Source organism: Hevea brasiliensis, chromosome 10, assembly GCF_030052815.1.
Source record: "Hevea brasiliensis isolate MT/VB/25A 57/8 chromosome 10, ASM3005281v1, whole genome shotgun sequence".
Classification (NCBI taxonomy): Eukaryota; Viridiplantae; Streptophyta; class Magnoliopsida; order Malpighiales; family Euphorbiaceae; genus Hevea; species Hevea brasiliensis.
In genome coordinates this window covers 89,005,096-89,077,184 of record NC_079502.1, presented here as the reverse complement: position 1 = coordinate 89,077,184, position 72,089 = coordinate 89,005,096, and the positions used below count along the sequence as shown (strand labels likewise).

Sequence of the window (72,089 nt, the reverse complement as noted above, 5' to 3'; positions counted from 1 at the left end):
CATACCCATTGTTGGTACCCTTTGGGTTTTGTTCTTAATCTTAGATTGAAGGACCGAGAGGTGAAAATCTATGATAGATAATCAATATAATGAACTTAATCACCTAGTGTTAGAAATAAATTAGTGGGTTAAGAGGAATTTCAAGTTGATTAAAATGCTTAAAGGGTTTTGGATAATTAAACATCGCATGAGAATGGGGTTTAGTTTCCTTTAAAACACTCTTTAGTTTGCTTGAAAGAGAAATTAAAGGAAATCATTATCAATTTCCTTCAAACTTGTATTTCCCTTAATCTTGGCTTTGCCTATCCAAATTCTAATGAAATTTACCTCATGAACCTCAACTCTAGAATCAATTTTTACCATTAATTAATTAAACTTTTTGTTACTTGTTGAAATTTTAGTAAATTAGTATAGCTGGAATCAATTTTTACCATTAATTAATTAAATTTTTTGTTACTTGCTGAAATTTTAGTAAATTAGTATAGTGCTTAGAATTTTAATTACTTCATTCATCATAATTTCTTTATTTTCTCAATTTAATTTGCTGCATCTTTTACTCTATTTTTAGCACAAATTATCGATAGCCCAAATAATCATAACTTTTATAGTTTGGTACTCAAACAACAAATCTCTGTGGGATGATATCTTTTTTTTACTACTTGAACGACCCGTATACTTGCGGAGTTCGCAAACAGTGGGCTTGCACTTTCATTTATTTAGCTTGGTGGACTATTTCTTTGAGTAGGCATTTAGCCTTAGCAGACTATCGTTGTAGATGGGCTAAGCACCCTTCAGTTTATTTATCCTGACGGACTATCTGTGACACCCCTTATCCGTTTACTGTATAGCCGAGCAAGAAGTGCCACATTCGGTGCTAGAGCACCCTATCTTGTTTTATCATATCTATTGTAAACTTTTAATATCATTTAGAAGTAATAATCCATGTGTAGAATTTTTTTTTTAAATAACTTATTTCTGTGGAGACTCGGACAGAGCCTCCCCTGTTTTATTAGCATCTGGCGGGTTCTACTAGTCACCTGTTAACATGTCCGTATTAATTTCACACATTTCCATATCATATTCTCTTGTATCATATTATTTACAATTATTTATGAGATCTAAAAATAAAGTACCATCTATTGCATTCATATAAAAATTCATAGATAATAAATTACAAGTTTTCATTTCAATCTCAAGTTTAATTACAAGTCCAAAATGAAATACATCATAACTAGTAATTACATTATGATTAAACATAATTAACCAAAATAGTAGACTATACATGGGCCCTACCAAGATACAAAAGACTGGTGAGGTGACTTTGGTCGACGGCAGATCTGGTCAGAACTTTGTCCGAACAGTACTGTGGCAGCTGTTGATATCCAATACCTACGCGATGGAAAACCAACGCGCTAAGCATAACGCTTAGTGGTGCATAATTTATAATAACAATAATTAAATAATTGAATTAATATCTGCAAATCATAATTTCTGGGTCTTTTACATTTTTATTGCTCTTTGGAAATAATTAACATTATCGGGATCTTTTATGATTACTTATTGTATTTTAAGTCTTAATTAATTTTTATCAGTGCCCAAGAAACCTATAACAGATTATAAGAGCTGGATACATGGGAGTATACGGGTTAGACAGCCATATGTTTACCCTGTATACATCATCGGTGCACGAGGCCAACTGTCGGGTACGAGACCCACTGTCAGGCTTGTAAAGCCAGAAATAAAGTAGGCACAATGGCCAGTAAGTAGGCATATAGCCTGTAGAACAATCATACCAGACATATATTGTCAGTTCATGATTTTCTCGGGTAGGCAGTACTGCTATCTATAGTCCTTAATTGGTATACCAATTTATCCAAACTAAATAAATAAGTCTAGGTATACTATGGCAAATTAAGCATGATTTTAATTATTTTAGAACTATTCACTGTTACCATTTTCTGGTACTGTTCAGTGGTACCTATTAATTTCATATTAATAGGACATTAGTCCCAATTTACATATTCATATCATTTTTAATATTTAATTAGCCTTATGAGTATTTTAATTATCATATATAACATTTTTCCCATGAACCTTTCTTTAGGTTCATTTTGATGTATTAACTTTATCTAGGAAATTGGCTTGGTTAGGATGTCTATTTAGTCACACTTCCTTCATAACAATTTATCCTCTATGCTTAAACTTGAATTTCAGTTTTTGAATCACTCAATTTGGGGTTATAGAACTCAAGTTATGGTCAAAATACCATAACTGGTCCATTTGCCTCTAAGCTGTCCAAAATTGACAATTTCTGGTCAATAAATTTTGACTAGTCATTTGATCATTTTATGGTCATTTTTAGACTTAGGTTCCTTCACAAGATATGTTCCTCTATGTCTTAGGGACTCCCAGGTACAATTTCATAATTTTCCAAGCTTGTTATAGTGAGTTATAGTCAATGAATTAACCTAGACTCTTAATCCTATAAAGGCAATAGTCAATCTTCAGGGCAGTATGTTTGTCCCTCTTTTTAGGGTCTTTACACTTAGAATTTGGCAAAATTGTATGAATCAATATTGTAGCCCTAAGTATCATGTTTCCATATAATATTGGCACATCTCAAATGGAATTTCCTAGTGGGAGTTATGACTAAATGAACACACAGGTATCAAATGGCATTTTGGGTTCAACTTAACATTTTCCAGATTTCAATTCCTAACTTTGGCTAATATTTTCCCTAGGATGCAATGGGTTTTGGAGCTTGGTCAAAACATAAAAATTGTTGTGCTATGTCTTATAAAACTTTTGGCACTAGTTTCACTCAATTTGCAACTTTGGAGACCAAGTTATTAAATTTTTTCCAAAACTGGTCAGGCATACCAAAGGAACAGTGTTTTGGTCAATTTCTGGGTTGGCAGTTTTAGTGACCCAACTTGTGCTAACAATTTGACTTGGTTAAAGGCAAAACTGGGTCAAGTGGTCTTCATGAAAAGTGTAGCTCTATGTCTAAGCTTTCCATTAATGTAAATTTTAGGCCATTTGAACTAGAGAGAGTTATGACCAAATGAACACGTACTGTTCATTTGGTCATTTTCTGGATTTCAGTGTTTGGTCATCCGAGTCATGATTTTGATAGAATTTAGGCAGGGTTTCTTCTTGAGAAATGAAGGTTTGGATGTCCCAAAATACTTCTAATTAGCCTCATACCAATTGGAATCACACATTGTCAGTTAGGGTTCAACAAACACACTAGACTCATTGAGTCACAACCTGCAGAAAATTTGAAACTCCAAAAATTCAATCTCCTCCTTCTCCAAACTCCAAATAAGCATACATGGCACTTCTATTAGCATCAATCTCAACACAGTTAGGTCAAATTAAAAAATGTCACAAAATCCCCAATTTCAAGTGCACAACCCTAATTTCAAACATCAAATTCACATATATAACCATGAAATCAATTCCCACAAATAATACCTTGTTAATTGACTTCCCTAACTAAACTAAAACCAACAAAATCCATCATTTTCATGGTTCCTCTAGGGCTACCGAATTCAAGGGTTTCTTTCCCAAATTTTTCTTTTTTAATTTCATGTAAATCTTCACTTGGTTTAGCATGATTTTCATGCTTAAAGAAGAGATTAAGAGTTTTGAGCACTAACCTTTTTTTGTAACTTGTTAAACTTCACTTTCCTTGCTTTTTTTTTTGGTATCCATAGCTTCCTTAAGGTGTGGGGAGTATTTTTAATGAAGAGTGTTATGGGTTTTGGTGAGGAAATGAGGGAGAAATCAAGCTTGGAACTTGAATGACAATGGTGGAAATGAGGGACAAGGGTGGGCAGCACAATGGAGAAAAAGAAGAAGATGGAGAGAAAAGGTTGGTGGGTTTTTGTCATCTTATGGTATATATATATTCTATTTGTATACTTTAAATTTTTAATTTTTTATAAGCCCTTTTTCTTTTCTTTTCCTTTCTTTTCCTTTCTTTTTTTCTTTTTTCTCTCCTCATTTCCCTAATTCAAATTCATAAAAATATTTTATGTTAATTATTTTATTTGTTAAATTTTTAATTTGACATTTAGGTCAAAATTCACCTCTGGGGGTGAAATGACCAAAATGCCCTTCGTGGTGCATATCGGTTTATTTTTTTTATTTTATTTTCTCAAAATTTTTCCTATATTTTCTTAACATCTATTTCATCAATTTATGCCTCCTCACTATAGTCTAAGTGTAGTTTCAGACATTTTGACTGTCCGAACAGACATTGATTGTCGGAACAGTAAAATGTACGGACTACCTATGGTGAGAGCGTTGAAATTCTTCTCCTCTAATAAAAATTTCATCCTTGAAATTTACCTGATGTGAAGAGCTGAGAGAACTGTTGCCTCATCGTCTCCTTGCTCTCCCATGTCGCTTCTTCTGTGTTGTGGTGTCTCCACAAGACTTTCACTAGTAGAATTCTCTTGTTTCAGAGTTCTTTCACTTCTCATGCCAAGATTCTAACTAGTTCTTCTTCATATGTCAAATCAGGTTGCACAATTATCTCCTCTGCTGAAATGACATGTGAAGGATCTGATCGGTATCTCCTGAGCATTGACACATGGAATACACTGTGAATCTTGTCTAGCTCAGGGGGTAAAGCTAGCCTGTAAGCTACTGGACCCACACGTTCAATGACATCGTATAGACCAATAAACCTAGGGCTTAACTTACCCTTCTTACCAAATCTCAGCACTTTCTTCCAAGGTGATATCTTGAGAAACACCTTATCACCAACCTCATACTCTATATCCTTTCTCCTTAGGTCGGCATATGACTTCTGTCTGTCTGAGGCAACTTTCAAATTATCTTTGATGAGTTTCACTTTTTCCTTTGTTTGTCTCACCAGGTCTGGGCCCACTACTTTCTCCTCACCCATTTCTCGGCCCAAAGATAAGGGAGTCCTGCATCTCCTCCCATACAAAGCTTCATATGGAGCCATTTTTATGCTGGCTTGGTAGCTGTTGTTGTATGCAAACTCTACCAAAGGAAGGTATTTCTCCCAACTTCCTTCAAAATCAATGATGCAGCTTTTTAACATATCCTCCAATACCTATCATGTAATTCATATCATTATTAGTAGTCTTTTAACTTTTATAACAATTTACTATTTTCTAAGTGTTAACTGAATCACCTGCTACATTTGTCCATCCGTCTGTGGATGAAAAGCCGTACTGAAGTGTAGTCGATTGCCTAAAGACTCCTATAGCGTCTTCCAAAACCTCGAAGTAAATCTTGGGTCTCGGTAAGATATGATCGGTGTTGGCATTCCATGTAGCCAGACTATCTCATCTATGTAAATTTCTGCTAATCTCTCCAATGAGTACTCGGTTCGAACTGGTAGGAAGTGAGCTGACTTGGTCAATCTATCCATAATCACCCATATAGTATCATGCTTCCTCTGTATCAATGGCAACCCAGTCTCAAAATCCATGGTGATGCGGTCCCATTTCCACTCTGGTATGGATATAAGTTGTAACAATCTCGATGGAATCTGATGCTCAGCCTTAACTTGCTGGCATGTCAAACATCTAGTCACAAAATCACCAATCTCTTTCTTCATTCCAGGCCACCAATAATGTGTTTTCAGGTCTTGGTACATCTTGGTACTTCCTGTGTGCATAGTATGAAATCTACTGTGCGCCTCTTTCAAGATATCCTTCTTTAATTCCTCATCTCCTGGTACACAGATTCTGCCTTTATAATACAGGCACCCATCTCCTTTCAACTCATAGTCAGTCTCCTTTCCCTCTTGAGTTCTGCCCATAACAGTTAGCAACTTTTCATCCTTTAGCTGTGCTTCTTATATTTGCTATAAAAAGTTTGGCTTCACAAGCAACTTAGCCAAAATTATCCCATCCTATGCTAAAGACAACCGAGCATTCAATGCTCTTAAAGCCATCATGGGCTTCCTGCTCAATGCGTCAGCCACTACATTTGCCTTTCCCTGGTGATAGTCGATCACACAGTCACAATCTTTAAGGAATTCAATCCATCTCCTCTGTCTCAGATCGAGTTCCTTCTGGGTTGGCAAATACTTCAGACTCTTATGATCCATATATATGTAACATTTCTTGCCATATAGGTAATACCTCCATATCTTTAATGCAAATATTATTGCCGCCAATTCCAGATCATGAGTTGGGTAGTTCTTTCCATGTGACCTTAGCTGTCTGGAAGCATAGGCAACTACTTTCTGTTCCTGCATCAGAACATATCCAAGCCCATTATGAGAGGCATTACTGAAGATCACATAGTCTTTTTCTGACTCTGGCTATGTCGACACTGGAGCTTCTGTAAGCATAGCCTTCAGCTTCTGAAAATTGGTTTGACATTTATCGTTCCAGTCAAACTTTGCATTCTTATGCAGTAACTTAGTTAGTGGGCCTGCTATGAGGGAAAATCCCTTCACAAATCTCCTGTAGTACCCAGCTAACCCCAAAAAGCTTCTGACCTCTGTTACATTTCTGGGAGGTTTCCATTCAACTATTACCTCAATCTTCTTTGGATCTACCCTGATCCCATCTGCTGATACAATGTGTCCAAGGAAGGATATCTCATCCAACCAGAAGTCACACTTGGACAACTTGGCATACAATTGCTTTTTCTGCAGTGTCTATAGCACTACTCTCAAGTGTTCATCATGCTCTTCCCGATTCTTAGAATACACCAGGATATCATCTATAAAGACCATAACAAACCGATCCAAGTAGGGATATAAGATACAGTTCATTAGGTCCATGAAAGCTGCTGGTGCATTTGTCAGCCCAAATGGCATCACTAGGAACTCATAATGTCCATACTGGGTCTTGAAAGTAGTTTTAGGAACATCTGTCTCCTTCACTCTCAACTGGTGATAGCCGGATTTGAGATCTATCTTAGAGAATACTCCAGCTCCCCTCAACTGATCAAACGGATCATCTACCCTAGGTAAAGGGTATTTGTTTTTCACAGTTACCTTATTCAGCTATCGATAGTCTGTACATAGCCGAAGGGTATCGTCCTTCTTCTTCACAAATAGCACTGGTGCTCCCCAGGGTGATACACTAGGGCGTATGAAGCCCTTGTCTATTAGCTCATGTAACTGAACTTTCAACTCTCTCAATTCAGTAGGTGCCATCCTATATGGAGCAATGGACATCGGTGTAGTACCCGGCATAACTTCTATAGCAAACTCCACTTCTCTATGAGGTGGCAAACCCGGCAACTCTTTTGGAAACACATCTGAAAAATCACATATAGTGGGGATCTCCTGCATGCTTGGGCTAGTCTTCCTGGTGTCAACCACATGTGCTAAGAAAGCCTCACAGCCCTTTCTGATCAATCCCCTTACTGTTGTGGCTGATATGATGGTGGAAAGACTACCCGTTCCTTCACCCACAACTGTAACCTCATCCTCATCTGCTGTCTGTAGTGTCATCCTCTTTAGCCAATAATCTACCATTGCCTGATGATGTGATGACCAGTCCATACCCAATATCACATCGAACTCATGGAATGGTAGCTCAATCAAGTTAGCTAGAAACTCATAACCCTGTATCCTCAAAGGACAACCCTTATAGACCTTTTTCACCATAACACTATGGCCTAAAGGGTTTGTGACTGGTATGTCCTCCTCTAACTCCTCTATCTGTACCCCTCTATCAACTGGCGGTGTGATACACACATATGAATGTGTGGAACTCGGATCAATCAATACACATACTAACAGATCATGTAGAGAAAAGGTACCTCTAATGACATCAGTTGGCTCTGGCTCATCTCGAGCTCTCATAGCATAAGCACGAGGTGCTACCCTAGTCTCTTGCCTCTGCACTGTCTCTGCAGTAGGCCTCTGTGATGTACCAGCTGTATCAGGCCTTGCAGGTCTCCTACCCCTCTGTGCTGCTGTGGCAGACCTCTCCATCTGAGGCATAGCAGTGGGAGCACTAGTGTTCCTATGTGGACAATCCTTCAGGAAGTGATCCATAGACCCACATCTGAAACATCCACCGGTCAATAATCTGCACTCTCCTCTGTGGAGTCTACCATAATGTACACAAGCACGTGGTGGGGCTGATCCCCGTGTAGTTGCACTAGGTGAACTACCCACTGATACACCAGAATATCCTCCTCCTCTCCTTGGAGTAAACCGAGACTTCTGCTTCTTTCCCCGACCCTTAGTCTAACAATGAGACTCCTTGGGCCTCTTACTACTCGTGTTGCTGAACCGAACTGAACAGATCCAGAACCCCTCTTACTATGCCTGTCCCTCCTGGTCTGCTCCTCAGCTCTGACTCTCTCCACATCCAGGGCTGATGCTATCAACTGGGAGAAGTTGATGAAGTGGTGAGAAGTAACTATCACTCTGATGCAGTCATTCAATCCGTCCTCAAATCTTCTGCATTTATCAACCTCTGTCAGCATCAACTCCAATGCATATCCGCTAAGTCTCATGAATTCCTGCTCAAATTTAGAGACTGTAAGCTGCCTCTGTCTCAGTGCCAGGAATTCTCTCCTTCTGACCTCCAAGTACATATGACTGATATATTTCTTCCTAAACTCGGCCAGAAAGAAATCCCAAGTAATCTACACAGGCTGTACCACTCTAGATACTATTACCCATCATCTATAAGCATCCTCCTATAGTAGTGACAGAGCACACTCCAACTGCTGCTCTGGGGTGCAGTGCAACTACTACAATATCCTCTCTATTCTCTCAAGCCAATACTCTGTAGTAGCTGGATCATCATCCCTCTTACCTCTGAAGTCAACTACCCCATACTTTCGCAGTCTCTCTAGTGGAGATCTATGTATAGGTAGCAGCTGTGGGGGTGGAGGTGGCTGTGGCTGTGGCTGTGGCTGTGGAGGTGGAGATGGTTGTGGCTGAGGAGTGGCTCCGGTGACCTGACGGAGTAGTTGTGTCATATGTTCATAGAAGGCTTGCTATGCCCTACTCACAGTACCTCGAGATGACTCCGCTCTACTACCACTTCGCCCTAGACTAGGAGCAGGTGCGGGTGCGTGACTCTCTACTTCCTCCTCTATCGGTCCTGGAGGTCCGTGCTCTGAAGGATCAAATGCCATCGATCCTATAAAACAGACAAATAACAGATCTGTATTAGTGTCACCTCGACTCTATTTAAAGGCCCATACATGTGATGTACTCTATCTATTTTTAACTATCTAGGTCTAGGACTACATAAACCTCTACTCTAATACCACTAAATGTGACAACCCTTACCCCTCTACTGTATAGCCGAGTAAGAAGTGCCACATTTGGTGCCGGAGCACCCTATCTTGTTTTATCATATCTATTGTAAACTTTTAATATCATTTAAAAGTAGTAATCCATGTGTAGAATTTTTTTTTTAAATAACTTATTTCTGTGGAGACTCGGACAGAGCCTCCCCTGTTTTATTAACATCTGGCAGGTTCCACTAATCACCTGTTAACATGTCCATATTCATTTCACAGATTTCCATATCATATTCTATTGTATCATATCATTTACAATTATTTATGAGATCTAAAAATGCAGTACCATCTATTGCATTTATATAAAAATTCATAGATAATAAATTATAAGTTTTCATTTCAATCTAAAGTTTAATTACAAGTCCAAAATGAAATACATCATAACTAGTAATTACATTATGATGAAACATAATTAACCAAAATACTAGTCTATACATGGGCCCTACCATGATACAAAAGATTAGTGAGGTGACTCTGGTCGATGGCAGATCTGGTTGGAACTCTGTCCGAATATTACTATGACGGCTGCTACTATGGCGGCTGCTGATCTCCAGTACCTACGTGATGGAAAACTAACGCGCTAAGCATAACGCTTAGTGGTGCATAATTTATAATAACAATAATTAAACAATTGAATTAATATATGCAAATCATAATTTCTGGGTCTTTTACATTTTTATTGCACTTTGGAAACAATTAACATTATCAGGATCTTTTATGATTACTTATTGTATTTTAAGTCTTAATTAATTTTTATCAGTGCCCAAGAAACTTATAACAGATTATAAGAGCTGGATACATTGGAGTATATGGGTTAGACAGCCATATGTCTACCCTATATACATCTGTCAGGCACGAGGCCAGCTGTCGGGTACGTGACCCGCTGTCAGGCTTGTAAAGCCAGAAATAAAGTAGGCACAATAGCCAGTAAGTAGGCATATAGCCTGTAGAACAATCATACCAGACATGTATTGTCAGTTCATGATTTTCTCGGTAGGCAGTACTGCTATCTATAGTCCTTAATTGGTATACCAATTTATCCAAACTAAATAAATAAGTCTAGGTATACTATGGCAAATTAAGCATGATTTTAATTATTTTAGAACTATTCACTGTTACCATTTTCTGGTACTGTTCAGTGGTACCTATTAATTTCATATTAATAGGACATTAGTCCCAATTTACATATTCATATCATTTTTAATATTTAATTAGCCTTATGAGTATTTTAATTATCATATATAATATTTTTTCCATGAACCTTTCTTTAGGTTCATTTTGATGTATTAATTTTATCTAGGAAATTGGCTAGGTTAGGATGTCTATTTGGTCACACTTCCTTCATAACAATTTCTCCTCTTTGTTTAAACTTGAATTTCAGTTTTTGAATCACTCAATTTGGGTTTATAGAACTCAAGTTATGGTCAAAATACCATAACTGGTCCATTTGCCTCTAAGTTGTCCAGAATTGACAATGACTGGTCAAAAATTCCTGGTCAATAAATTTTGACCAGTCATTTGATCATTTTATGGTCATTTTTATACTTAGGTTCCTTCACAAGATATGTTCCTCTATGTCTTAGGGACTTCCAGGTACAGTTTCATAATTTTTCAAACTTGGTATAGTGAGTTATAGTCAATGTATTAACCTGGACTCTTAATCCTATAAAGGCAATAGTCAATCTTCAGGGCAGTATGTTTGTCCCTCTTTTTAGGGTCTTTATACTTAGAATTTGGCAAAGGTGTCTAAATCAATGTTGTAGCCCTAAGTATCATGTTTCTAGATCATATTGGCACATCTCAAATGGAATTTCCTAGTGGGAGTTATGGCCAAATGAACACACAGGTATCAAATGGCATTCTGGGTTCAACTTAACATTTTCCAAATTTCAATTCCTAACTTTGGCTAATATTTTCCCTAAGATGCAATGGGTTTTGGAGCTTGGTCAAAACATAAAAATTGTTGTGCTATGTCTTATAAAACGTTTGGCACTAGTTTCAATCAATTTGCAATTTTGGAGACCAAGTTATGGCATTTTTTTCAAAACTGGTCAGGCATGCCAAAGGAACAGTGTTTTGGTCAATTTATGGGTTGACAGTTTTAGTGACCCAAATTATGCTAACAATTTGACTTGGTTAAAGGCAAAACTGGGTCAAGTAGTCCTCATGAAAAGTGTAGCCCTATGTCTAAGCTTTCCATTGATATAAATTTTAGGTCATTTGGACTAGTATAGAGAGAGTTATGACCAAATGAACACTTACTATTCATTTGGTCATTTTCTGGGTTTCAGTGTTTGGTCATCTGGGTTTGGGCAAAGAATTGGTCATGATTTTGATAGAATTTGGGCAGGGTTTCTTCTTGAAAAATGAAGGTTTGGATGTCCCAAAACACCTTCAATTGGCCTTATACGAATTGGAGTCACACATTGTCAGTTAGGGTTCAACAAACACACTGGACTTATTGAGTCCCAACCTGTAGAAAATTTGACACTCCAAAAATTCAATCTCCTCCTTCTCCAAACTCCAAATAAGCATACATGGCACTTCTATTAGCATCAATCTCAACACAATTAGGTCAAATTCAAAAATGTCACAAAATCCCCAATTTCAAGTGCACAACCCTAATTTCAAATATCAAATTCAGATATATAACCATGAAATTAATTCCCATGTATAATACCTTGTTAATTAACTTCCCTAACTAAACTAAAACCAACAAAATCCATCATTTTCATGGTTCCTCTAGGGTTGCCGAATTCAAGGGTTTCTTTCCCAAATTTTTCTTTTTAATTTCACGTAAATCTTCACTTGGTTTAGCATGATTTTCATGCTTAAAGAAGAGATTAATAGTTTTGAGCACTAACCTTTTTTTGTAACTTGCTAAACTTCACTTTCCTTACTTAGTTTTGGTATCTATAGCTTCCTTAGGGTGTGGGGAGTATTTTTAGTGAAGAGTGTTATGGGTTTTGGTGAGGAAATGAGGGAGAAATCAAGCTTGGAGCTTGAATGACAATGGTAGGAATGAGGGACAAGGGTGGGCGGCACAATAGAGAAAAAGAAGAAGATTGAGAGAAAAGGTTGATGGGTTTTTGTCATCTTATTATATATATATATATTCTATTTGTGTACTTTAAATTTTTAATTTTTCATAAGCCCTTTTTCTTTTCTTTTCCTTTCTTTTCTTTTCTTTTCTTTTCTTCTTCTTTCTCTCCTCATTTCCCTAATTCAAATTCATAAAAATATTTTATGTTAATTATTTTATTTGTCAAATTTTTAATTTGACATTTAGGTCAAAATTCACCTTTGGGGGTGAAATGACCAAAATGCCCTTCATGGTGCATATTGTTGACCCCATGTAGCTCAAATTGAGCATTGATTTTGATGATAACAAAACTCAAAGAGAATCTATCTAACCTAACTTTCAAGTGATGTGTAGATTCTTTGTCTTATTCCTAAAGTATCTTTGAAGTTGCATCTAAGGAGAAAGGATACTCAAAGGCATTCCAAGACAAATCCAAAATGAGAAAAAAACAAGACTATGGAAGCCAAGCCTCAAAGAAAAGGTATGAAAGGCATAGTTTGAGTCTTAGGTCTTTTGTAAAAAGAATGGATGAGAATTTAGTCATATGGAGCTCAAAAATGAAATTTTATTTCCTGATTACTTTTTCTCATCATGACCTTGGACACTACTATTGAAACATTTTTTTTAAGGTCTAAATCATTTTACATTGCAAGTTGAGAAATGCAACTGTTGACTTAGTTTGCTAACTGGTTTGCTAAATTTTTTAGTTTGCTAATAAGTTTGCTAAAAAAGTTAGTTTACTAACCAGTTTACTGACTGCTACTAAAATTTCATTAGTTTGCTAATTTATCAGAGCTGCTCAACTTCGCACAAAAGGACAAAATAACGGCTATTTTGTCTTGGGCAGTGTGTATAACGTTCCAAAAGGGTTTCAAACGGTCTAAAATGATTTGGGACTATAAATAAACCTTCCTTACTTCATTTTAGTTTGATGAAAGCCTACATTTGAACTCCAACATTGAATTTTCATTTATTGTTTTCATTCAAGAGCTTTAAAGATTTTGAGCTTCCATTGGCAAATCAACTCATCTCTTCTTTATAGTTTGATTTGTATTGAGTAAGAGTGAGTGTTGAAATATTGAATTGCATTTAAGAGAGGTTGTACAAGCACCTATTGAAGCTTGGGAGTGTGAGTGCTTGAGATAGCACTTGTGAAGGTGTCAAGCTACCTTGGTAAAGGCTTGGTGTTGAAAAGTTGTAAAGGGCTTTTGGTCTCTTGCCTTCAAAAGAGCAAACAGTAGAGAGAAGACTCAAAGAGGGTTCTTTGAGAGAGTGGATGTAGGCTAGTTAAGTCGAACCACTATAAAAATCGTTGTGTTTGATCTCTCTAACCTTTACCTCCTTAATTTTGTGCAATTTAAATTTTACTTGCTATACATGATATTGAATGTTGTTTGAATAAGATTGAATTGATATATTTGAGGACATATTGAGTGACTTGAGAAATTAATTGTATATTGTATGATGCATGCCTTGTTAGATATTGCCATATACATTGATTGAGGGTTGAATTGCAACTTAGGAACACATTGTTGAAGCACATATTATTTTCATTACATATAGAGAAACACTTAGTTGAACAAAGCCACAATTTTTCATTAGGCTACAAGCAAGGGCCGAAAAATTGTTAAAGTCCAATTCAACCCCCTCTTGGACTATTTTTGGGACAACAAATTGGTATCAGAGCTCGACTCTCTTGCTTAGGGTATTACAACCTTAGAGTGATCCATAATGGCTGGTTCATCTAATAATACTGCCGGTATACCCGCACCTTTAGTTGAAGGCTACTCAATCACTAGACCACCACTCTTCAATGGCACTAATTATTCATTTTGGAAAGTAAGAATGAGAAATTTCATACAATCTGTAGATATTGATGCATGGAGAATTATTAAAAATGGTCCACATGTTCCTCAAAAGAATGGTCCAGGAACTACAAAAGTTCCAAAACTTGAAGATGAATATGATGACAATGATTGGAAGAAAATCTCTATAAATGCTAAAGCTATTAATATTTTGCATTGCTCACTTGACCTTAATGAATACAATCATGTTTCAGGATGTCAATCTGCTAAGGAAATTTGGGATAAGCTTGAGGTCACTTATGAAGGAACTGATGTCGTCAAAGAGTCCAAAGCAAACCTTCTTATTCGAGATTATGAGCTGTTTGAAATGAGGCCAGGAGAATCAATTGCGGATATGAGTACAAGGTTTACTGATCTGGTAAATCTTCTTAAAGCGCTTGGTAAAAGATTTGAAGAAGCTGAACTTGTGAAGAAAATTCTTAGATCACTTCCAAAATCTTGGGAAGCAAAGACTACAGTTATCCAAGATACCAAGGATTTTAAAACATTCACTTATGATGAACTCATTGGCTCTCTCATTGCACATGAGATGGTATACAAGAAAGATGAAGTTGAAAATGAGCAAAAGAAGAAGAAAAGCATTGCTCTCAAGTCAAACAAGGATGAAGATAAGAAGAAAGGAGTTGCATTCAAAGTTGACTCTAGTGACAACTCAAGTGCTTCTAGTGATGATGATGATGAAATGGTTATGCTTGCAAGAAAATTTAAAAGAGCTTTCAAGAAGGGAGGAAGCAAATACAAGAAATTCTTGAAAAAGTATACTCCCAAGGATAAACATTTCAAAGATTCAAAAGAAGAAATTGTATGTTATGAGTGTCACAAACCTGGACATATCAAGCCCAAATGTCCACTACTCAAAAAGAAGAAAGGAAAAGAAGATAGGAGCAAGAAAGCTATGAAAGTAGTATGGAGCAACAGTGAAGAATCTTCAAATGATGAATTAAGTGACAAAGAGGCTGCTCTTCTTTGTATGATGGCACTTAAAGAGAAAGTTGAGAGTTCTCAAAAGGAAGAAGAAAATGACAATGAGGTAAACTCTTATGAATCTCCTAATGTAGAAGAACTTGAACTTGCACTTGCTAGGGTATATGATGAGTATAGAAATTACAAGAGAAAGTGCACTAAAATGAATTTAGAGATTGAATCATTAAGATCACAAAATATTGCCATGTCCAATGTGTATAAAGAAAATGAATTTTACAAAGGACAAATTGCTTTGTTTAAAGAACTAGATTTAGAGTTGAAAATCTCAAAAGAAACTTGTGAAATGCTTATTGAGAAAAATAAAGTTCTTGAAGCTAAAGTAGAGTCCTTGACAAATGATTTGGCTAAATTTACAAAAGGAAAAGAAACTCTAAATGTACTTCTTGGAAACCAAAGAATTTCAAATGAGAAACATGGAATTGGTTTTGATGGTTTCATGAACTATGACAAGTACAAGAATTATTTCATTAAAGCATCTACATCCTCTTTGCCTAATGTTACATGTTATTATTGCAATAAAAGAGGTCATATGATTAGCTCTTGTGCACTTAGGAAAGGTCATCTTAAGGTAAAGAAGGTATGGGTACCAAAGGGAACCTTACCTAAAGTCACTAACCCCCAAGGACCCAAAGTTGCTTGGGTACCTAAAGCTCAATGATTAAATTTCAGGTTTGTTTCAAAGGGATGAAGGAAAATGATAAATGGTATATAGATAGTGGTTGTTCAAAGCACATGACTGGTGAGAAGGACAAGTTTTCAGAAATTACAATGAAAGATGGAGGATATGTAAAATTTAGAGATAAAGGAAAAGGAAAAATAATTGGAAATGGCACAATTGGAACCAAACCTTGTATTGAAGATGTGTCGCTCATTGAAGGACTGAAATACAACTTGCTAAGTGTAAGCCAACTTTGTGATAAAGGTTTTGAGGTAAAGTTTACTTCTTCCCTATGTACAATCAATAATTTAGATAATGACACATTGTTCATTGCCAATAGATCCAATAATGTTTACTTGCTTGACATGAATAATTTTGAAACTAATCATGGTACATGTCTAGTATCTCTTGATAACTCTAGTTATTTGTGGCATTGAAGACTGGGTCATGCAAGCATGCATACACTCTCAAAATTGTCTAAGAAAGAGCTTGTTAATGGTCTTCCTAAAATTAATTATGAAAATGAATTTCAATGTAGAGCATGTGCACTAGGAAAGCATACTAGAGCATCTTTTAAATCTAAGAATATTGTGTCTACCACTAGGCCATTAGAATTGCTTCATCTTGATTTATTTGGACCCGTATCTCCTAGTAGTCTTGGTGGAAAGTCATATGCTTTAGTTATTGTTGATGACTATTCAAGATATACATGGACATTTTTCCTTGCTCACAAAGATGAAACTTTTGAAAAATTCACCTCTTTTAGTAAAATGGTTCAAAATGAAAAAGGCTTTTGCATCTCATCTATAAGAAGTGACCATGGAACTGAATTTGAAAATCATTTATTTGAGAAATATTGTGATAAACATGGAATCAATCATAATTTTTCAGCTCCTAGAACACCATAACAAAATGGGGTAGTAGAAAGGAAAAATAGGACTTTGCAAGAAATGACTAGAACTATGTTGAGTGAAAATAATTTGCCAAAGTACTTTTGGCCTGAAGCTGTTAATACATCTTGCTATGTGTTGAATAGAGTCTTGATTAGACCAATTTTGAAAAAGACCCCCTATGAGCTGTGGAAAGGAAGAAAACCAAATATCTCATATTTCAAAGCATTTAGTTGTAAGTGCTATATTTTAAATAACAAGAAGGATAACTTAAAGAAATTTGATGCTAAATCCGATGAAGGAATCTTTCTTGGGTATTCAACAAAGAGTAAAGCCTATAGAGTGTTCAATAGAAGAACTTTGGTTATTGAGGAAACTATTCATGTTTTGTTTGATGAGACTAACCCTTCTATTAGAAGGAAAAATGCTTGTGATGATAATAATGAGCAGGTTTTTGGAAAAGAAAATATAATATCAAGTCAAGAAATGGAACAAGTTGATGACAAAGATGAGGAAACTCAAGGAGAAACTATAATAGATGTCCATGATGCCAATGAAGATCAAATCAATGAAGAAATGCCAAATTTGGAAGAATTACAAGTAAATGAGCCCCAACATGAAGATTTATCTAAAGAATGGAGATTCCATAGAAATCATCCCCAAGAAGACATTATTGATGATCCATCTCAGAGGATGATGACTAGAGCACAATTGAGAAGATATTTTGGCAATGTTGCTTTTGTTTCACAAATTGAACCTAAATGTTCTGAAGATGCTCAAAAAGATGAAAGTTGGATTCTTGCCATGCAAGAAGAACTAAATCAATTTGAGAGAAATAAAGTTTGGAATTTAGTGCCTAGACCAAAAGATCATTCAATTATTGGTACTAAATGGGTTTTTAGAAATAAAATGGATGAAAAAGGCAATGTTGTTAGGAACAAAGCTAGACTAGTGGCTCAAGGCTACAACCAAGAAGAAGGGATTGATTTTGATGAAACCTTTGCTCCGGTTGCTAGAATTGAAGCTATTAGAATGTTGTGTGCCTTTGCATGTTACAAGGATTTTATGCTTTATCAAATGGATGTCAAGAGTGCATTTTTAAATGGTTATATTGATGAGGAAGTGTATGTTACACAACCTCCAGGCTTTGAAAATCATGAGCATCCAAATCATGTTTATAAACTTACTAAAGCTTTATATGGTCTAAAACAAGCTCCTAGAGCATGGTATGAAAGGCTTAGTAAATTTCTATTACAAAATGATTTTTAAAGAGGCAAAGTGGGTACAACACTTTTTGTTAAGAAGCATCATAATGATATGCTCATTGTGCAAATTTATGTTGATGATATAATTTTTGGTGCTACTAACGAATCTCTTTGTAAGAAATTTTCTAAGATTATGCAGAATGAATTTGAAATGAGCATGATGGGTGAGCTCACATTCTTCCTTGGACTTCAAATTAAGCAAATGAAAGATGGCATCTTCATAAATCAATCAAAGTACATCAAGGATATGCTAAAGAAATTTAAGATGGAAGATTTGAAGAGCATGGGCACTCCTATGAGTTCAACAATTAAAATGGACAGTGATGAAAAAGGTAAAGAAGTAGATACCAAGCTTTATAGAGGTATGATTGGCTCTCTTTTGTACCTTACTGCATCTAGGCCAGACATACACTTTAGTGTTTGCTTGTGTGCAACATTTCAATCATGTCCAAAAGAATCCCATCTAAGTGCAGTTAAAAGGATCTTTAGATATCTCATTGGCTCACAATCAATTCGTTTATGGTATCCAAAGTGTGAATCATTTAATCTTGTTGGCTATAGTGACTCTGATTTTGCTGGAAGTAGACTGGATAGAAAAAGTACTTCAGGTACTTGTCAATTTCTTGGTCTTACACTAGTTTCTTGGCACAGTAAGAAACAAACTTCAGTAGCTTTATCTACAGCTAAGGTAGAATATATAGCTGCTGGTAGTTGTGTTGCTCAAATCTTATGGATGAAACAACAATTGGAAGATTTTGGTTTAAAATATAATCTTGTTCCAATTAGGTGTGACAACACAAGTGCCATAAATTTGATCAAAAATCCAGTCCAACATTCAAGAACTAAACATATTGAGATTAGACATCATTTTATTAGAGATCATGTTCAAAATGGAAATATCAAAATAGAGTTTGTTGCCTCTGAAAATCAACTTGCTGACATTTTTACAAAACCTCTTAATGAAGAAACCTTTTGTAGAATTAGAAGGGAAATTGGTATGTGTGAACCACTTGCTTAAAATTTTAAATCATAATAATTTCATGTTTTTACATCTTATTTAATGCGTGAGTGATCTGCTATGATATAAAGTTTGCTAAGAAATTTCTAAAGTTATTAGCTAACTTGTTTGTGTACTCATAAAATTAGTTTACTATGTTGTATGCTAATATTGCTTGACTAAAATTAGTTTGCTATATCATATACTGTTCAAATTTCAAACCGAAAGGTGATTGTTCTTGAAATTTTCTGCGTGTCCACTAATGCAATTATCTTTTCACATTCGATATCACATTCTCAGTGCTGTGTCAGACATGTAGAAATGTTTATTTATGCATATAGGGATAGATAGACTTGTTTGAAATACAAAATAAAGGAAAACAGGTTCAGTTGAAAGTACAGTGAAAATGAAAAGCGCGGGACTCAAGAGGACTTAAACCCTCTGCCACACGAAACCCCCACGCTTTCTCTCTCTCCTCTGTATCGATTCCCGACACCTTCCAAAACACACCCATTCTCTCTTTCCGGCAAACCATACCCTAACTCACCAAATATCTCAACTCTCCTTTCCTCTTCCACTCTTCACTCACCGAAACGCCATTATCAGATTTCATTTTTTTTAATGGCTCGCACCAAACGGAAATCCCCTATTGCTGCGACTGCTTCGTCTTCCTCGTCAGCATCCGACGATGTCCCTGTCGCCACATTGCGAAAGAAAGGGAAGAAAACCTTACCTGCGTCGAAATCAGCTGGTGAGTCTTCAAATCCATCCAAGGGTGTCGAACTCACTAAAACGACACCAGAACAGAAAAAGAAACGGCAGAAGTCGGGTTGGATACCCAACGAAAAATGGGTGCCGTAAAATCTTCAGGCCCAGTGGATAAAGCACTGTTGGATTGCAAATTCATCAAATGGGAGAACTTTAATCAGGTAAACTTTCAATTCAAAGAGCTTTTTGAGTTTCAAGGATGGTTGGATGTGTGTGAATGTGCAAATGAGTATTACCCTAGGCTTGTTCAAGAGTTTTATAGAACCATGAGAACTGTTGATGATGAGGACAGATTTGAAGTGATTTTGAATAACAGTACATATGGTGTTTCTGTTGAACTGATAGCCACGGCTTTGAAATTGCCCAATGATGGAAATAAAATTTCCACACATAAGGATGTTGCTAGGGTGGCAGGATTCAATTTGGTTGAGTTTGAAAATGAGGTGTTCCCTGTTAACACTGCCGCAAATGAAAAATCCACCAATACAAAAGCCCTCCAACATATCAAAATCATTCACAGTATGGTGAACTACATTTTCTGTCCTAAATCTGGTAGTTATGGTTATTTGAGTCACTTGGACATGTGTATTATGTGGCACATTGTGAATAAAGTTAGGTTGAATATAGCTTATTTAATTTTCAAAAACATGTGCAAAGCTTATGGGATTGGAAAACTGCCGTATGCACATCTTCTGTCTGCTGTGTTTAAAGAGCTACATGTGAATATTTCTAAGGAAAGCTCTAGAACTGATTTGATAGTGCTTAGGGAAATACATTCAGACACTGATGGGAGAAAGAAAAGATTTGAAAAGGGTGGTTCCTCCTCTGCTAAGGTTGATTCTGAATCTGCTAGTGAATTTTTGAGTGAAATTCAAGGGATAAAAGCTACTGTTAATGAACATTTTAGTTCAACAAATCAGTCCCTTGACATTCTCAGAAAATTTGTGGATGTGGTTGACTATAAAGTGAGTCACCTGCTCACTCAAAATGAGGAGTTAAAGAGGCTGATTATGGATCTTCAGCAGGCCAAGGAACCTGGTGTTCCAACTAAAGTTGAGGCTGCTACTCAAGTCTCTGCTGATAAGGGAGAAAGCAACAAAGTTGAAGAGTCTCCTGCTGCTATGGCATATGAAAGTGGCCAAGTAGCTGAACCTGACCTTGAACCTACAGTGGAAGCCCATGTTGAGCATGCTAGTGACCGGGTCATTGAACCTGAGATTGGTCCTACAGCTGATGTACCTACTGAGCTTGATGGTAAAAAGGTTGTAGAAACTGAAAGTGAGTTACCAAAGGAAGGTGAAAAGGTTCTAGAATCTGAAAAAGTTGTTGAACCTCCAACTGCACCACCAGTTGAGCCAGCTGCTGCCCCTACGCAGCACCAGGAAACTTCTTTAAAAGATCACCAAGCTAGTGCTCAAACTCAGCTATCTGCAGCTGCTGCCCCTGCAGCTAAGAAAGGTAAGAAAAGGTACAAGTCAACTATGTCAAATCCATATCAGACATTAGCTGCTGCTCTTGAACCACCATCTGAAGAAGATGAGCCTGAGAAAGATGATCAAGTGGCTGACCAAGCCCCTCCACCTCCTGTCATTAAACTCCCTAGGAAGAAAATGGTGCCTTCAAAATCCACTCGCAGAAGTAAAAGACTTAAATAACATCTCATCTGGATTTTTAGTTTACTGTCTGCATATTTAGTTTACTAGTCTGTTTGCTAATATTGGTTTTTAGTTTGCTACCATTTACCTTACTGCATTTAAATTTGGGATAACATGATTCTTTTTGGGTTATTTTCTCCTGTTTCCTTTTTGATTGATGACAAAAAGGGGGAGAATGGATATGGATATGGTTATGTGTTTATACTTGTGTTGATGGACATGGAAATGTGGAAGTGTGTTGATATGTGTTGATACTTATGTTGATACTTGTGTTGATGGATATGACTGTGTTGTTCATACTTATGTTTATACTTGTGAAAATTTTTTTGAGAATATTGTGGATATGCTTTATAGCATAAACTCAGGGGGAGCTTATGTACAGAAAATAGATTTCTTGGAAATTATGTGCATATATTTAGGGGAAGCATTTTCGATACACTATACTGCTTGGATTTACATACTCACATAAACTCTCACACACTTTTCTTTTTGATTGTTGATTCAGTTGAGTTTTGTCATCATCAAAAAGGGGGAGATTGTTGACCCCGTGTAGCTCAAAATGAGCATTGATTTTGATGATAACAAAACTCAAAGAGAATCTATCTAACCTAACTTTCAAGTGATGTGTAGATTCTTTGTCTTATTCCTAAAGTATCTTTGAAGTTGCATCTAAGGAGAAAGGATACTCAAAGGCATTCCAAGACAAATCCAAAATGAGAAAAGAACAAGACTATGGAAGCCAAGCCTCAAAGAAAAGGTATGAAAGGCATAGTTTGAGTCTTAGGTCTTTTGTAAAAAGAATGGATGAGAATTTAGTCATATGGAGCTCAAAAATGAAATTTTATTTCCTTATTACTTTTTCTCATCATGACCTTGGACACTACTATTGAAACATTTTTTTTAAGGTCTAAATCATTTTACATTGCAAGTTGAGAAATGCAGCTGTTGACTTAGTTTGCTAACTGGTTTGCTAAATTTTTTAGTTTGCTAATAAGTTTGCTAAAAACGTTAGTTTACTAACCAGTTTACTGACTGCTACTAAAATTTCATTAGTTTGCTAATTTATCAGAGCTGCTCAACTTTGCACAAAAGGACAAAATAACGGCTATTTTGTCTTGGGCAGTGTGTATAACGTTCCAAAAGGGTTTCAAACGGTCTAAAATGATTTGGGACTATAAATACACCTTCCTTACTTCATTTTAGTTTGATGAAAGCCAACATTTGAACTCCAACATTGAATTTTCATTTATTGCTTTCATTCAAGAGCTTTAAAGATTTTGAGCTTCCATTGGCAAATCAACTCATCTCTTCTTTATAGTTTGATTTGTATTGAGTAAGAGTGAGTGTTGAAATATTGAATTGCATTTAAGAGAGGTTGTACAAGCACCTATTGAAGCTTGGGAGTGTGAGTGCTTGAGATAGCACTTGTGAAGGTGTCAAGCTACCTTGGTAAAGGCTTGGTGTTGAAAAGTTGTAAAGGGCTTTTGGTCTCTTGCCTTCAAAAGAGCAAACAGTGGAGAGAAGACTCAAAGAGGGTTCTTTGAGAGAGTGGATGTAGGCTAGTTAAGCCGAACCACTATAAAAATCATTGTGTTTGATCTCTCTAACCTTTACCTCCTTAATTTTGTGCAATTTAAATTTTACTTGCTATACATGATATTGAATGTTGTTTGAATAAGATTGAATTGATATATTTGAGGACATATTGAGTGACTTAAGAAATTAATTGTATATTGTATGATGCATGCCTTGTTAAATATTACCATATACATTGATTGAGGGTTGAATTGCAACTTAGGAGCACATTGTTGAAGCACATATTATTTTCATTACATATAGAGAAACACTTAGTTGAACAAAGTCACAATTTTTCATTAGGCTACAAGCAAGGGCCGAAAAATTGTTAGTCCAATTCACCCCCCTCTTGGACTATTTTTGGGACAACAAATATCGATTTATTTTTATAATTTTATTTTCTCAAAATTTTTCCTATATTTTCTTAACATTTATTTCATCAATTTATGCCTCCTCACTCTAGTCTAAGTGTAGTTTCAGACATTTTGACTGTCCGAACAGACATTGACTGTCAGAATAGTAAAATTTACGGACTACCTATAGTGAGGGTGTTACACTATCGTTGTGGATGGTTAACTGGCCTCAGTTTATTTAATCTGGTAGACTATCATGATGGATGGGCTAAACATCCTCAGTTTAATTAGCCTAGCAGACCATCGCCGTGATTGCACTAAACATCCTTATTTTTAGCCTGGAGGACTATTATTATTGATGGGTTAAGCATCCTTTGTTTATTTAGCCTGGCAGACTATTGCCATGGATGGACTAAGCACCCTTATTTAGCTTGGTGGACTATCACCATGGATGGGCTAAGCACCCTCAGTTTATTTAGCCTGATAGACTATCGCTGTGGATGGGCTAAGCACCCATAGTTTATTTATCCTGACGGACTATCATCATAGATGGGCTAAGCACTCTTATTTTTAGCTTGAAGGACTATCATCGTAGATAGGCTAAACACCTCTATTTTTAGCTTGGTAGATTGTTGCCATGATAATGGCGAATTATCACCTTGGAGCTATTGGCTTTTTTGAAATTATCTATAAAAATAATGCTTGTACAAACATTTTTGTGAAGACAGTCACATGTAATTCAAGCTATGAATTTATTTGAAATTTCTCAATAAATAATACGATATATCAAGTGTATATTCTTTATATCAAAGAGATCCGTGTACTGATTTTTAACTAATTAGAAAGGCCTTCAAATTCAAGGAAGACTTGAAAATGGCGTGCCATACTTCAGTTCCAGTAGTTTAATGCATGTGTATTTATTAGATGAATTTAATTAAAAGCTAAAACTTGGAGCATGATAAGTAAACTTCAAATATAAGATCAAAGGCAGAATTAGCACATGCATTTAAAGAAAAAAAATCTAAGATAAATTTAGATGCCTAGAATTTTGCTATTTATCTCAGAAAGTCATATGGACTAAATAATTTAATCCAATTAAAATTGTACAAATGCTCTTAATTAATTCTAAAAATTAATTTGTAGAATTAATTCTAAACCAATTTAATCTTCAAAAGAAATTTAATTTTAATCAAGGACTAAGGCTTGCAATTCTAACTTTTAACCAAAATTGATTACTCAAGAGATGGGGGAAGAAGTGTTTCTCATTTTTAGCAGGATTTTTTTAAGAGAATGAAACCGGATGTCCAGAATGAAAAAAAAAAAAAAAAAAAAAAAGAGAGGCATATATAAAGTTATATGAACTTTTCAAGTAAAATAAGCTCTTGTAAAGAAATGGTCAAAATCATTAAAAGTGAAGTTGTTATTAAGTTCTCAAAATAATTAAAACATTGTCAAGTGGATAACATAAAATTGCTTCATGCATAAAATTGATGCTCAGTAGTCAATTTAAAATCTTAGTATATATGCAGATAGAAGATTTACTTAGAAGTAGAATAAAAATAATTAAAAGTAAAAAAGTTTGATGATGTGTACCTGATAGCCCACTACTGATCTCCTCGGGGGTGCGGGGGCAACACCCCTGCGGTATGGACCAGTTTAAATATATATATATATATATATATATATATATATATATATATATATATATATATATATATATATATAAGGACAAACAGAATAATTATTCAAGTACTCATTGCTAAAGGTACATTTAACAGCTTCTTGTAGTAACAAATCAGTTAGTGTCAAATTTTGTAAATGTTATAATCAACACGCAAATCTAAGACACACACACAAATCGCACAATCACACAGTATAAAAAAGAGAGGAAGAATAACATAGGATTTAACGTGGTTCAACCGTAAGGTCTATGTCTACGGGCAAGATAAGAGAAAAATTTTACTACGATGAAAAGAGCGAGATACAATCACTCAGAACTCTCAAACCCTAATCTCAGTGTGTTTCCTGAATATCTCACAACTCTATCGCAAAGGGTAAAATATTACAATATTTACACTGGTCCATACCGCAGGGGCGTTGCCCCTGCACCCCTGAAGAGATCAGTGGTGGGCTTTAGGCCTAGGCCTATCAACCCATGCCTTTGCTATTACCACAAATCTCACTTTTATCCAATTAGGTTGCAGCGCGAAACTTTTTAATTGGGTCAATGAAAACATATCCACAATTCAAGCCACAAAAAATAATAGTAAATAACAATAAAATCTCATGTAGCACATGATGATGATATCCCTGTAAATATGATCGAAAAATAAGGCATAAATAATGATGACAAATTTGTGAAATTGACTAAAATTTAAGGCCTTCAATATCAGTAAAAAGGTGGCATGTTACATAACTCTCAGTAAAAATAAAACAATAGGTGGTAATATTGTAGAATTTAGCTACTCAAAACATTTTAGAATTTAGCTTAACCACGTGAGCCCATTAATCAGTGGCTCATTTGGTAATTTTGAACAAAAAATAGCCTTTTTCATCATTAAAGAATCAATGCCAAAATTAACAATGCAGAGTACTTCTCTACATATAAAGGATGACCAAAAGCAATGGGAGCACACCTAATTGCATCATCTCAATATTTCGAGGATCAATGTTTTTCATAAATTTAAAACTTAAAAATTTAATAAATACAAGCCAAAATTATTTTTTCAATCTCACTTGGAAAAACAAAACAGATAAGAAATAATGATCAAACCTCTAATTATTTTTAAAGATTCTAAAACAGTGTGATAAATTTTATTGGTTGGGTTGTCATAAACCACAAGCCATCCACTTATCCGATTCCATTCTTCCGATCTCAATGTAAAATGTGAAAAATATGAGGAAAAGACACAACTTTTTGTATCGTTTTCCATAAATGGCACCACTGTTATGGTCCATGTAAATTTCTTGCGAGTATAGATCTGCAAAATAGAAAATAAATAGCTCAAAAGTCCACCAAATATGGACCCGTTGATGACTCTCCGACCGACGCTCAAGTTAAAGCTAAGATGAGATAATAGTATATCAGATTGATTAAGGAGAAGAACTTACCTCTATAGATGATGTGATATCTTTATATAGGATATAGACAATAGTTGGTTATCGTAAGTCAATTATATAATTATATGGATATTATTAACTAGTATAATTATATGATTATATTTCTATTTATAGTGCATAATTATGGGCATTGCTATATTTGGTAATTTTACTAATATTACTTATTTTTAATCAAGATTCATTATTTTTATTGAGTGGATCTTACAGTGATTGAACCGACTAAATGAGTCTTATGGCCGAACCATTAAATATGATTAGGCTTATGGACCATCTGAAAACCAAAATTACTTAATCAAATATATATATTGAAGAGCTATATCACTAATAGAGTTAACAAAATCAACTTCTTTATCATTAACTTAGAATATCTATTGCTGGATTAAATACTGTTAAAAAAACAGCATGAAAAAAAATTATTTTATTATTTGAAAGTTTTTTAATTATAAAATATCAATTTAATTTTAAATCAAATTTTAATATTCTTTAATTAACATATTTAAAAAAAATATTTTTCTCAACAATAATGTCAAATAGGCTTTACATTTCCTACTTCTTGTTCGACAAGCTCTTCTTTTTCATATATTCGTCTCATACAAGTTTTGGCATCTTCTTCCTATTTATGATGCTCTATTTCGGCTCTTGTAGATTTTCTTGTTCTTATTGTTATGGTCGTCTTCCATTTCACGTAGAGGAGGCCAATCCTCAACCCATATAAATTAGTCTCTATCGTGTAAATTAATCTTTAATATAGTTAATTACTTCTTAGTTTAAAATAATTTACTTAAAAAATTGAAATAATTTAACACCTGAAATTTTATTTTATTAACAAAATAATCTTTATATTTAAATTTTATATTTATAAAATTATTTATTTTATAGTTAAATGATTATACATTTTGCAAAATACTAAAATTTTTAAATTCATAATTATTATATATAAAATTGTAATAAATATTTCATAAAAAAGCAACATGCTTTGTTAAATTCTTATGTTTTTTTTATATTATAGTCTATATTTTATGAAAAAATTATTTTATTTATAGCAACAATTTTAAGAAATAATTAATTACAAAAAAATTTTAACAAAATTTTCAGGAAAAAATAATATAAAAAATTTTGTTTTATATGGTCCAATATAATTTCTTTTGACAATACGTAATCATATATATATTTTTTAGTTTAAGGTTATCATTTATTTATAATTTATAAATATTGAAAAAATTAGATTTTAAATTAAAATTTCAATGAAATAAATTATTTGAAAAGGCATATTATTATTTATTTAATATTTTACTAAATATCAAATTATTTAAAATAAAATAAATAACTTTTTAAATAACAAATTTAGACACAGGTTTTCTTCTTATTAAAACAAAATTTAAGAAATTAAATTATTTCAAATAAAATATTTTTTATATTTTAAAAAAAGAATTTAATTATTAAAATGATCAGGTCAATTTTAATTTTGGCATAAAATTTAGGATAAGTGGCTCTCTGCCCGCCGCGTTCATGCCGGAATAAATAATGAAGTTTGGAAAACGTGTGTTTTAATATGCTAACAAAATCCTTAACAAATTTGGAGCGCAAATGCAATAAATTGAAATGTGGAGATGTGAATTGACGATCCATGAAGCCAACTCCAAGTGGCATCCCTACTTACATTTATTATCTTTAATGGGGATGGGAGGAGACAACACTGCTCACCTACATTTCTTTAATTAATTAATTGGGTTGTTGATCTTTCACATTAAATATAAATAAGAATTTTTCGTATAAAAGTTGATATTTCAATGTTGTGGTTCGCATTGCTTGAATGTGAATAAAAGTTGAACTCATTTTTTTTTTATATTTTTAACAATTACCAAATATATGATTACCTTAAATAGGAAATTTAAATATTTCAAGAATTCAGTTGAATTGAATATTATTTGAAACTATATTATTAGAATTCAATTAATTTTAATTTGAAAAATAAGTCAATTCAATTAAAAAAAAACACAAAATGAAATGAATCAAGAATAAATTATTTTTGATAAAAAAGAATAAATTATTTAATTAGTAGGACCACTAGTTTGAAAGTCTGAGACATCCCGAAACAGAAGTGTCCCTGCTAGTTGCTAATGAGATATTGCATGTTTAATTTTTATACATATTTATTGATTTATTATTATTATTTTTTTATATTTACGGTTAGGAATATCACCGGGTCAGCTTTCATGCACTAAAATTAGATCCTTCTCTGCGCAATTTTAAGGACATATTTTCCTATAATGGCATGATGCATTTAAAATAAATAATCTTTAAATCTTATCTAGCAGAATTGAATCTAATTGATAAGGCAGGAGAGCTTCCATTTTTATCAGCTGGACTAGTTCTGTTAGATATACATATTCATTTAGATCTTATTTTGTTCAATTCTATAATAAAATTCAATTCATTTGTAAATAAAATCCATTGTTTGGTATATTTTATATTATATACATAATTTATTTCAAATAAAATGTTATTTTAAAAAAAATACTCATTTATATCTATTATTGCACACATCTTTTTTTTTTAATAATATTTTAAATAACTATAATGTTGTCTCTCAATATATGTGTTTGTTTGCCTATGTTTGCATTTGTGATCTTCATTGTCTGGAATTGTATCTGTGTCTATCTGTCTACAACTGTACATGTCTATATCTATATTTGCGTCTATGCCTGTATTTGTATTTGTATTTGTGCTTGTTTGTTTGGTTTATATATGTTCGTGCCAATCTGCATGTGTATCTATGTCTTTATTTATGTCAATTCATGCCTATCTGTTTATATTTATATCTATGTCTTTATTTGTACTTGTATATGTATTTGTCTGTCTACGTCTGTATATACCTGTGTCTACATATATTTATATCTATATCTTTATTTATATCTATATATGTGTCCATATGTGTATTTGTGTTTGTTTGTCTGTCTACTTTAGTATATGCCAGTGCCTATTTATGTCTGTGTCTATTTATTACATTTGCATTTATCTGTATCTATAATTTAGAATAGATAATGAAAAGTAAGTCTATCTTTCTGAGACAAAAGGAGTAGTAACTGACATAAAAATCATTTAATTTTAAATTTTGAAATTTAATTATTAATAAATTATTTGTATTAGTTCATATATATGACTCAAAGGGTAAAAAGGTAGAAAAAAAAAGCAAATATAAAAATTTGACAACCTCTAAAAATAGTGAAATAAATTAAAAAAGTAAAAAGAAAATGATGATTTAAATTTCAAATTAAAAATATAAACTGCATTCGAAGTGGATATTATTTTTAAATTAAAATTTAAATCATCAATATCTAAATGCCAAATGTATGATGCTATTTAACAAATTACCAATCCATATATATAGCTTACAAGATATGACATGAAAAAAATTTGAGATATGAAAAAGATGCTATTTTAAAATTCGTTGGTAAATTGAGACATGAAAAATTTAGGTGTTAAAATTATCAAGAGATTTGAAATTCATTGGTAATTCGTAAAAATCTTATAGTAAAATCTTCATTGTTTTCCAATGTATACAATATTTTGCATTTTTTTAAAAATAGCACGACTATATAAATCATTGAAAAGTTATACAATTAATGTCATGCCTCTTTGTTCTAGTTATTTAATTTTCAAACTCCAATATCTTTTATCGGAACATTTATTTTTTGAAGTATAGTCTATAATAATGCACATAAACAGAAAGGATTTGGATAACAATTTATCATTGTGATCATAATGACAATAAATTTGAAAAACATAACGTCATAAATAATTAAAAAATAATTGTACAAATTTTAAAAATAAAGAACAATTAAATTATCGATATAAGCAAGTGAAAAAGAGAGAAATTTTAATAAGCCCTACATATACTCAATATTTGATAGAAGTGAGAAATGAATTTAGTTTCAAATATTAATAGTAACTGACATAAATACTATTTCATTTTTAAATTTTAAAAATTTAATTATCAACAAATTGTTTGTAATAGCTTATATATACCAATGAAAATATTAAAAAGAGCATAAAAAAGCAAAATCTAAAAATTTTACAACCTTTAAAAAAATAGAATGAATTAAAAAAGGTAAAGGGAAAATAGAGATTTAAATTTTAGAAATTAAAAATAATAAACCGAATGTCAAGTGAATGATATTTTAAAATAATTAATATCTAATGCCAAGCAGATGCTATTTAAAAAATTACTAAGCCAACATTGTTACTTAATCTTGAATATTCTACATGAAAAATAAGAAAAATCGTAGAAGTGAAACAGATGCCAACATAAATAACATAAAATTGGATAAATAATATCAATATATATATTGTAGAATTTCTGCAGAAATACTGTAAAATCTAAAAAGGAGTATGCAGAATTTGTGAGATCAGAAAACTAGAAACAGGTACTTTTCAGCATATGCTCTACTCGGTTCAGTTTGATTTAATTCTGTTTATCAACTTTTAAAACCAAGATCAAACCAAAAAAATTCAGTTTATTTATAATTGAAATCAAATCATTCACCTACCAAAACTATGGTTTTTGATTTGAATAATTGGATTGTACATTGAATTATTATTATTATTATTATTATTATTATTATTATTATTATTATTATTATTATTATTATTATTATTATAAGCTGCAAATTTTATTAAAATTAGAGGAAATGGGTGAAATAGCACTAGTACAAGAAAAATAGAGGAAGTGACTTCAATCCCAGACATCTAGCTGGACAAATCCCAATAAAGACAAAGCCCTTAGCATTAGCAAAGAAACATAAAAAGCCTATTTTAAAAAGAGGAACAAGAAGTTGATAAAAAAAACCAAGAGACGCTGGGAGGAAATCTTGATCAAACATCCCACTCCAAGCATCCATAATCTTGATCAACCAACCAGTTGATCAAAACAAGAGACATTGAATTCATCTGATTTAGTCAGTTGGGTTAACTCAGTTCATATATGGTATGGCAATCACGTGCCACTTACTATAATGTAGGAATGGGAAGGAAAAGTCTCTGTTATAGCCAAGAGCATATAATGAGATTTTTTTTTTAACTCTACAAGAGCTTAGCAGAAGAAATTTATTAAGAAAAGAAGATGATTACAATATGAATCCTAAGGGGCTAAGAAACCAAAATCTTATGTTGTGGATAAGGTATGTATTTGTCCAAAAAAAGAGAAAAAAAACCCACTCAATCCAAGAGTTTAATCTCTCAAAGGAAACTCCAAAAGTAATTTTATATCTTTATCTATATTCATTCCTTAACTTTTTAATTACTTTGTTTAATTCTCTCTCGTCTCATTACACAGCTCATGGAGGTGTTTCTCGACTGGAGGGACACCACTTATTTTACACTTACTAGCAATGGTGAGGAGATAACTGGATTGAAACTGGGCTTCACTCTTCTGAGGGAGAATTTATATACCATATGCCCTCCTGAGGCATATCATCTGAGTTAATTTCTTTACTTAGCTTTAATTTAGTGGTATTGAAATATTTTTAAAATAATAAAATTTACATATAAATAAAACTAAATGAGAAAAGTAATGGTTATTATATCTTTAACCATATTTAGTTTAATAGTTTCCTTACATAATTTTGAATAGAAATATATATACATATATAACTTTTAGCTTAGTGTTACAGTAATATTTTCAAAATTATAAAATTTTGATTTTAAATATCAGTTGAAACTAAAAAAAAAAAAAAAAAAAAAATTGTTATCGGTTATATGGTTTAACCAATTTCATTCTCCTCTCTTATTGTCCGACCTCAAAATTATAAAGAAAGAATAAGGAAAATAAATAAAGACAGAAGAGTTGAACAAAACTGTAATTCTCTTAAAATTATGAATAAGAAAAATGTTAATTATTAAGGTCGTTATGACCACATTCTAATGATATCTTTGGCCAAATTCTAAACACAACGATTTAAAATTTAGCGATATTGTGAAAAACATTTATAAAATTAATCTTTAGGTCCTGTTTTGTAGTTAATGAAGGGGAGAAAAAAGGTAGGAAAAAAAAGAAAAAAAAATAAATTCCCTTGTTTTATTGAAAGGTGAAAGGAAAACAAATTGTAAGAATTTGTATGCAAAATGCTCACAAATTATTTTGAGAAAATTTGTTTTTATGTCTGAATTAGGCGGAAAAAAATTAAAAAAACATTGTTGATTTTTCTATTTTCCTTCTATGCCTTTTTTTTTCCCCTTTCAATAGTTGTTCTTTAATATAATTTTATTTATTCAATATGAGTATAATAGTTAAAATGTAATAATTTTTCTTTTTAATTTAATTTCTTTCCATCAAAACATAGAAAATAAACAAATCATTTAATTTCTTTTTTTTTTCCTATATAGTAAAATTTATAAGAAAAATAATAATTCTCTTTTCCATAAAAATTTTACTTTGATTATAATTCCATATGCTTTTCTTTTTTCAGCTTTTTCCCCTATAAAACACGCCCTTAGTATAATTAAGCTATATATTAATTTAGTCCGTTGAGTATATAAAGGTTAATAATTCAAATTTTAAATAATCTCTATCCTTTTTAAAGATTTTCAAGGTAAAAAAAAAACTGAATATGTTTTGTCTGAAGGAGACTAAGAGAGACTAACTAATAAATTTACTATGAGCAGTTGATGCGGTGTGAGTTCTCTTGGATATAATTGGATTTATGGGTAGTATAGCTTTGAGCTTGTAATGATGATTTATTATTGTTGATAGTGGAAGATGGCATGCCCGTGGATGTAGCTCTATACGTTTGCTTTATTTCTTTACAGTTTACATGCTTCTGCAGTGCACAACAAATTGGTATCAGAGTACGGGGATGATCTTGGGGAGTTTGGTTGGAGGTAGAGCTACGGTGACATGTGAAAAGTTGCACATGCAACAATAGTGATGGTAGATAATTGAATTTAAGGTGAAGCTCTTGATACAAAATCAAGAAAATTAATGATGCGAATGTTTTTATTTTTTTTTTTGAAGAAAGAAGCAAGTTACACCCAAGATGAAGATTGGAGATATTGATGATTTGAAGGGTTTAAGCTCAAGCATGGAGATGTAATGATTGAAGATACCTAAGAATTCGAGGTATGCAATGGTTGATAGATTTTGAGTCAAGGTAGAGATTGCTAGAATTATGACTCAAAATCCTAGTGGGATTTGTAGAAATCTTTTTCTAATTTGAGTTAGAGAAATATTCCTCAATTGGATGGAGGTATATTTTCTATATTGAGTAGAACTTTTATTTTAGTATTTTTCCTAAATTAAGTGGAACTCCTAACCAGATTAGGATTGAGTGAATTAATACTATAAATAGGACAATTGTGGAAAAGGTTATTTGGCTTTCAGCTCATGGAGTGAGGCTGTCGCCCATTATAGAGAGGGACCTTGCCAATTACTGCAGATTTGGCTTTGCCCATTGATGAGGGGCTTCTGCCCATTGCAGTGGAGAGAAGCTTCAGCATAAGGTGGAGAAAGAACATAGAATTCAAGAGGAATGAATTATTGTCTATTGATGAGAGGGCTCTTACCCATGTAGTCGAAGACACTCTTTGTGGTGTAGTAGTTAAAATTGTAAATATATTGGGTTATGTCTAAAGGAGACTGAGAGGGACTAACTAATATATTTACTATAAGCAATTGATGCGGTGTGGGTTCTCTTAGGTGTAATTGGATTTATGGGTAGTATAGCTTTGAGCTTATAATGATGATTTGTTATTGTTGATAGTGGAAGATGGCATGCCCGTAGATGTAACCCTGTGTTGAGAGGGTGAACCACGTAAATATTGGTGTTTTGTACATTTATTTTATTTCTTTGCAGTTTATACGCTTCTGTAGTACACAACAGAATAAAATTACTTGTAATTAAAATATTTTTTGAAAAAGTTGTATTTTGTTGGAAGGAATCTTGTATTTATTTGGATTTGGCAAAATCCTTCACTAAAGAAAGAAGTGAAGCATGAAAATGAGTTTCTTACTTTTCCTTCAAATCCATTGATGATGCTTTCTCTCTCTTTTTTTTTTTCCCAATATAACCAACATATATATTACATTATTTGTTCAAGGAATATGAATTGGCAAAGATATTGACAAAGAAGGGATCATTATTTCAAAATATTTTAGCTAAGTGACCATTTTTCACTAAGGAAGGACCGACCAAGACAAAATAATTTTACCTAAATTTCAACTCTGGCAAATAGCAAACTATAAACCACACAAGATGTATAAGGTCAAAGGTGGAGATCATAAGCTGCAGCTTACAAAGACTAAGCAAATTGCTCAGATTCTTCAAGAGTTGACTAATACTTATGCTTGACTTCGAAGCTTTTAGTTACTATTGAGTTTGGGTGCAGCTATGAGTTGATAATCTCACATTTTCATGTGGGAATTAAGTTGTGCTAAAATAAAGTTGTTTTACAAGTCTCGTATTCGAGACTCTTTATTTATTTATATGATATAAATGTATATTTAAGGGAAAGTTACGTACACTATTATGCTTTTCTTTAAATCAAATCAACAAACTTATTAAATGTTTGCTAGCAATTTTTTAAAAATATTATATTTAGTCTATAATGCCATATATTCAAAATGTAATATTCTAGACATAATTATGGGCAAAGAATGATCCTAAGAAGATTGTAATTTAATGCCTGATGTTGCTTGGGATTTTTATGCCGGAACCTGATTGAATGTTGCCTGAAACCAAAGAGAAAAAATGAGGTCGGTGGCCTGATCTAAGCCACTGATGCATACATTTTGCATAGTCATTTAGGTCTAATTTCATAGCCATTTTATTCTATTATTAGTTATTTTTAGCTAATCTCATTAGTAAATTAGTTAGTTTTTCATAATTGTCGATTTTGGATTAATTTGTAATTTTTACTTTGTTTTGTAGGAAAAATGGTGTTTTTGAAGGACTGAAGAGAAATTTTACCATTGAGGAGTGACTTCTACAGCCAAAGATGTCAAAAACAAGTTTTCAAGCTGAAATATGCATTGACCAAATTGTGCATAACTTGCTGCATAAGCTATGCAGATCTGCATAAGGAGAAAAATCACTGTTCTAATACCTGCCGAAATGTGCATAAGGAGACTGCATAGCTTATGCACATTCACGCCTCCCTTATGCACTCTCACGGAATTGTGCATAACCTATGCACCAAGTCATGCAGTTTCGCATAAGTGAACCAGAACCAGCGCATAAGGGACTGCATAACTTATGCAGTCCCATAAAGAGTTCATTAATGAGCTGGCAGAAGATTCCCTCAGAAAATCCCTCCTAGAACACACTATTTTAGGGCTCCATGTCAGAAAATGTTATAAATAGTCCCATTTTCCCATTTTAAGGGGAGGAAAGAAAGGGAAGACAAGGAGCAGAAAAGGAAAGGAAGAGGAGAGGCAGAATTTGAAGAGTCACTTTCACCTTCCACACCATTTTCAACCAAGATTTGCAGATTTCTTTCTTTCCTTACATTTTTCTACATTTCTAGTGTTTAATTTCTTATTTCTTAGCTTAGATTAAAGCTTTATTTCCTTATAAACTTATAATATCTTGTAAGCATTATGGATAGTGAGTAGTTTACTTTTGATTCTGGAGTAAGGGTTGTAATATTTGAGATATTTTGTGGATTTTGATTGGGTAATCCATATTTTGTGGTCTTAATGAGTTTTATTCATTTCTTGTGTGCTTAATGACATGCTTAGTGTAAGATCCCATTAAGTAATGTTCTTAATCCATGGTTGAAGCACCGAAAGGAGAAGGCCTTGTGATAGATAATCAAGGAATTGGACTTAATTAACTTAGATCTAGAAATAGACTAAGGATTAAGAGGATTCACAGATTAATTAAAGAACTTAATGAGTCTTAATTAATTCTAACTCCATGAAAGTAGGATTAGATTGATTAAGGCACTCTTTGTCTCACTCGAAAGGGAATTCAAAGGATTTAAGAATTAATCTCCTTAAAACCATTAGTTTCACAAGATTGGATAACCAATTTAAAATTCCAAAATAGCTCGAATATGAAATCCCGAACTCCGGAATCGCCTTTTTACCATTGTTAATTTTCAATTGAATTTAATTGCTTGCCATTTTAAATCTTGCCATATTTGAATTTGCTTATTTCAATTTGATGCAATTTTAGTTAAATCATTACATAGTTGAATAGATTATTAATTTTGCACATATAGACTTCATACTCCAATACCCATTCAATCTATTATTTTAATTTTGAAATTAGTTCAATTTAGTCAACTTTTTATATCAAAAATTCAATCATTAACTCAACTCCTCATGGGAACGATATCTTTACTGTATTACTTGTACGACCCGTGCACTTGCGGTTGGGCCACATCAAGTTTTTGGCGCCGTTGCCGGGGAGTTGTTTGTTTAAGATTGAATTCTTGATTATTTTAGTTGTTTATAGTTTTATCTTTGTTATCTTTTCATTTTGTGTTTGTTTGTTCTTTTTCAGGTACTTTTAATCTTTTATGAGAAGAGCTGGAAGCACAAGTGATACATCCTTATTATTCAATCCTGAAATTGAGAAATTTTGTAAAGCCAACAAGAAAGAAACCAGAAAAAGAAAAGAAGCTTTGAGAGAAACCGAAATTGAAGCAGACATTGCTGATGAAAGAATTAGAATTGGTGTTGGTAATGCTGGAAATGGTCAAAACAATGAAAATGAAGCCCAAGGGGAAGAAGTTGTTAATGCTAATTTGCCTAGGAGAAGTATGATGGATCATGCTTTTCCTCGTTTTGATGACTTGAGAGAGAGCATAGCAAGACCAAGAATTGATGCAAATAGCTACAAGATGGATTTTGGAGTTCTTCAAATGATTCAAAATTCTCAATTTGGGGGTCATCCTTCTGAAAATCCACACACACATCTGAAGAAGTTTGCTATGATTTGTGACATGCAAAAACAACCTGGAGTATCTGATGATGCAGCAAGACTGAAGCTATTCCCATTCTCTTTGAAAGATAGAGGATTGGATTGGCTTGATTCTTTACCTCACAACTCCATCACAAATTGGGAGCAGCTCACTGATGCATTTCTTGCACAATATTTTCCACCTGGAAAAACTCAAGAGTTGAGGAATCAAATGATAGCTTTCAGACCAAAAGAGGATGAAACGCTATATGAGTCATGGATGAGATGGAAGGAATTAGAGAGACAATGCCCACATCATGCCATTCCGAAATGGATGATAAACCAGAATTTTTACACAAATGTCACTCCTGCAATTAGAGGGATTATTGATGCTCAAACAGGAGGAGAATTTATTATGAAGCATAAAGATGAAGCTTATGAGCTACTGGAGAAAATTGCAAAGAACACTCATCTTTGGAGTAGTCCAAGAGGACCAGCTCCAACTCAAAAAAGGCAAACTGCTGGAATGTATGATCTTGATCCGTTCAACATAATTAATGCAAAATTTGATGCACTTACAAATGTCCTTGCTAAGAAGATGGAAGACTTGAGTATGTTGGTTAGTTCAACATCATCATCTGGAAGTTCACAACAAGTGGCTTATGCAGAGGGAACTACCAGCTGTGGAGTAGATTATGGAGAACAATGTTGGTAATTATGGAAACAAGAAAATGGGGAATTCTTATTCTCAAACTTATAATCCAAATTGGAGGATCATCCCAACTTTTCATGGGGAAATCAGCAAAATCAAGCTCCAAATCAGAATTTTCAACCACAACAGCAACAAGGAATTCCATATCAGCAAAATAGGCAACCATTGCCTAATTTTCAGCAGAAAAATATGAATCCTCCACCAAAACAGCAAGAACAAAGTTCTACCACTGAAGCTTTATTGCAACAGATTCTTGCTAACCAAAACAAGCATGATGAGGAGATGAGAGAGATGAAAGCAAGGCTGGAACAGATGCAAACACATAACAGAATGCTGGAAAATCAGATTGCACAACAAGCATCTTCTTCAAGTACCAAGTCTTTTGGAAAACTTCCAAGTCAACCAGAAAACCCAAGAGAGCAGTGTCAAGCTATTACTTTAAGAAGTGGGAAAGTTGTAAATGATGAGAAGAGTGAAAATAGTGAGAAGAGAGAAAATGAGAAAGAAACTGATGAGAGTGAAAAACAAGAGAGTGCAGAAAAATGTAAAGAGGAAATTGAAGAAAAGGAAGAGAAATATATACCTCCTGAGCCCTACAAGCCACAACTTCCTTTCCCACAAAGATTCCACAAAGCCAAGCTTGATAAGCAATTTGGGAAGTTTTTAGAGGTTTTGAAGAAACTATACATAAATGTGCCTTTTGTTGATGCTCTTTCACAAATGCCCTCTTATGCAAAATTCTTGAAAGAAATTCTCTCAAACAAGAGGAAACTTGAAGATAATGAAACTGTAGCTTTGACAGAAGAATGTAGTGCTATCCTCCAAAGGAAACTTCCTCCAAAGCTCAAGGATCCAGGGAGTTTTTCAATTCCATGCCACATTGGGGAATCATGTTCTACAAAAGCTTTATGTGATTTAGGGGCTAGTGTTAGCCTTATGCCCCTTTCCATCTATGAGAAGCTCAACACGGGAGATCTTAAGCCAACCCACATTTCTCTTCAGTTAGCTGACAAATCAATTAAGTATCCTGAAGGGATTTTGGAGAATGTGCCTCTGAAGGTTGGGAAGTTCTACATACCTGTTGACTTTGTCATCTTGGACATGGAGGAGGATTCTAACATTCCAATTATCTTGGGAAGACCCTTTCTAGCTACGGCAGGAGCATTGATTGATGTCAAGGGAGAAAAATTGACTCTTAGAGTTGGTGAAGAGCAATTGGTTTTCAACATTAATAACACTATGAAGAAGCATCATTCTGAAGCTGATACTTGCTTGAGAGTTGATATTATTGATGAGCTGGTTGAAGAACACTTCGGAAAGAAATATCCAGAAGATCCACTTGAAAATTGCTTGGTTCATGGAGGAGGCATAGACTATGACAACCCTCATGTGGCTACATATGCTCAACACTTAGAGGGTAGTCCACCATTCATTTCTGCTCCAGTTTTTCAACTCACACAAAAGGAAATAGCAGAATCTAAGCAACCATCATTCAAGGAAGAAGATGCACCTAAGGTAGAACTTAAGCAACTTCCTTCTCAGCTCAGGTATGAATTTCTTGGCACCAATAACACTTATCCAGTAATTGTAAATGCAAACTTGAGTACCTTAAAGGCTGATAAGTTGTTAAGAGTGTTGAGGCAATTCAGAAAAGTTTTAGGGTACACCATAGATGACATTAAGGGAATAAGCCCACACTTTTGCATGCATAGAATCAGTTTGGAAGAAAATTGTAAACCAACATCAAAGGAGGTTGAACCCAAATATGAAAGAAGTTGTTAAAAAGGAAATTTTGAAGTTGCTTGATGCAGGGATCATATACCCTATCTCAGACAGTACTTGGGTGAGCCCAGTACATGTTGTCCCAAAAAAGGGTGGAATGACAATTGTCAAAAATGAAAATAATGAATTAATTCCCACCAGAACAGTGACTAGTTGGCGAATGTGCATAGATTACAGAAAATTAAATGTTGCCACTAGAAAAGATCATTTTCCACTTCCCTTCATTGATCAGATGTTAGAAAGACTGGCTAGGCATTCTTACTTTTGCTATTTAGATGGATATTCAGGTTTTTTTCAAATCCCTATCCATCCAAATGATCAAGAGAAAACTACTTTTACTTGTCCATATGGAACCTTTGCTTATAGGAGGATGCCATTTGGGTTGTGTAATGCACCAGCCACTTTTCAAAGGTGCATGATGCCAATCTTCTCAGATTTCATTGAAGACATAATGGAGGTTTTTATGGACGATTTTTCTGTTTATGGATCTTCATTTGATATATGCTTGGCTAACCTTTCTAAAGTTTTGCAGCGATGTGCAGATACTGACCTTGTGTTAAACTGGGAAAAGTGTCATTTCATGGTTCAGGAAGGGATAGTGCTTGGACATTTGGTGTCTAACAGAGGAATAGAGGTTGATAAAGCCAAGGTTGAAGTGATAGAGAAGATGGCTCCTCCTACCAATGTCAAAGGAATTCGAAGTTTCCTAGGACATGCCGGGTTCTACAGACGCTTTATCAAGGATTTTTCTAAAATAGCCAAACCTTTGTTTAATTTGTTAAGTAATGACACACCATTTGTATTTGACCAAGAGTGTTTGGATGCCTTTTGCAGGTCGAAGCAAGCTCTTATCACTGCACCAATCATGCAACCACCTGATTGGAGCCTACCTTTTGAAATTATGTGTGATGCTAGCAACTATGCAATTGGAGCTGTTCTTGGTCAAAGAAAGGAGAAAAAGGCTTATGCTATTTATTATGCTAGTAGAACCTTTGGATGAGGCTCAAACAAATTATGCAACAAGCTGAAAAGGAATTTTTAGCAATTGTCTTTGCATTAGAAAAGTTCGGACCTTACATTATTGACTCAAAGGTGGTTATATTTTCAGATCATGCGACCATCGGTATTTGCTCAAGTAAAAGGAGGCTAAACCTAGGCTCATTAGGTGGATTCTGATGCTACAAGAGTTTGATTTGGAGATTAGAGATAAGAAGGGAGCTGAAAATGTAGTTGCTGATAATCTTAGTAGGTTGAAATTGGATGAAGAAGAATTGGATGAAATCCCTATTGATGAGTTTTTCTTGGATGAACAACTTTTCTCTCTTGTTGCTAAACTACCTTGGTATGCAGACTTTGTGAATTATCTATCTTGTGGAGTTTTACCTCTAGGTATGACACGGCAACAAAAGAAAAACTTTTTACATGAGGTGAAGTTTTATAGATGGGATGATCCTTTACTCTTTAGGAGATGCTGTGATGGTTTAATAAGGAGATGTATTCCTGATGAGGAGACACAGAGTATTATGCATCATTGCCATGCTTCTGATTATGGAGGACATTTTGGAATCTCTAAAGCACTATTAGTAAAATTTTGCAAGCTGGTTTCTTTTGGCCAAATCTTTTTAAGGATGTGAGGAAATTTGTGTTGGAATGTGATAAATGTCAAAGGAGTGGAAATTTGTCAAAAAGAGATCAAATGCCCCTAAATGATATTCTTGAAGTGGAATTATTTGATGTTTGGGGAATAGATTTTATGGGGCCATTCCCTCCTTCGTTTGGTAATAAATACATCCTAGTTGGAGTTGACTATGTGTCAAAGTGGGTGGAAGCTATTGCAACTCCAACTAATGATGCTAGAGTGGTAGTGAAATTTTTGAAGAAATTTGTTTTGAGCAGATTTGGAGCTCCTAGGGCTATAATTAGTGATGGTGGTTCACATTTTTGCAATAAGCAATTTGAGAGCTTAATGAGGAAGTATGGTGTAGTGCACAAGATAGCTACCCCATATCACCCTCAAACTTCAAGACAAGTTGAAATTTCTAACAGAGAGCTCAAGCATATTTTGGAGAAAATAGTGAACAATTCTCGGAAAGATTGGTCTATCAAACTAGATGATGCTTTATGGGCATATAGGACTGCTTACAAAACCCCTATAGGAACTACTCCCTTTAGGTTGGTGTATGGTAAGTCTTGTCATTTACCTGTGGAGCTAGAACATAGAGCATATTGGGCCATTTAGACCTTGAATTTTGATCTTAGGCAAGCTGGTGAAAAGAGACTATTGCAACTTAATGAGCTTGAAGAACTGAGGATGGATGCTTATGAAAGTGCCCGTATTTACAAAGAAAGAACCAAAGTCTGGCATGATAAGCATCTTAGAAAAAAGGAATTCAAAGAGGGTGATTTAGTTTTATTGTTCAACTCAAGATTGAAATTGTTCCCTGGAAAACTTAAATCAAGGTGGACTGGTCCATATAGAGTTTCTAAGGTTTTCCCTTATGGAGCAATTGAAATTTGGAGTGAAAAATCTGGGAATTTTAAGGTCAATGGGCATAGATTGAAACATTACATAACTGGAGACCCAATAAAAGGAGCAAGCTGTTACAAGCTCTCCAATCCCTCACCTCTTTTCAGTGAAATTCATAAAGAGTCCAGCTAAGGACTATAAATTAGCCCTCTTGGGAGGCATCCCAAGTCATTTTATTTTTATTTTGCTGATTTACCTTTATTTTCATTGCTTTTGTTTTTATCTTGAATCTCCCCAAATTCAATTTTTGACATTGTTAAATCTTGTCCTTTGTAGATGTATTTCAATGAAGAAAGGCTGGTGAACTGTTGGGGAAGTGATTCTTAACTTGAAAATTTTGTCCTTCAAACTCTCCCAAAAACTGATTGGTTTTTGCTGCATAACCTGTGCAGTAGCTGCAATCTGGTTTATGCAGAGGAAAAATGAAATCTGCAGCAAAAAGGGTGTCTGCAGCAAATGGCTTGTGTTTTTGGTGAGGTTGGGTGTGTGACTTTTAAGTATATGTGCTTTTAATGCTAATATGGTGGTAAGTTGGTCATTTTTTGTAGTTTTGAGATTATTTGGGTTGTGGAAGTCAAGGTGGACAATATTGCATTCTCTTGGCATAACTTGGAGAGTTCATTTCATTATTTGTAGATAAATGCAACTTTATGCAGATTTTATTGAGTTTTAATGTGCTAAATGTTGATTTGCAGAATTTGAATCAAAATGGCATGGGTCACAAATTCTTTTTATGCAGGATCCATTTCTACATGCTTGTGTGATGCATTTTTGATGAACTTTGTATATATTGATGTGTTTTTGGTGAAAATTTCTCATGGTTTATGCTTCATAGAATTATATTTCCTCATTCTAGAGTATTTTTCACACTTGCAATTCATGTTCCATTGCAATCTTAATCCTGTTGAATTGTGCATAAGCAACTGCATAGCTTATGCAATCCTGCATAACCACAATTCTTGCCATTTTTCACCCTTATTGCAAGTGCATAAGGAGAGTGCATAGCTTATGCAACTCTGCATAGCCTAATTTTGTCAAATTTCATATCTTTCGAAACCTGCATAAGCAGAGTGCATAACTTATGCACTTCTGCATAACCAGAAACTCCAAAAATTCAAACCTGCCGAGGGGTGCATAAGCAGAGTGCATGACCTATGCACTTCTGCATGACCCGATTCTCTGAAAAACCAAATCTGCCGAGAGGTGCATAAGGGGAGTGCATGACTTATGCACTCCCGCATGACTTCACTCCCCAAATTTCAAAAGTTGCCGAGACCTGCATGAGCAGAGTGCATGACCTATGCACTTCTGCATAACCACCTTCCACAAAAATCAGAATCCATCGAAACATGCATAAGCAGAGTGCATAGCTTATGCACAACTGCATGACCACATTTTCCAAACACTAAAACCTACTGAGACTTGCATAAGGAGGGTGCATGACTTATGCACAACTGCATGACCACCAACCCAAGATTTCAAAATTTGCCGAACAGTGCATAAGGACAATGCATGACTTATGCACTTGTGCATGAGCTATTTCTCTGAAGTTCAAATCATACCGAAACATGTATAAAAGAGTGCACAGGTTATGCACAACTCACTTTTCACTTATGCAGTTTCTACACAAACCCGATTCAAATCAAATTTCTTTTCGGCAATTTTCTTTTCCCACCTCCACCTCCCGATATCCCTGCTCACCCCTTTTCCCCCACGACCTCAATTCCGGCATACCCTTTTTCTCCACTCGCATTTTCGTCGGGTAAACCCTAACTTCTCCTTGCATTCTCATTTCCGCCCTCATCTCCTCCATCCTCACTATCAAGAACCATGGAGTCGCCTCCCCATTCCCGTCCAGTTTCCCCTCTCCAGGTTTCACCATTGTCAACGCTACCTCCCAATCCCGATTCCCCTCCACAAGCGACACCCCCACCACCCTCCACAACCACGTATAAACGAAAAATCAGGTCGAAATCCACTCGACCCATGTCCTCTGCCCCTCCTCTATCCAAACGCAAAGAACCACCCACACCATTTTCAGAACCACCACCCAAAAACCCTAAAACCTCAGCCTCCACACAAGCCAAATCACCCTCTTCCAGCAAAAAGCAAATGTCAGCAGTCTCATTGGTTTCAAAACTCCCTTGGTCTCTTCCTGATGCAGTTCAAAAGGCAGCCTTTAAGAGACTTAAGGAAAGAAAGGTGCAACCCACTAGGTATATTTCTGTGGACTCTCTCCAGTCACTTGGTTTATTTGACAATGTGGTTGCCTATCTTGATGGTATGGGTTGGATGGAATTTGTGCACAAGCAAGAAATTGTTTACCCAGCCTTAGTATTGGAGTTTATTTCTTCATTCTCTGCTACCCTCAAATTGCATGATGTAGACCATAAGCCAATTATGAAATTTAGATGTTTGGGGCAAAATAGAGAGCTGTCATTGGACCAATTTCATAGCATTTTTGGGTTTGCAATTGATGGGTTATTTCGAGTGCCACATACTGGAGTAGAGGTAGCAAACAAGGGTATTTGGAATGCTGCACAATTCTGGAGAATCATCACAAACCAACCTCAGACTTTCTCTGCTAGGAGATCCAAAACTTCTCAAATACTAGACCCTGCACTTAGGTTTATTCTTAGGCTGATTGCTAGCACTATTTTGGGCAGAGGGACTAGTTCTGGTGCTGTGGGGAAATCTGAATTATTCATGTTATGGTGTGCTTTTCACAAGGTCAAGGTTTCTCCTGGTTATTTCTTTTGTGAGCATGTGTTGCATATTGCCACCAAATCCATAAGTGACATTGTCTTGGGTGGGCTCATAACAGTTATAGCCAAGCATTTTGGTTTTAGTCCTAAAGAGCACTCAATACCAGCACTTGTGGACACCTTATATTTTGATACTGCACACCTATCTAAAACAGGGTTCAGTTTGCCACATTCTGACATTGCACAACCTGCAGCAGAAACTGAGCCCATTGCACAACTAGAAGCCCAACCTTTCCCATCAATTCCACAGCACTCTACTGAACCTACCCCACACCCTCAATCTGCACAGGAGACCCCAGCAGCTTCTGCTCAGCCCACACCTCCTACAGCTGAACCTTCCTCATCCACAGCCCCTCCTGCATTCAACACTAAAGCCTTATTCACCTATCTTGAAAGGCTTAGTGATGATATATACTTTGTGGATAGGAAGCTTGACACTGGTCTTGATACACTCAAGGATCGTCATGATCAACTATTTGACCTTGTAATGGAAACCAGGGACAAGCAAAAAGAATTGAAGGAGATGGTGAAGCAACTCATGATCTTTCTGGGAATGCCACCTCCACCTCCATCACCTCCTCCAGCACCATCATTTCGACAAAGAACAACCAACTACCCCCTTAGCAACATCCTTGGACAAGGGCAAAATAATAGAACTAGATTAGTTTTTGTTTTACTTTTGTTCCAACTTGTAGGACTTTTCCTTTGTAAATATGTTCAAACATTTATAGTTTGTTTTGAATTATTTTTGTTTGTTTTGAATTAGTTTGTTTTAAATTATGTTTTTCTTGAAGTTTCATTGGATAGCTATTACATTAGTTTTCTTTGATTTTCATTACACTTATTGCCCTTTTGTACATATTTGCCCATACTCTGTATATATTTCAATGCTTCTACTGCTGGTTGTACATTTCCCCTTGCTAATCATCATGCAGCAGCTTTTGTATACACTGCACAGGCTATGAATTTCCTTATGCAAATATTTTGCACAGCCTATGCAACCCTTTCTGCTACTTATGCATAACTGCACAGGCTGTATTCCCCTTATGCAAATGTCCTGCATAGCCTATGCAACCCATATTGCCACTCATGCAGAACCGCACGGCTTATACACCCTACTTATGCACATGTTCGATGACACTTAACTCTGCATAACCTGTGCAGCTTCTTATGCATCCCTTTATATCTTGAATTCTCATCTGCTCCATACCAGGTAACTCTTTCTTTTTGCTCTTAATCTTTACAATTCCTGGTCAATATAATTTGCTTTGAGTTTTGGTTATCTACTACTTGAGACATTGAGGACAATGTCCAATTTTGAGTTTGGGGGTGCACATTTTGATTTTTGGCTTTATTTTTCACATTTTGAGTATAGGAGCATCTCATCCCATTCCATTTACATATATTGTAAATATTTTACATATACATCCATACATACACACACATTACACATTTACATACACATTATACATCACATTGCACACAAATACACAAATAGACTTCCTCCATTTAGTTAATACATTACTCATTTTAGGAATCATGCACCATGCATTAAAATCTTTTGCCAAATCCCTTGAGTATTGAAAATGTGCCTATGAGAGTGATTTGACTCACCTTTTAGTTGGGGTTTGTGGATTGAAAGTTTCCTAAGAGGTGCAAGGTTTTGAAGTGTCTATCCCTTGCCTATATCTTCTTAGCCAAAAAGCCACCCAGCTAGTCCTCAAGAGATTGGAATGTTTAGAGGGAATTATTGGATATAAGGTAGTCAAATGATGTCTCACCAATCCTAGAACAAATTTTCTAAACCTTTCAAGGTGAAATACCAGCTTGTACTTGAAAAGAGAGATGATTAGGCATTCTTTGATTTAAACCTTCTTATTTTAAACTTTTGGCCCTTTTCCTAATTAAAAATAACCCTTGCAAACCCCTTTGAGCCTTTTTATTCCTGATTTTCCTTGAAACCCTTGTTGCTACCTAGCCAATGAACCAAACACTCCAACCCTTTTCATGAGGATAATTGAATATTAGGTACACTTTATAAAAAAAAAAAATACAATAAAAGGGAGAAGAAATGCTTGTCATTTTGTAAAAAAGTGCTAGTATATGTGCTTTTCACCATTATCATTCAAAATGAAAGAAATCCACCCAAAGTATTAAAAGAAATGAGTTTGGGGGTGGCAAATTTTAGGGACAAGCATCAAAAGAAAATGCAAAATACAAGTTTAAAGTATCAAAATGTCCCTCCATTTTATGTGTTTTGTAAAATATGCTAGCACTTGACAATCCTCATTGTGTATTTCTCTCTCCTATATAAAAAAAGAGAGAAAAAGAAAAAAATATATAATAAAGTGTACCTTATGTTTCAAAATTGAAAATATTCTCATGCTTTGAATCCTTTTTACCCATTTTTCTTCTTAGCCTCATTTTGAACCCCATGGCCCCATTACATCCCTAAAAAGACCTTTGATCTCTCGATGGTACTTGCTACATTAGTGGAGATAGGAGTAGGGAATTTGCCTATGGGATTGGAAAATTATCCATTCATTCATTTAATTCCATCATTCTATATAGAGACACTTTGGCTATTGATTGTCTTAGAATTCCTTTTGAGCATGACTCTCTCTTTTGATTGGTTGGTTTGGGGATTTTGAATGATAATTGACTTGATGGCTAAGCGGTGAAAGCTTGGATAAGCATTAAATTTTTTGCATTTTGAAGGATGGGTATATGGATTGCTGGTATAGCTAAAAGGGTGTTAAGTTACCTTAATAGGTGATTTTCATAACTCTTTGGATAAGGCACCCCTAAAAATTTTGCATCACATTTTAAAGTTTGCTTGAGGATAAGCAAAAGCTTGAGTTTGGGGGTATTTGATGCATACATTTTGCATAGTCATTTAGGTCTAATTTCATAGCCATTTTATTCTATTATTAGTTATTTTTAGCTAATCTCATTAGTAAATTAGTTAGTTTTTCATAATTGTCGATTTTGGATTAATTTGTAATTTTTACTTTGTTTTGTAGGAAAAATGGTGTTTTTGAAGGACTGAAGAGAAATTTTGCCATTGAGGAGTGACTTCTACAGCCAAAGATGTCAAAAACAAGCTTTCAAGCTGAAATATGCATTGACCAAATTGTGCATAACTTGCTGCATAAGCTATGCAGATCTGCATAAGGAGAAAAATCATCGTTTCTAATACACTGAAATGTGCATAAGGAGACTGCATAGCTTATGCACATTCACGCCTCCCTTATGCACTCTCACGGAATTGTGCATAACCTATGCACCAAGTCATGCAGTTTCGCATAAGTGAACCAGAACCAGCCGAAAACTGCATAAGGGACTGCATAACTTATGCAGTCCCATAAAGAGTTCATTAATGAGCTGGCAGAAGATTCCCTCAGAAAATCCCTCCTAGAACACACTATTTTAGGGCTCCATGTCAGAAAATGTTATAAATAGTCCCATTTTCCCATTTTAAGGGGAGGAAAGAAAGGGAAGACAAGGAGCAGAAAAGGAAAGGAAGAGGAGAGGCAGAATTTGAAGAGTCACTTTCACCTTCCACACCATTTTCAACCAAGATTTGCAGATTTCTTTCTTTCCTTACATTTTTCTACATTTCTAGTGTTTAATTTCTTATTTCTTAGCTTAGATTAAAGCTTTATTTCCTTATAAACTTATAATATCTTGTAAGCATTATGGATAGTGAGTAGTTTACTTTTGATTCTGGAGTAAGGGTTGTAATATTTGAGATATTTTGTGAATTTTGATTGGGTAATCCATATTTTGTGGTCTTAATGAGTTTTATTCATTTCTTGTGTGCTTAATGACATGCTTAGTGTAGGATCCCATTAAGTAATGTTCTTAATCCATGGTTGAAGCACCGAAAGGAGAAGGCCTTGTGATAGATAATCAAGGAATTGGACTTAATTAACTTAGATCTAGAAATAGACTAAGGATTAAGAGGATTCACATATTAATTAAAGAACTTAATGGGTCTTAATTAATTCTAACTCCACGAAAGTAGGATTAGATTGATTAAGGCACTCTTTGTCTCACTCGAAAGGGAATTCAAAGGATTTAAGAATTAATCTCCTTAAAACCATTAGTTTCACAAGATTGGACAACCAATTTAAAATCCCAAAATAGCTCGAATATGAAATCCCGAACTCCGGAATTGCCTTTTTACCATTGTTAATTTTCAATTGAATTTAATTGCTTGCCATTTTAAATCTTGCCATATTTGAATTTGCTTATTTCAATTTGATGCAATTTTAGTTAAATCATTACATAGTTGAATAGATTATTAATTTTGCACATATAGACTTCATACTCCAATACCCATTCAATCTATTATTTTAATTTTGAAATTAGTTCAATTTAGTCAACTTTTTACATCAAAAATTCAATCATTAACTCAACTCCTCGTGGGAACGATATCTTTACTGTATTACTTGTACGACCCGTGCACTTGCGGTTGGGCCACATCAGCCACTCTGACATTCAAGTCAGTAAATGTCAAGAGAGCAAATACTAATCAGAAAAGAGTAAAAAATTGCGCATCTCCAATATTATTGTGACCCTTATTTATAGAATAGAGGATAGTACCTTTTCTGGATTAATCGGGATTTTATGTTAACTGATTCCAGTTTTTACAGAGGTGTCAACTAACATGCCCTATATTCCTAGCTATAACCTAGGACATGCTTTTATCCTGTCTCTCTCTATCTCTCTTATCCGATCACTCCTTCCTTATCTGATCATATGTTTATTTTGACCATGTCAACTTTCTTACCTCATCCGAACACTTCATTATTTGCTCAAACACCTAGTATCTTAATCGAATACCTCATGACCTGTCCAAACATCAGATGTCTAACCTTGGTTGGGCTTGAGGACCCAAATCCCATTTGATTTAGATCGGATTTTTATTCGTATTATATCAATGCCAAAGCAAGTTCTCGACTTATTATTGGATTCTAATTTATATAAAGGAATCAATGTTTGAAATATCTGATGTTTATAAGTTAGAAAAATTACTATTTAGTCCTTGTATTTTAATGAAACTAACTACTTGGTTTCTGTATTTTAAAAAATATACTATTTAGTCCCTATAAAAATTTTTATTAAACTATTTAGTCCCTCCGTCAAATTTTTTGCTACGCATACTATTCATACTACTATTTAGTCCCTCTATTTTAAAGAAACTAATTAGTTGATCCATGTATTTTGAAAAATAAGACTATTTAATTCTTTTATTTTAGTGAAATTAATTAGTTGATTTATGTATTTTGAAAAATATGTTCTTAGATAAAAATAAAAATTTTGCTACGTGGAGACTAAATCTTAATGTACATTTTTTTTTTAAAATTTCCAATCATTGGACATCATTTTTATGTTTTCTCTACTTAGAAATAATTGAAAAAACTAGTTAACTTTTTTTTTTTTGTAAATAACTTATACCATTTTTATTGACAGATGAAAACAAAGAGAGAATAAGGGAGAGAAAGGTATGGGTGTAGAGGAAAAGAAACGTGGAGAGAGAAATAAGAAAGAATAAGAAAGAAATAAAGGCAAGAGAATTAGGATAGTTTAGGTATAAAAAAATAATTATGAAACTAAATAGTTAACAGAGTTAAATTACAGGGACTAACTAATATATTTTTCTAAAATATAAGGACTAATTAATTAGTTTCACAAAAATCGAGGGACTAAAGAGTAAGTTGACCAATATTGACTAACAAAAAATTTAACGTTGGGACTAAATAGTTTAACAAAAGTTTTTACAGGAATTAAATACTGTATTTTTTAAAATACAAAGACCAAATAGTTAGTTTCATTAAAGTATAGAGACTGAATGGTAACTTTCCCTTATAAGTTTTGAGGAGAATTGATGTTCACAATCTTATTTTTATAATTTAAATCCATTATTTTTAAATCATAAATAAAAATAATTTTGTCTTTATACTAAAAACACTCAATATAAATTATTTATATAAAATTAAAAAAAAAATTCATGAAAGATATTTTGCGCAAGCTCCTGTTTCTTGAACAAGAATATGATGTGGTTTGTGGTTTGACATATCCGATCTACAAAGAGGTTCATGAGCTTATTTATTTATTTTTAACGAAAATTTAAACTTAAAATTTTACAATCTTAAATACAATTCTAATAATTTTCCCGTCAAAACACCAATTTGTTGTCCTCTTTCTCTAACAATAGTCATAGGCAACTTCTACCAAATAAAAAAAAAAAGAAAAGTCATAGGCAACTAATTCAGCATGTCCAAAAGATTTCAATATTTCATTTTTTTTCTTTCATTTTTATTTCATTCACATCTTTCATATTTATGGGACATATAATAACTAGTTATCAAGCCTCGTCATTGTCATTGAATGGGAGGCACTTCCCATCTTGGTGGTATAAGAGGTGATAATAAAGAGAAAAAAAATGGAAGGAAGAAAAAAATCCTCTTTCATTAATGAGGCTGAAAACGAAAAATTAGTAAGTAATTTAATTTTCATTTTATTTTTAATTAATTTATAAAAATTGTTTGCACCATAGTTTAATTTTATTATTTTGGACCTAAATTAATTAATAATTCGAGATATAAAATTAAATTGTCAATTAAAATGGCACAATTCACCTCAATTAAGGAGCACTAGCTAATGGTTACCTGAGATCAAGTTACAAGAGATGATGGGTTGTTGCAAGGTGGTTATTAGTTGTAGGAAGTGGTGAGCATGTGGTGAAGTAATGGGAAATGGCTATAACTTAAGGAGCAAATATTAGAAGATAAAAACCACATGATTTATTAACGAACAATTATAAGTGCATAATTTATTAATTTTACTCCCATCACATTTTGTAACACCCCTCACCCGACTACAGTATAGCCGAGCAAAGTGTACTACATTCGGTGCCGGAGCACCCTATCTTATCTTACTTTATTCCTTTCATAATTTGATCTCATTATGTTTTAATATTAATTATTTTTCGACGGAGAAACTAGCGGAGTTTCCCCTATTTTATTACCAGTTGACGTATTTTACTATTTACCTGTTTGAAAATTTCAATAATATTTTACAAATAAAATCTCATCAATTATTTTCATAACCATCTCATTCATATATCTCAATTTCATATTCATTTCCATGCATTATCTATATATTTCAAATCTGTCTTCGAATCCATACAATCTCATTCATGCTCAAATCACATAAGTAAAATTTTCAAATTTCTTTAATTTACATAATTTCATAATTTACATGATATATAAATTAATTACATATGAAAAAGCTAATTTATTAAATTACATTACATTTCTATTAATTACCTGCTCATAATCTACATTATAATACAATATCTAGCATTTTATACTAAATACAAAATATGATCTATATGGGCCCTATCTACATGCATTGCTGAGGAGGTGACAAGCTTTGAATACTTCAAACACTTCTGCAGATCAGAACTCCCAAAATTCCCAGTCAAACATCCATTGGGTTCTAGCTTCAGTACCTGCGCGAAGGAAACAATTCCATCGCGCTAAGCATTGCTGCTTAGTGGTGCAATAATATAACAAGGAAATAATATACAAATAAAGATCGAAATAAAACATAATTTAAATAATTAACATTTATTTATACTTCACACGCGGTTTCTAAAATTTAATATGTTTTATCCTAATTTAGTCTTCTTTGGAAGCGTTTATTTCGCCAATGTACAGTAATAATGTACAAGAAAAAAAATGATCTGAAAATAATAAATTTATGCTTATATTGTTATATAAGTCTCATTTGCAATATTTGTTTATTTTATAATTTTCTTTGCTAATCTTTTAGCATTTTCCCAATACTTGCTAGGTTGTCTCAGATTATCTCATAATAAGTAAATTTTAATATCTGTCCAGTTCATTTCGATTCTTTCTAATAAATAACTATTCTAATTTATTTTAGGTCATCTTACTCATTTATTTTATTTAATTTCTAATATTTTAAATTGCTAATATTCTTAACTTATCTCAATAAATTTCACTGCCTAAGTAACCTATGACAGGCTGACTAAATCGATAACGGTCGTTGGCACTGGACACCTTGGTGCCTCGGGCCGTCATACCATGGGACGCAGAACGTCAACCACGTATGCAGTCAGTATGGCTAGAAAGCCATGATAACACATAATCGGGCGTAGAAGCCATGAATGTTGGCATAATGCCATGAATGCGGGCATAAAGCCATGAATACAGGCATAAAGCCTTGAATACAGGCATAAAGCCTTTCGCAGTACTGCTAAAACAATACCCTATTGGCATGCCAAACTATCCAATCTGACACACATGTCTAGGCAATACAAGGGCACATAATATCATTAAATATTAATATATTGTGTTTTATGACTTCATTATTTCATGATAAATTTTGATTATAATTCATACATTCATTTGATCATTTATATGATCACAATTCACATCAATTATCCTTTTATACCATTGTACTCAAAACATTTTTCTTTTCTCATTTATACATTCAAGAATCTACTCATGTAATTACAATTTTTATATTTCAAGTTGAGTTATTAATATGTTATGAATTCCGTTTGTGATGGGCATATAAGCCCTAACTAATTATTCACATCAATTTGGTGACTTATTTTTCATGTTTCAAGTAATCCATAAATATTTCATGGATTTCAAATTTATGGCCTTAATTTCTTTTTAACAATTTTGACTAGGATGCATAGTCCACATTTGTCATACAATTCTAAGCATTTAAGCTTAGAATTGGTTCTAGGTCTTCATCTTAATTTACTAATCATTTTGATTACTATTCACCTTACTAGTCAAACCAAATGTTGACTTTTTTATACTTAATGGATATATTAATTCTAATTACACCAAGATCCCACATTTTGAGTTTTACATTTGCTAGTATTAATTGCCAATTGCAATTTAAAGTCCCCTAGATGCATTTCTAATTTCAAATTTTGAATTTCAAGTTTTGGTGTCATTATTCACCTCATTGGTCAACAAAAATATTGACTTTTGGATAGAAAATAGGTACATTGGTTTTAGCACCCCCAATGTACCACATTTTACATTTAAAACTTGTTGGAATTAACCACCAAATCCATTTCCAAACCTAAAACCAAAAGAGCAGAATTTTCAGTTTTTGTGAGCCAAATTTACTGTTCCATTGGGTCCTGTTGTAGTGGGAATTTGAGGAAATAGTAAACATGAAAGTTGTTCCTTATTTTGTCTAGTTGAATTTCATTTTTTGAATCACTCCATTTGGAGTTTTGTAGCTCCAGATATGGTCCAAAAACCACACCTGGCGGGATTTCAATTCTGCAGAATTTACCAAATCTACAGTACCATGAATAGTGACTGACACTGCCATTTGGGTTAGGTTCTGATCATAATTTGGGGTAGGTTTCTTCATAAAAGTTGTTTGTCTATGTCTTAAATTATTGCTGTAAAAATTTCAGGTCAATTGACCATTTCTACAGTGAGTTATGGCTTACTGTTCATTTGGTCATTTCTGCAGGTGCTGTTGCAGGGTATCCGGATTAGGGCCAACTTTTGGTCCACTTGCTCTGGTCTTTTGGGCATAGTTTCTTCAGCAAAAATGTGACATTATAAGCCTATTTCATTTACAATTGGCCAAACACCAATTGAACCTACACAGCCAAAGTTATGGCTGTCCAAGTGGGCTGGAATCACAGCCACCCTTGCTGCTGTCCCTAGGCAGCCTACCATTCCACTTTGCCATGCTATATTTCAGTCCAAATTATGGTCAACTTACCTCAAATGGTCACTAATTGACCATTAAAATGTTCATTCACCATTACCTAAGCAAGGTCTAAGTTTCTCTCCAAAACCCTAACTCTAATTGACCAAGCCTCCAATTCATGCATCCCACTCCTAATTTGCTATACTAATCATATAATTTATAAGAGGGGCAGCAATATGTCACTTTAAACCAAAGATTTCTCCTAACCCTAACTCATGTCAAGGCTGCTAAAACTTCATGGAATATAACCATGCTTCATTAATTCAATTTTTGTCAAATTTTTAACTTAACTTAGCTCAAATTCATGATTAGAAAGATGTAAAAGCAAAGGTTATGGCACTAACCTCTTTGGTGATTTTCTAAGCTTGTTCACACCTCACTTTCTTCCACTTTCTCTTCTTCTAATTGCTGCCCAAGTCTTGCTCTAGTGGTAAGGGAAATTTTTAGTGAAGGGAGGACAAGGTTTTGAGGTGGTTTGAAGTGGGAAATAAAGCTTAAGGGAGCTTTAATGGTGGAACCTCTTCTCTCTCTCTCTCTCTCAACTTTTTTTAGGCTGCCCAAAGGTTGAAGATGCAGATTGTTTTTTCAAATTTTTGGTCACTTTTATCTCTTTTAATGAGTTTAACAAATTGTGATTGGTGGATAGGTTTTTAATGACATCATATGATGTCATTATTAGGTATTTTCTTTCATTTTCTTTTCTTTTCATCTCTACTCATTTTCAATTTAATTTTTAGTAATGTTTATTCACATTTTGTGTCATAATAATTATTTACTTAACTAGACAAGTCGGCCAAAAATCGTCTCTGAAGGCGAAATGACCAAAATGCCCTCCGTTTGGCTTAATGGGTCAAAATTGTCTGTACCGATTGAAATTTTTTTCTAAATATTTTCTTGGCATTCTAATGCCATAGGAACCTCAATGACCCTTCTCTGGAGTCCCAAAAATTATTTTATGAATTCTTCCCCGGGTCTAGGGCTCCTCGTTGCGAGAACCGCAACTTCCCTCTGGTTACCCATCGCTTGGGCACCGGCTCGTTTAACTTGGTTGTATTTTATTTCAAAAATTTTTCCTAAATTTTTTTTATTAATATTTGAGTTAATTATGGTTCCTGACTTTAGTTTAAATATTTTTCCGAACGTTCTAGCTATCCGGACCGACACCGGTCAGAGCGATGAGAATGTACGGAGTTACTCTGGGAGGGTGTTACAACTCTTCCCCTCTAATTTAAATTTCGTCCTCGAAATTTCTTTGAGTGTTTAGGTTACGAGATAATTCTTTTACCTTTCTATTACTCCATCTGTCTACTTCTTTTGTATATATGGTGCTATTTAGTTTTTTTTTTTTTTTAAATCTATTATTATACACTTAGGCATATCATAAAGGAAATACTTTACCTCAAATTCACATTTGGGGCTTCTTGCTCCTCTCCGGCTTGGGTCACATTACTGTTGTACTTGGTCCTTCCACGACCTCTGTCTGGGTCCGTGGTAAATTCCTCTTAGGACAATCTTTCAGACGATGGTCTATGGCCCCACATCTATAACAGGCTCCAGTCAATCCCCTACATTCACCTTTATGCCACTTGTTACAATGACCACATTTTCTTGCTAGTCTGGCACTCACTACTAGTGTTTTTGGTTGATCTCTTACAGGTATAGGCACAGTGCGGATCTCCTACTTTGATCAAATGTCTGACTTAATTGTTCTCTCAGCCTCTTATTACTAGACTATCCAAATTTCCTCTTTTGCTGATCACCTCTCCTCTTCTGTTCCTCTTCATGAACACAGCTAATATATTTCTTTCTGAACTCTATCAGAAAGAATTCCCACGTTACGTCGGCTGGTTGCACTGCCTTGGTTACAACATCCCACCACCGATATGCAGCTTCTTGTAACAATGAAACTGCACACTCCAAACTCTGTTCTGGTGTGCAATAGAGCTGCTGCAGGACTCTTTTAGTCCTTTCTAACCAATACTCAGCAGCTGAAGAATCGTCTTTCTTTCTACCATTGAAATCTATAGCTCCATATTTCCTAATTTTTCCTAGAGGTGATTTCCGCTGAAGCGGTGGTGGAATAACCCCAGTCATCTGTTGAAAGAATTCAGTCATCTGCTCAAACAAGGCCTGTTGGGGTTGTATAGGCACCTCTTGCACTGGTGGAGCAGGATCTCCCCGATTTCCAATATCACTCCCAGTCGGGATACGACTTACTACTTCTTCTTCTACTACCCTCTGCGATTCTGAGTCCATACCTTAACCTAAAATAAACAAGAAAATAGATCTGCATTAGTGTCACCTCAACTCATATGAATGCAATGCATGTTATGCACACTATCTCATTCTATCAATCTATGCCTAGGAACGCCTAAACCATGCTCTGATATCACTAAATGTAACACCCCTCACCCGACTACAGTATAGCCGAGAAAAGTGTGCTACATTCGGTGCCGGAGCACCCTATCTTATCTTACTTTATTCCTTTCATAATTTGATCTCATTATATTTTAATATTAATTATTTTTCGACGGAGAAACTAGCGGAGTTTCCCCTATTTTATTACCAGTTGACGTATTTTACTATTTACCTGTTTGAAAATTTCAATAATATTTTACAAATAAAATCTCATCAATTATTTTCATAACCATCTCATTCATATATCTCAATTTCATATTCATTTCCATGCATTATCTATATATTTCAAATCTGTCTTCGAATCCATACAATCTCATTCATGCTCAAATCATATAAGTAAAATTTTCAAATTTCTTTAATTTACATAATTTCATAATTTACATGATATATAAATTAATTACATATGAAAAAGCTAATTTATTAAATTACATTACATTTCTATTAATTACCTGCTCATAATCTACATTATAATACAATATCTAGCATTTTATACTAAATACAAAATATGATCTATATGGGCCCTATCTACATGCATTGCTGAGGAGGTGACAAGCTTTGAATACTTCAAACACTTCTGTAGATCAGAACTCCCAAAATTCCCAGTCAAACATCCATTGGGTTCTAGCTTCAGTACCTGCGCGAAGGAAACAATTCCATCGCGCTAAGCATTGCTGCTTAGTGGTGCAATAATATAACAAGGAAATAATATACCAATAAAGATCGAAATAAAACATAATTTAAATAATTAAGATTTATTTATACTTCACATGCGGTTTCTAAAATTTAATATGTTTTATCCTAATTTAGTCTTCTTTGGAAGCGTTTATTTCGCCAATGTACAGTAATAATGTACAAGAAAAAAAATGATCTGAAAATAATAAATTTATGCTTATATTATTATATAAGTCTCATTTGCAATATTTGTTTATTTTATAATTTTCTTTAATAATCTTTTAGCATTTTCCCAAAACTTGCTAGGTTGTCTCAGATTATCTCATAATAAGTAAATTTTAATATCTGTCCAGTTCATTTCGATTCTTTCTAATAAATAACTATTCTAATTTATTTTAGGTCATCTTACTCATTTATTTTATTTAATTTCTAATATTTTAAATTGCTAATATTCTTAACTTATCTCAATAAATTTCACTGCCCAAGTAACCTATGACAGGCTGACTAAACTGGATAACGGGTCGTTGGCACTGGACACCTTGGTGCCTCGGGCCGTCATACCATGGGACATGAGCGTCAACCACGTATGCAGTCAGTATGGCTAGAAAGCCATGATAACACATAATCGGGCGTAGAAGCCATGAATGTTGGCATAATGCCATGAATACGGGCATAAAGCCATGAATACAGGCATAAAGCCTTGAATACAGGCATAAAGCCTTTCGCAGTACTGCTAAAACAATACCCTATTGGCATGCCAAACTATCCAATCTGACACACATGTCTAGGCAATACAAGGGCACATAATATCATTAAATATTAATATGTTGTGTTTTATGACTTCATTATTTCATGATAAATTTTGATTATAATCATACATTCATTTGATCATTTATATGATCACAATTCACATCAATTATCCTTTTATACCATTGTACTCAAAACATTTTTCTTTTCTCATTTATACATTCAAGAATCTACTCATGTAATTACAATTTTTATATTTCAAGTTGAGTTATTAATATGTTATGAATTCCATTTGTGATGGGCATATAAGCCCTAACTAATTATTCACATCAATTTGGTGACTTATTTTTCATGTTTCAAGTAATCCATAAATATTTCATGGATTTCAAATTTATGGCCTTAATTTCTTTTTAACAATTTTGACTAGGATGCATAGTCCACATTTGTCATACAATTCTAAGCATTTAAGCTTAGAATTGGTTCTAGGTCTTCATCTTAATTTACTAATCATTTTGATTACTATTCACCTTACTAGTCAACTAAAATGTTGACTTTTTTATACTTAATGGATATATTAATTTTAATTACACCAAGATCCCACATTTTGAGTTTTACATTTGCTAGTATTAATTGCCAATTGCAATTTAAAGTCCCCTAGATGCATTTCTAATTTCAAATTTTGAATTTCAAGTTTTTGTGTCACTATTCACCTCATTGGTCAACAAAAATATTGACTTTTGGATAGAGAATAGGTACATTGGTTTTAGCACCCCCAATGTACCACATTTTACATTTAAAACTTGTTGGAATTAACCACCAAATCCATTTCCAAACCTAAAACCAAAAGAGCAGAATTTTCAGTTTTTGTGACCCAACTTTACTGTTCCATTGGGTCCTGTTGCAGTGGGAATTTGAGGAAATGGTAAACATGAAAGTTGTTCCTTATTTTGTCTAGTTGAATTTCATTTTTTGAATCACTCCATTTGGAGTTTTGTAGCTCCAGATATGGTCCAAAAACCACAGCTGGCCGGATTTCAATTCTGCAGAATTTACCAAATCTACAGTACTATGAACAGTGACTGACACTGCCATTTGGGTTAGGTTCTGGTCATAATTTGGGGTAGGTTTCTTCATGAAATTTGTTTGTATATGTCTTAACTTATTTTTGTAAAAATTTCAGGTCAATTGACCATTTCTACAGTGAGTTATGGCTTACTGTTCATTTGGTCATTTCTGCAGGTGCTGTTGCAGGGTATCCGGATTAGGGCCAACTTTTGGTCCACTTGCTCTGGTCTTTTGGGCATGGTTTCTTCAGCAAAAATGTGCCATTATAAGCCTAGTTTCATGTCCAATTGGCCAAACACCAATTGAACCTACAAAGCCAAAGTTATGGCTGTCCAAATTATGGTCAACTTACCTCAAATGGTCACTAATTGACCATTAAAATGTTCATTCACCATTACCTAAGCAAGGTCTAAGTTTCTCTCCAAAACCCTAACCATAATTGACCAAGCCTCCAATTCATGCATCCCACTCCTAATTTGCTATACTAATCATATAATTTATAAGAGGGGCAGCAATATGTCACTTTAAACCAAAGATTTCTCCTAACCCTAACTCATGTCAAGGCTGCCAAAACTTCATGGAATATAACCATGCTTCATTAATTCAATTTTTGTCAAATTTTTAACTTAACTTAGCTCAAATTCATGATTAGAAAGATGTAAAAGCAAAGGTTATGGCACTAACCTCTTTGGTGATTTTCTAAGCTTGTTCACACCTCACTTTCTTCCATTTTCTCTTCTTCTAATTGCTGCCCAAGTCTTGCTCTAGTGGTAAGAGAAATTTTTAGTGAAGGGAGGACAAGGTTTTGAGGTGGTTTGAAGTGGGAAATGAAGCTTAAGGGAGCTTTAATGGTGGGACCTCTTCTCTCTCTCTCTCTCTCAACGTTTTTTAGGCTGCCCAAAGGTTGAAGATGCAGATTGTTTTTTCAAATTTTTGGTCACTTTTATCTCTTTTAATGAGTTTAACAAATTGTGATTGGTGGATAGGTTTTTAATGACATCATATGATGTCATTATTAGGTATTTTCTTTCATTTTCTTTTCTTTTCATCTCTACTCATTTTCAATTTAATTTTTAGTAATGTTTATTCACATTTTGTGTCATAATAATTATTTACTTAACTGGACAAGTCGGCCAAAAATCGTCTCTGAAGGCGAAATGACCAAAATGCCCTCCGTTTGGCTTAACGGGTCAAAATTGTCTGTACCGATTGAAAAAATTTTCTAAATATTTTCTTGGCATTCTAATGCTATAGGAACCTCAATGACCCTTCTCTGGAGTCCCAAAAATTATTTTATGAATTCTTCCCCGGGTCTAGGGCTCCTCGTTGCGAGAACCGCAACTTCCCTCTGGTTACCCATCGCTTGGGCACCGGCTCGTTTAACTTGGTTGTATTTTATTTCAAAAATTTTTCCTAAATTTTTCTTATTAATATTTGAGTTAATTATGGTTCCTGACTTTAGTTTAAATATTTTTCCAAACGTTCTAGCTATCCGGACCGACACCGGTCCCCGGAACAGTAGAATGTACGGAGTTGCTACCGGGAGGGTGTTACACATTTAGTGTTTTAATATGTTTTTATGTTTAATTCAGTTGGTTAACTATAGTTATCTATTAGGCATATATTTAGAGAGTTATTGAAATAATTGTGTTAAATGGAGAAATTTGACTCTTGCTGTATTTTTTAGGGTTTTGGTGAAGTTTCGGAGCAATATAGTGTGAAAGGAAGCTTGGAAAGGTTAAAGGATTGAGAAGCATTGTTGATACAAAGTACACGGATTGTGTAAGCACAACCAGAGACCTGTGTAACATTCTACCAGAAGGAATCCAGAGAACCGAGGAAGAAACGAAGTACACGGGTTGTGTAATTTGACCCGTGTAAATCTTGGAGACCCGTGTAACTTTCTGTTCCAATGCGAGACAGACCCACTCAGCTCCAGTAAGTTATACAGCCCTAGGCCGTGTAGTGATACACGGGCTGTGTATCCGTCGACAGTCAGATTCCTGATTTTGTTCCAGTTGCAGTTTTTGACAGAGACTCCAAAAAACCTAACCCTAGACCATTTATAATAAATAGAAGAGATAGTAGCTGACTCAGAGATGATTCAGACGCCTCCAAAATCATTCAGCAGCCTCTCCATTCATCTTTTAGAATTCTTCTTTATTTTTCCTTTATTTTTTCTGTAAGCCATGAGTGGCTAAGTTTTTAATTCAGTTCAAGGGATTCAAGTTCTTTTGCTTGATTTGTGAGACTAGGTTCTTAATTTAATTTATGTCTTTTTGAATATCTATTGTTTTCTGATTTATTTGTCTTTAATCTATTGAATGATTTGTTAAAAAGGCCTATTAGTTGATTGTTTGATAAGATCAATTGCTAGTTTATCTTCATAATCCATAATTGTTGTGTAAGATTGAAAATGAGTAGCAATTAGGTTTTATTGATTATGATCCTAGTTTTCGATAATAACCTAAGGAAACAATAAGGTGGATTAAATTATTTATGCTTCATAAATTGTTGTTCAACTTAACTACTTCATTTTCTTAAAGCAGTTATTAATTTGATGAGGATTGCTTAATACCAACTCAGTTAATAATTACAGTCAATAAGAGTGCTGGACTCGAATTGATGAGTATAGGGAAGTCAGGGGTTTACCTCGCTGTTTGGCAAATCTACGTTATGTATTCTATAAGAGATAATTGTATTTCTTTTGTCTATGATCAAATCAATGCATTGGAATGCGAATTACCTTGGACTGAAGTTTGTTTAAATTGAGATTTTCATATTTAGTTCTTGAATTTCTGAGTTCTTCTGATTTTGTGTTGCAAAACCCCCCAATCTTTGTTTCTTCCGTTTTCCATTACATAAGTGCATGAAATTTAATAATTTAGTCTCTGGGGTTCGACCTAGATTTACCACTTGCTACAGAAAATATTTTATAATTGGTAATTTTAGTTAATTTAATTTCTGGTGGATTTGACACCCACCAAGAATTTTGGCTCCATTGCCGAGGACTGAAATTCATTGGATTTCATGTTTTTAGTGTTAGGGTATTTTGTTATTAATTTTGTTTGTGAAGTGTTGTTATTTTCAGGTTTTTAGAAAAAAATTACGGTGTTACTATTCATTAAGAATTTTGGTTGAATTAGGAGGGCGGCCCATACCTATTTTGAAGGTAACGACGCTCTGATCAAGACCAATCAATCCGTGGGATTCCTTGGCCCCACCCCCTTGAGGCCAAATTTAATTGTTTTCTAGGGTTTTGAGGCATTTTTCTATTTTTACTTTGATTTCTTTTGTTTATGACAAGAACTTCTCAATCTGGTGAGTTGATCTTTGATCCAGAAGTAGAAAAAATAGCTAAGCAGTTGAGAAAATTGGCTAAGCAAGGTAGGTTGATTCTGAGTGCATCTGAAGAAGTCCAATCTCCAAAGGAGCTAAGTTCGGATTCGAATTCGGATTTAGAGTCAAATTCTGAAAACAAAACCATGGCTGCTAGGACTTTGAAAGAGTTAGCTACTCCTGATCTAAACCAACAGCCTTTGTGTATTCAATACCCTGCTTTAAATGTTGCTTTTGAGTTGAAATATGGACTAATTCATTTGTTGCCTAAGTTTCATGGTCTTGCAGGTGAGGATCCACATAAGCATTTAAAAGAATTTCACATTGTGTGTTCCAGCATGAAACCTCAAGGAGTTTCAGAGGATCAAATCAAGCTTCGAGCTTTCCTTTTCTCACTGGAGGGCACAGCTAAGGATTGGTTGTATTACCTTCCTTCTGGATCTATCAACTCATGGAATGGGATGAAGCAGATATTTCTAGAGAAGTATTTTCCTGCTTCTCATGCTGTCAACATAAGAAAAGAAATTTGTGGAATCCGCCAGTACAATGGAGAGAGCTTGTATGAGTATTGGGAACGATTTAAGAAGCTGTGTGCAAGCTATCCCCATCATCAAATAAGTGAATAGCTTTTGATTCAATATTTCTATGAGGGACTTCTACTAATGGACCGCAGTATGATAGATGCTGCTAGTGGAGGAGCTTTGGTTGACAAAACACTAGATGAGGCAAGGAGGCTGATTGTTAACATGGTAGCAAATTCTCAGCAGTTTGGAATGAGAATGGATCACACACCTATGAAGGTTAATGAGGTAAGTACATCTAACCTTGAGAAACAAATTTCTGATTTAACTTCTTTAGTGAGGCAGTCGGCTATAGGGAACATGTAAACTGTTAAGGTATGTGGAATTTGTTCGGGTTTGGGTCATGCTACTGACATGTGTCTTGCATTAAAAGAGGATGAATCAATGCAACATGCTAATGCAGTAGGACATTATGGACAGCCACAATGCAGGTATGATCCCTATTCAAATACCTATAATCCAGGATGGCAAGATCATCCCAATTTGAGTTATGGGAATCAACCGGTGCAAAACCGATACTAACAACAAAGACCACAAGTGAATCAACCACAACCACCTCCACCTCCGCCTCCCTCAAATCAAGGTATGTCACTTGATGAAATTGTCAAGGCCTTGGCTAACAATACCCAACTGTTTCAACAGGAAACCAGAAATAGCATTCAAAATATAGAGAGGCAGATTGGTCAGTTAGCCTCATCTGTGAGTAAGCTGGAAGCTCAAGGTTCTGGAAAGCTTCCATCACAAACAATCATGAACCCCAGAGAAAATGTGAGTGCAATACTGTTGCAGAATGGGAAAGAAGTTGATAATCAAACTCCACATGAGTGGATAAAAAAAAAAGAAGCAAGGAGAAAAAGAGTCTGAAGTTGAGGTAAATACTGAACCCAAACTGAATAAGGTTAATAATTCTGTTCTTCCTCCATTCCCCTGCTTGTTGGCTAAAAATAAGAAAGAAGAACAAGAGAAAGAAATTTTGGAGACTTTCAGGAAGGTAGAGGTCGATATACCTTTACTTGATGCAATCAAACAAATTCCCAAGTATGCTAAATTCCTTAAGGAACTATGCACTACAAAGCGCAAGCTGAGGAATAATGAGAAGATCAGTGTGGGGGAAAATGTGTCGGCATTAATTCAGCAAAAATTACCTCCTAAGTGTAAGGATCTAGGTTCATTTTCTATTCCCTGCAGAATAGGTGATTCTAAATTTGAACGTGCAATGGCAGATTTAGGAGCATCTATTAATGTTATGTCAAATACAGTTTTTCAAACTTTGAATTTGAGTCCTTTGAAAGAAACCAGTGTCATTATTCAGTTAGCTGACTGTTCTAATGCTTACCCATTGGGAGTAATTGAGGATGTTTTGGTGTAGGTTGGAGAATAGATTTTTCCTGTAGATTTTACATTCTGGATATAGAGGATAGTGTTCCCACATCAAAGTCAGCTTTGATTTTGTTTGAAAGACCTTTCCTAAAGACTGCCAAGAAAAAAATTGATGTGGATGATGGTACCTTAACTATAGAGTTTGATGGAGAGACTGTCAAATTTAATATCTTTGATGCCATGAAGTATCCTGCTGATGATCATTCTGTTTTTTCTATTGATGTTGTTGACATAATTGTGCAGGATATTTTTGAGTTAAGCATGGAGGATGAGTTAGAAGTGGTGATTAGTCAAGGAATTCAAGAAATCAGTACTAATCAACCATTAAGTGTAGAGGTTCAAGAGGCAGTAATGGCATTGCAGTCATTACCTCCTGTTTAAAAAAGGTATGGAGTACCAAAGATCGATTTACCTGTATCTCACACAAAATTATTACCTTCTGTGGTGCAGGCACCAGTTCTTGAACTCAAGCCTTTACCTAAGCATTTGAAGTATGTTTACTTGGGAAATAATGAGACACTTCTAGTTATCATCTCAAGTAATTTAACACAGATTCAAGAAGACAGATTGATCAGGGTTCTGAGAGTACACAAGGAAGCAATTGGATGGACAATAGCTGACATCAAAGGTATAAGTCCATCAGTGTGCATGCACAGGATTTTACTGGAGGATGAGGCTAAACCAAATAGAGAAGCTCAAAGGAGATTAAACCCACAGATGATGGAGGTTGTAAAGAAGGAGATTTTAAAGCTACTGGATATAGGAGTTATTTACCCAATTTCAGACAGCAAATGGGTAAGTCCAGTCCAAGTAGTGCCAAAAAAAATCAGGAGTCACTTTGGTAGCAAATGAAGATAATGAACTTGTTCCAACAAGGATTCAGAGTGGATAGCGAATGTGCATAGACTACCGCAAGCTGAATTCAACAATAAGGAAGGACCACTTCCCACTACCATTCATTGATCAGATGCTTGAGCGGTTAGCAGGTAAGTCCTATTTCTGTTTTCTCGATGGCTTTTCTGGATATAATCAAATTGTGATTGCACCGGAGGATCAAGAGAAGACTACCTTCACTTGCCCTTTTGGAACTTTTGCTTTTAGAAGGATGCCCTTTGGGCTTTGTAATGCACTTGCCACATTTTAGAGATGCATGATGAGCATATTTTTAGATTACATTGATACTTGCTTTGAGGTATTCATGGATGATTTTACTGTGTATGGTGATTCATTTTATGCATGTTTACATCATTTGACTTTTGTTCTTGAGAGATGCATTGAGAAAAATCTTGTTCTGAATTTATAAGAAGTGTCATTTTATGGTGGAACAGGGGATTGTTTTGGGTCATGTTGTCTCTAATAGGGGTATTGAGGTGGATAAATCTAAAATTGATCTAATTGTAAACTTACCCTACCTTATAACTGTGAGGGAAGTATGCTCTTTTCTTGGTCATATAGGTTTCTATCGCTGGTTCATTAAGGATTTCTCTAAAATAGCATTGCCTTTGTCTAGACTTTTGCAAAAAGATGTTCCTTTTGAGTTCAGTGAAGAGTGCAAGGAGGCTTTTGACAAATTAAAATCTGCATTGACATCACCCCCTATTATCCAGGCTCCTGATTGGACAATACCGTTTGAAATTATGTGTGATGCGAGTAATTATGCAGTGGGAGCAGTTTTAGGGCAGCGTGTTGGGAAGCTCTTTCATGTGATATATTATGCATCTAAAACACTCAATTCAGCTCAGCGCAATTATTCTACGACCGAAAAAGAGTTTTTGGCTATAGTTTGTGCTTTAGATAAATTTTGGTCATATTTGCTTGGTTCTTAAATAATTATCTTCTCTGATCATGCAGCGTTGAAATATCTCTTGGCAAAGAAGGAAGCAAAACCAAGGTTGATTTGATGGATCCTTCTGCTGCAAGAATTTGATCTTTAAATCAAGGATAAGAAAGGAGCTGAGAACCTGGTAGCAGATCATTTGAGCAAGTTAGTGACACAAGAAGATCCACTTCCTTTGCAGGAATTTTTTCCTGATGAGCAATTATTTAAATTGCAAGGTATGATCCCTTGGTATGCTGATTTGGTGAATTATTTGGTTACTAAGGTTGTACCTTTTTATTTGAGTAGAGCCAAGAAAGAGAAATTGAAAAGTGAAGCTAAGTATTATGTGTGGGATGACCCGTATTTATGAAAATTTTGTTCAGATCAAATTATTAAGAGATGTGTTCCTGATAATGAGATTCAATCTATTCTTACTTTTTGTCATGCCTATGCATGTGGAGATCATTTTGGACATAAGAGGACAAGTAGAAAAATATTAGATTGTGGTTTTTACTAGCCCACTATATTTCGTGATTCATATTTGATTTGTAAAAATTGTGAACAATGTCAAAGAACAGGAAGTTTAACCCATAGGAATGAGATGATTCAGAATCCAATACTTGTTTTATGAGATTTTTGATGTATGGGGTATTGATTTTATGGGTCCATTTCCTTCCTCTTTTGGCTTTGTTTATATATTACTTGCTGTTGATTATGTTTCAAAATGGGTGGAAGCCAAAGCCACCAGGATTGATGATTCTAAAGCTGTTTTAGGTTTTAACAAGTCAAACATTTTTAGCAGGTTTGGAGTTTCTAAAGCTATAATCAGTGACCTGGGCACACATTTTTGTAATAGAACTGTTGAGGCATTGTTGAGGAGATATGGTGTTTTCCATAGAGTATCTACAGCTTATCATCCTCAAACAAGTGGGCAAGCAGAGGTGTCTAAAAGAGAGATCAAGTCTATTTTGGAAAAAATAGTGAAGCCAAATAGAAAAGATTGGAGCCTTAGACTTGATGATGCATTGTGGGTGTATAGGACTGCTTATAAGACACCCATAGGTATGTCCCCCTTCAGATTGATATTTGGTAAGTTGTGTCACCTTCCTGTTGAGCTAGAACATAAGGCTTATTGGGCTATTAGACAATGTAATTTGGATTTGGATACTGCTGGTGTGGAAAGAAAATTGCAATTACAAGAATTAGAGGAAATTCAACTTGAAGCTTATGAGAACTCTAAGATCTATAAAGAAAAGACCAAGGCATTCCATGACAAACTAATTCTAAGGAAGCAGTTTGTGGTTGGACAAAAAATTTTATTGTATAATTCTATACTAAAGCTGATGCCTGTTAAGTTGCGTTCTCGTTGGATTAGACCCTTTGTTGTTACTAATGTGTTTCCTTATGGTGCAGTTGAAATTCAAAGTTTAGGAACTAATAAGGTGTTCAAAGTTAACGATCATAGACTCAAGCCATTTTATGAAGGGTTTTAGGAGCATATAGTGGAGGAGCTCAAATTGAGTAACCCAATTTATGAGGATTAAGGAGCTTTGCCATGTTGAGCTAACGACATTAAACAAAGGTGCTACTTGGGAGGTAACCCATGGGTGGCTTGTCAGCCACAATCAGATTTATTTTCTTTCCCTTATTTTATTTTATTTTCTAGCATTTTTTTTGGTTTTCTTTTCTTTTGCATTTGGGCTTTACATTGAGGACAATGTAAGTTTTAAGTGTGGGGGAGGAGAAATTTGTTGCTTTAAAAAAAAATTAAATAAATAAATTTGTTCTTATAAGATTGATTCATGATTTTATATTAACTCTAAGAGAGAAGTGCTTTATCCTTGAAATGACTTTTCTATTTTAGATTGAATTTTTGAGATTTTAGGCAAGGTAATAGTAACTTTAATGATGGATTTTCCCTCTTCTCCATACCATAGAGCATTTTTTTTCCTGCATAAATCATTTAGGCTTGATTTAATGGTGAAATGATTAGTTATGTGTGCTTTAAACTAGTGTCATGCATATTTCAGAACTTTGTTAATCTATCAGGGCACTTTATAATATGCATAAATTAGGGGAAATAAAAGGTTGAACTTAGAAATTGCTCAGCTATTTTAGTTAAGCAAACTAACCAGGGGTCTTCATGAACCCCATGTCGATTCTCAGGCCAAAAGCTAGCTAGGATATGAGCAAGGTACTTTTCTGAAGGTGACGGTTGAAAAAAGAAAAAGAAAAAAAAATGTGACAAGAGAGAAGTACCAATTTCAAATATATATATAAAAATGGCATTTCTACCTCCCCTAAAATTTGCAAAGAGCTATAATTGTTGTGCCTTGATAAATTAGCCTTGTATTTTGGTATGTATTGACTTAAAATTTTATGGAACTTTAATTGTGTGAGCTTAATTGATTTCAAGCCTATTGTTTTATGTTGGAAAATTGTTGACATATTGGTATGGTATTGATGGAATTTGTTGTGATGGTTATTACCTTACTTACCTCTTCTTTCAAATTTTTAATCTTTTGTTAGAGAATGTTGTGATACGGTGAAGTTAAGGAACTTCTAAGTGGAGTTGATTGAGAGTTTAAGTCATGCTTGAGGACAAGCATGGAATAAGTGTGGGGGAATTTGATAAGTGTATAATTTATTAATTTTACTCCCATCACATTTAGTATTTTTAATGTGTTTTTATGTTTAATTCAGTTGGTTAAGTATAGTTATCTATTAGGCATATGTTTAGAGAGTTGTTGAAATAATTGTGTTAAATGGAGAAATTTGACTTTGCTATATTTTTTAGGATTTTGGTGAAGTTCCGAAGCAATATAGTGTGAAAGAAAGCTTGTAAAGGGCGAAGGATTGAGAAGCATTGTTGATACAAAGTACACGGGTCGTGTAAGCACAACCAGAGACCCGTGTAACATTCTGCCAGAAGGAATCCAGAGAATCTAGGAAGAAACGAAGTACACAGGCCGTGTAATTTGACTCGTGTAAATCCTGGAGACCCGTGTAACTTTCTGTGCCAATGCGAGATAGACCCACTCAGCTCTAGTAAGTTACACGGCCCTGGGCCGTGTATCTGTCGACAGTCAGATTTCTGATTTTGCTCCAGTTGCAGTTTTTGACAGACTCTAAAAAACCTAACCCTAGACCATTTATTATAAATAGAAGAGATAGCGGTCGACTCAGAGATGATTCAGACGCCTCCAAAATCATTCAGCAGCCTCTCCATTCATCTTTTAGAATTCTTCTTTATTTTTCCTTTATTTTTTTCTGTAAGCCATGAGTGGCTAAGTTTTTAATTCAGTTCAAGAGATTCAAGTTCTTTTACTTGATTTGTGAGACTAGGTTCTTAATTTAATTTATGTCTTTTTGAATATCTATTATTTTCTGATTTATTTGTCTTTGATCTATTGAATGATTTGCTAAAAAGGCCTATTAGTTGATTGTTTGATGAGATCAATTGCTAGTTCATCTTCATAATCCGTAATTGTTGTTAAGATTGAACATGAGTAGCAATTAGGTTTTACTGATTATGATCCCAGTTTTTTATAATAACCTAAGGAAACAATAAGGTGGATTAAATGATTTATACTTCATAAATTATTCTTCAACTTAACTACTTCCTTTTCTTAAAGTAGTTATTAATTTGGTGAGGATTGCTTAATACCAACTCAGTTAATAATTAGAGTCAATAAGAGTGCTGGGCTTGAATTGATGAGTTTAGAGAAGTCAGGGGTTTACCTCACTGTTTGGTAAATCTACGTTAAGTATTCAATAAGAGATAATTGTATTTCTTTTGTCTATGATCAAATCAATGCATTGGAATGCGAATTACCTTGGACTGAAGTTTGTTTAAATTGAGATTTTCATATTTAGTTCTTGAATTTCTGAGTTCTTCTGATTTTGTGTTACAAACCCCCCCCCACCCCCCCCCCCATTCTTTGTTTCTTCTGTTTTCCATTATACAAGTGCATGAAATTTAATAATTCAGTCTCTAGGGTTCGACCTGGATTTACCACTTGCTACAGAAAATATTTCATAATTAGTAATTTCAGTTAATTTAATTTCTGATAGATTCGACACCCACCAAACAATCTTTACTTTTCAAGCACAATCTTTACACTTTCATATACAAGCAATCTTTCAATTATAAGCACTCAAATTTTAATTTTCTCCAAGTTTTCAAAAATTCAAATGATAAAGCTTTCATTAAATTTGCTACAATACTCAACATTTATCAGAAAAGTATTCAATGATTCAATCCCAACCACCCAGGTTAAAAACCACTATATCTATTACCATCCGGTCAAGATTTAACAAAAATCCATTTTTTTTCTTCCAATCACCGGCAACCATCACGGTCCAATCTTTAATTTCCCTGTCTCTTGTTCATTGAAAACTCAAACCTCTCTTTTTAGCTTTTGAACAAGTGCCGTGAAAGAAATCATCGAGAAGAGCTTGTGGAGTCACTGTGGAGCTTGCTGAAGACGTACTCACCAAAGTCTACAATTGAAAATATATTTTAAATTTGTGTAAATGATAGAGAAGTTTGGCGTTTTGATTAATTTTTATGGTTTCGTTTGATTAAACTCGGTTAAACCTCTGATTCTAACCCTTCCTTAGGTTATGGTCTCTCAAGCGGCCTTCCTTTTACCGGTTTCTTAAGGGCTACTCAACTTCGTGGGCCTGGAAGAGCTTGCTGGCAGGCAAACAAACCCTACAAATTAAGTACTTATTTATAAATTAAATGAATAAGTTTAATAAAAATTTAAGAGTTATTATATAAGTAAAAAGTGCAATTTATTATGACTAATTAAGTTACATATGAATAAATTGTATAAAATGTCAATTATAAAAGTTAAATATTATAAGTGATTTGTTAAAACATTACATATAACATTTTAAAAAAATAAAAATAATTATATTAATTATATATAATCATAAATAATCATAATATTATTTTTTTAATTGGTCAAGAATACACACATGAAAAGAGAAGACACATGCCTTTTTACAAAATTATGACCATTTTATCAAAACATAAAAAGCCTTATATTTCCCACATGCGCTGTCCAATAATCATAAAATTATTAAATTATAA

At 34.2% G+C, this 72,089-nt stretch overlaps 2 non-coding genes across 2 annotated transcripts; both read right to left on the bottom strand.

The window, feature by feature from the left end:
* Positions 1-37,605: 37,605 nt before the first annotated feature.
* Positions 37,606-37,713, bottom strand: LOC131170098 (small nucleolar RNA R71). Its single transcript, XR_009141041.1, has one exon. It is a non-coding gene; the product is annotated as a small nucleolar RNA R71 (small nucleolar RNA).
* Positions 37,714-63,717: 26,004 nt separating this feature from the next.
* On the bottom strand, positions 63,718-63,824 carry LOC131170081 (small nucleolar RNA R71). The gene has a single exon (XR_009141023.1). It is a non-coding gene; the product is annotated as a small nucleolar RNA R71 (small nucleolar RNA).
* Positions 63,825-72,089: the final 8,265 nt, after the last annotated feature.